This window comes from Anticarsia gemmatalis, chromosome 11, assembly GCF_050436995.1.
Source record: "Anticarsia gemmatalis isolate Benzon Research Colony breed Stoneville strain chromosome 11, ilAntGemm2 primary, whole genome shotgun sequence".
Classification (NCBI taxonomy): domain Eukaryota; kingdom Metazoa; phylum Arthropoda; class Insecta; order Lepidoptera; family Erebidae; genus Anticarsia; species Anticarsia gemmatalis.
In genome coordinates, this window is record NC_134755.1 from 7,513,526 (window position 1) to 7,570,144 (window position 56,619).

A 56,619-nucleotide genomic window follows, 5' to 3' on the forward strand; every position below is an offset into this window, starting at 1 on the left:
AATATTAAATATATTTTATAAAGATCGACATAATTTAGAAAGATAAATATGCGCGTAACTTTTTACATTGTTATGACTACTGTCATCTTCAAATTACTTTAAGTACTACAAATCTGAATTGGAAAAGAAATCGTCGAATCAAAAAAAAATTGCTTGAAGTCTAGTCGTAATTTGTGTTGGTCTTTTGTATGTTTTTAAAGTTATTCCGCGACATCATTTGTACCTAATGCGGGGTTGTCTAAAGTAAAATTGATAACGACATTCCCTCCAGAGGGCCAGAGCTATTTAAACATTAGTTCAGCTTCATGTAATATGGACACTTTATTAACTTCGAGGAAGACAATCATTTTAATCTCAGAGTTTACAAAAATATTTATCCATTACCCTTCCTTCCGCGTAACTTTATTAAATATTAAAATGGGAAATTAATAAGCAGGGAATCATTTTTAGGCCTTAACATCAATCCCTGGAATATCAAAGTGAGCTTAAAAACTCATCATAATTAACATTCATTTAAATTTGAAATTATTCATGGCAGAAAGCGAAGTTACCCTGGTGGTATTTAACGCCGCACCTGCCCGAGGCGTCTTAGCGTGGTCGAAATTAATGCGACGCAAAGTCGGCAAAAGTCAATTACACTTTATTAAAACCGTCTCCATTTATATCAATTTGACGCAAACTGTTACAAATACTGGTAATGTTCCGTCCTTTCATCTGAGAGCGAGGCGGGGCTACGCAAGCGCCGGGAGCGTAGCACACTCGTAGACAAAGCGCTACGGGTAGCGTAGCGCGGCCAGTACGCAGCCATCGCGCCGCGAGCTCGCAGCGTGTCGCTGTGACCGCCGCCGTCGCCGCTCTCACGCCGCGCGCCGGCACCGCACTCAACCCCACGCAATTCACCTGCCGATGAATATTTAATCGGCCCGATTCCGATGCCGAATGAATGAGGGAACCGAGCCACCCCACTGACACTCATGACAACACTTTTGTTGACAAATTTGTAATTCTTGGAAAAGTTGTTTCGATTACGATGTCGTTGGGGTAAACTAGTTCAGCATCATGATCCGAAGATTGGTTTCGTGCACGGCGGCAGCGACGCCTGTCCTGCTGCTGCTTATAATTAGCGGTTCCGTTACCTCCTCCGACGGTAAGTCGAACTCATTAAGTAATTAACAACGTAACTAATAACTTAGTTTGGCAAAATGTTAGTTCATAGCTGAGTCTGTTAAATTAATTATAAAAGGAAACAGTGAAAGCGTAACTGAAAAAGTTTACATACTAAAATAATTAGATGAGCGTAGTTACGTTGTTGCTTGCTAATTAAGGAGTTAAATATTTATTTTATTATTATTGTTGTACTTTACCCCTTTAACATTTTGTTTTACATTTATAACGAAAAATATGAAGGTGTTGAGGCAGAAAGAACGTTAAAAATGTTTTTATTTTCGTGGGGAAAAGTTTTGGAGTCACGATGTTGGGTTCTCGGTCGACAAGTTTTAACAATCTGGCGGTCAGCTTCTCCACATCGCAATAAAACACGTGGCTGAGCTTTATATAAAACTTCAAAACATTACGACACTCGCACCATCGCTACACGTTTATACTGCGCTTTTACATTGCACCTGCTGCTAGTTTGACATTATTCTTTCCTCCGATTTTTATTTTATGTGTAGAGAATTAAATGAATATAAAAGGTGTTATGTATGATGTTTCTACGGCAAAAAGTAAGATAATAGCGGTAGTTTCTTTTCTAAGAACAACATATAATTTAAACAGGATATACTTTTTCTTTGATGTTTTGTTCACCTGTAAACACCCACAGCTGTTCATCGGTGTCTATAACAACGTTCTTTTAGATTTAATACGGATTTATGGACAAATACCTAACAAATAATACACAGGTGGATAGATAGTTTCTTGTTGTTAGCCCTAAAATAAACATATTCATGTTTGCTTTTACAAACCGTTAGTAGTTTGGTATTTATCACATGTAAAATCTATCATAAATTAAATAAAACGTATGCCTTTTTTAAAGATTATCTTAGATTATACTCTTATATCACAGAAATTTGAGACGGGTAATAAATCTGGATCTAATAAAGTTTCACATGACAAATACGAACCGTAATTGCTTTCTAAATAAGTAATTAAAAGAGTATGTTTAAAAATATAAAGTTGTTCACGCACACATCAACTACACGTAGATGTAAAGTACCTGCTCGCTTTCTTGTCTACGCCGGCGGCGTCCTTGATGTCAAAGAGCCATTGTTTATGGCATATCGTGGCTTCTAAACGTCACAACATCTATGGACCTTGGAAACTTTCCCCCATATAGATAAGCGTACGCCTTTTCTTTACTTTGTTTATGAGACAACTTTATACTGCATCAATTATTATCAGTATAAACATTTCCTATTTTTGCCGCCATCGAAAATCCCGTTTCATGTTTACACACTAAATAGAATTAAAATGGTCAACGTCACTGTGTAATTAACAAACATTTGAAATTTGGCTTTTGATTAACGTTTGTTTATAGGAATTAAACAAATTAATGTTCACAAATATGCAATTATTGACGTCACATATTCCTCAATGGTAGGAACGTTTTGTAATTTCTCAGAATAGGTACATTACATAAATGTACACTTTTCATGTTTGATTGATACTAGGAACTGCAGTTAGAAGTAAACGAGAATAAGCTATATTCTGACGATATAGTTTAACACATCCGCCGAACTGTGGATGTCCAATAGTACTCAAGCCCGTTGGGATTACTGTTCGAGGATCACAGGTGTAAAACTTTATTTATTTATTAATAGCTCCAGTCACCACTCACCAAAAATAAGCCAACTATATTACGCAAACTTGGCATCGTCAAACAGATTGTTTCGATAACTGTTTCCACAAATGGCGTCTGTCAACACTAACATAGCAATTAAAACATCAACAAAAGCGAGATTTATTATTTAAATGCCGTTATTAATACCATAAACTCATGCAGCGGCAAACAATTGACATATTTTTCCGCCATGCCTGTTCCAACGTTGATATCTATAACCCCCATTATTCAGCGGATTAGCTTTTTACTGGATGAGTCGTAGAATATTCAAAAGGGAATTATTGGATTTTGTTGAATCTATACGAGCGTTCCACTAAAATCGGTCTAATCTTTTATTGTTCTTTGTTTATTCGAATTGAATAATATTTGGCAACCTCACTTGTTGAAATAACTTGATTCGAAAATCGATCGCAAATTACGATTGCGATACAATAAGTAATTCAATACTGTTTTATTTGTGGAATGAAAACAGAGAGGGAGAAAGAAAACAAACAAGATTGTGTTCCCGACAATTTCACTATGTCAGCTCTTAGCAACAACTCGGGTTCAATTATTGACCTCTCCAACAGTTATCAAGCTTGCAATTACCGATGGAGCCCCAGCGCGTGTTTGATTACTACCTCTATTAATATAGAAATCACCTATCTATGTTCAATCGTAGAGTAATACGAGTACGACAGTATACTGACAGAGATACTGACCTACTTACTGGAGCAACGTCTAGACATTAATAATATGCAGATATTGGAAAATATCTTACTTCTGTTATAGTAATGAAAATATCACTGAAGTTCTGGCTAGCGATAGGATCATGTGTTCTCTGTATTAGTAGACTTAGATGCGAATCTTACTTTTAAATAATTCTTTTTATTTAAAAATCATGAACTTAGCTCAATATGATAATTATGGAAAAGGTTTTTAAATAATATTAACTGTCTTGTAACGAAAATAATAGTTCATGGTTTGTACTGGAAAATACTTTAAAGTGCTTTACGTTGCATTCATAATTAATGGTCAGTTAAGAGGCCAGGATTAAAGTAAATTTTTTTATTGGATACATTCTATTTATAACTCCAAAGCATCTCTCGTTTAATTGATGCAAAGAAAAATCTTAATTTACAAGAATAAATTGTACTTTATTAAATGCATTTATGGGGCTTCAACCTTTGAAATCGTTCACAGAAAAATTGTATGGATTTCTAATTAATTAACGAATGAAGTATATTTTGATTGATCGGTATAATCTCACTTTTTATTTAATTTTATTACAAAAAGTTAAACAAGAGCTAAATTCATGTTTTGTATTGGAAATATAACAAAACATTAACTGTAAAACAACCAAGAATCGAATTAAAATACTTCATAGTTTTAATAAAATAAGGACTATCTGTTAATTAATGCAACTAAACTACAAAAAAATATTACAAGATGAGGTAGACTTTTCACTTAACTTTTATACTAGCCTATAATTTTTTTTATGTTGAATATGGTTATAAATTTTCCACTAAATATATCCTAGAATCTTTTAAAAACTTTATCCAAATCGTTTCAATCGTTATGACGTAACAAAAGTTAAAACAAACACACTTCCTCGTGAAATATGTTGATAAAGATAATTTTGTTAATACGTTCGAATATAAATAAGCAAATGTCAGTAATGTTGCATAACGAATCGAAATTTAATTATTACTCATTAACTCACGTATTTTGTTGTTTTATTAAAGTTCCGTGTTCACGAAACATAACATACTTTCCATATATAATATCACGGTTTTTTCCATAGGGGTAGGGAACACCAAAGAACGCCACTTGGTACGATCCTTACAAACTTTTTTATTCATACATCTTGTCATACAGTATCGCCAGTTACAAGTATAGTACTTCAGTATAATTTATTTCGTAGTGCAAAATTAAATTGTCATAGGATATGCGTATGTAAACCAATCCAGCCTTTTAAGGAAGGGTTATTATGCAAAATTTGTGCTCTTCACTATACATACCTAGTAGTTTCTACTTAGTCCTTCCGCAAATTATATCTTTATACTATGTTACGAAGTTTCTGAAATTATCTCATCGGTTGACGTTTAGAAGGTGGTGAAAAAGCTTGTAGCTTTAACCTATAAGACAGGACTCCTCTCACCAGTCCCCTTATTAAAAAATATTAAGTATAAGAACTGAAGTATGTAATCACAAAGGTCATCAAATTGAACAAAACAAATCTTTTTTCATACTGATGTATATAAATGCAGCTGCTAAGATTGATAAGAAAATCTTTAAAAATGCAGTTACTTTAGGTCGTAAAAGAAGAGATTTTCTGTATTACAAATCCAGTAGCAGTAAGTATGGTATATTCACTAGTAAATTGCCACCAAGTATTCTATAAAATGAGTTTCAAATAGCGCAATTACTTCGAACACGTGATCTGTTATAGACTTAACCACTGGTATTTTTCCACTCAAAAGTGTTCAGAGCTTAGGACTGCAACGGCAGGATGATGACGTAATCAGTCTCGCGCGTGGACAGATTATTTAATAGCTAAAACCTTTCATTTGTATTTTACTATGATTTCATACAGCTTTTTATAATAAAACTTTATTACGTCCCCGCTTTTAGACTACGTGACACGTGGATAATATTTTTCAAAAATGAAAAATGAAGTCTTTATGAAGTGCCGCATGCTGATTCAAGGTTTAAACGATACAGAAATAAACTACGTTTTATGAATGGATGACGTGTTGAAACAACATAAAATTCCACTTTATTGATACCTCCAATAGTCAGGCGAGGCAATGATGCGATTATAGAATTATCCCCTGATTCACTGATACTATATTGATGATTTTCACTATATTGTAGCGACACCTACTTTTAGTAATCAAAAAACTGTTGATAATTAAATACAAATAATAAGTACGTATAATGTATGCATATTGTTATCGTATCAAGCAGTATTTATGTATCAAAGTGATTTCAAACGACGTATGGCAACAAAAATAGAATCATGACACTGATAAATCAGGTAAATTACCCCAAAAGGTTAACGAAACGTTAAAATTATATGTTACTGAAATAAAGCTAAGCACTCATAAAGAATATTTGAACCGGTAATATAATTGCGATTTACATTTGAATAGAAATAGAGGTTACTTTCATTTGTATTGACCGCAATTCTTGAGTAAATTACTATCAGTCTCAAGTTGGATGAACTTTCAACTCTCGAGATCGCAACTTACCCACCTTGTGTATGATTATTTGCGAGTTGCCGGCGCTATACTTCAATTTGTTACTCAACTCGGGAACGCCTTTGCTGAGAACTTGCTCCCAGCTAGAATGCCGGTTCATTGCGACGCCAATTGCCACATAAACAAGCCTCGCCCAACCCGAGCTATGCGGTCGCGATAGCAAAACTTCGTTGTTTACTGTTCTCACTACATATCATAAAACATCTATTTTGGGCCAAACTTAAACACTCATCTTTCCCAAGTTAACAAGCCCAACAAAGTTTGTTGTTCATAAAATAATTATTATTACTTACGAAATATACGTACATACAAGGAAAAGGTGACGATTTTCCAGAATTACATTGTTATAATGAGAACAATCTTCCACGAACTCTACGAAAGATTCTTCTTACATTACAATGTAATTACTAGTAAAGTTCAGAAAAGTAAGTACGTACATACAAATACTTAAACATGAACAAAATACTCGTAGCCCACAATTTGGGAAGGTTTGGTTAAATAATGATTGATGATTATCAACAGACAGTGTACTTAACTATTATCTAAATAAATGAGAAACGAGACAAAAAAGTACGTTTAGTAAAATCTAACCAGAAAATCAATAAAATACGAAAACCGTACTAGATTTTTCAGGTGAAATCTCATTTTCCGAATTTATAGAGCTGTTGCTTTCATAATAATCCATATATAAATCAGTTTTTGCGTTCGTAAAATATTGCGACACAAGATTTTAATAACTTCACAAGTCGTCTGTTACATGTGTACATAGTTTACAATTTGGCGCAAGTCAACGCCCTGCTTACCTGGAAAAATGTAATTTTTACTATGAAACAACCATAAATCTTGGGGCTTTTTCATAAAATTTCGTAATACATGTCATACGACTCTCGTATATTGCACGTAACTCGACGATATTCAAGAAAATTTGTCTTCCTGTGAAATCATGAAAAATTTCAAGATGTGTGAATCTGTGTTCGGTGTATTTCATAATACACTTACATTTGAAATGGTACCAGTTTGTTTACAAGCTACCAAGAATCACATAGTTTACTCCATTCTTTATTGCGGTATCCATCTCTATTTATAAAAAGATTTCATTTTGAAACAACGAATAAAAAACACCAGTAACTTTCTCGTTAATATTGCTAGTCTCTAGTAGTTCTCTATTAACAAAACAATTAAAATTCTTAATCTGATATGTCTCCTATTTTGTTTATAGAAATCAGATAAAGCCGAAAGCAGTTTTCATTTTCTCGGTGGTTATATAGGTGAACATTCTTCCCGGCAGTGTAAACCGATTTAAATAAATAGGATATTATTCGAAAGGGTCTAAGTGCGGATCGACTTAGTAAAATTTTTGGAAATACGGAATAGCGGCTTGTATAAAACTCAAGTAAATGATCGAACATACAAGCCTTGAATTTGATTAAGCGGTTTTGACAAAATGTTTTTTGGTAGCAGGCTACGATTAATATATTAAGTAGTTTAATAATCATAACAACAAATAAATCCTAAACTAAGTATACTTCATTTTTAATATAATTTGTATTCAAATAATAACAACAAAAGCTTACTAAAATAAAATACGATGAGAAACAAAAGTAAATGCAATGATAAACCACGTCGTCAAATTACATATTGTTCGCACAAATATTGAATAAGCAAATATGAACATTGCTAACTGTAGATAAACACAATGAATACCGAAGTTGAGTATTTTTCTGAGAGAATTCGTATTTCTAAAAAAGTAACAGTCAGTTTCCCGCTTCATGATAAACGGTGTCAACAAAATGTTAATAACTATTATGGTAACCTGTTTATAATTAGAGGGTTAATGACACACGTTTACACGAGTGAATGCACACTAACACGGGACTGTGTTAGTGTGCATGTGCTAGGTAGTGTATCGCTTCATTGGGGCTCGACATCTGGCCCGGCCGTGTGTACCGCGCCCTCGGTCCCTCTATCTAATGAAGCCAATTTTCCGCGCGCGCTCCACCTTGCTTTCCTTTTGAATTTTCTCGCGTATTTTCCCTGTCATCCATCTCCTTCCGCGTTTCCGCACAAGCAGATTACTTTTGATTTCGAATTCCAAACACCATTGATTTAATAAACAGCAAATGTCCAGCTAATCATAGCGGGAGAGAAGGAAATCGTATTATACCAATTTTGTACTGGAATTTTGTGGGTTGTACAATAATATCCGTTTCGAAGTAGTTTCGGATCCTTGAGTACTACAAGATAGACTCAATCGAGAAACAATATTTGTGTTGAAATGAAATATTATTTTTAGATAGCTTTTTTATTCAATTTGACTTATGATTGTCAAATTGTATTGTTTCTGTTAGAAGTAGTACTTACGTGTTACTTATGATCTAATTTAAACATGTATGTATAAATTATAGATTTAATAATTATATTAAAATTATAAATTATTAGATAGCTTACTCAACAAAATCCAATCCAATTTGTGTACTAATCAAGCAACGCACTAAAGCTCAATCCATGTCATCAATAAATCTGGAAAATAAAACAAAATCAACACATACGAAAACATAATTGAAACATTCACTAAGCCGAAGTTTTAACACTCCTGCTATATTCGTCAGAACATACACGATTCACAAAAGTTAAATCTAAAACTAACAACTTCGTACTTCGTAGTATATTGAAAAAATAAACACGTAGTCATAAGACCAAAAGTGTAGTGGGTCGGAACACGGAGGCGGCGCAGCGGCAAACACGTCTGTCTCGATTAGACGCTGCTGCTGCGAGTTTTCAACTAATTTTTATTAACTTCCGAACGAACTTTCTCGAATGTGTTATTTTTAAAAGAAATCTCCGAGTATATAAAGCTCCCCTATTTGCCGTAGACAGTCTTTCGTCTCGTAGAAATATTTCCAGGCAAATTTTCTCTTACTCAAAGTTTATGCTAGTTGCCTCCGAGTCAGATGCTACGTAACCGGTATTACGAGAATACGAACGAAATGCAGAATACTAGCTCTTATTCAACAACCATTGAAAATTACCCACCCGTATACCTAACTGCAGTGACACAACATAGCTTTGTAACAACAAATATTAGAATCTCGAGAGCGAGCACCGGAGTACGACAATTTATGCTTTATGAACTAAGAAAATAACTGTATTGTATTATTTAATATTGTCAATGGGTTGAAGCATTTTGTTCGTGAGCTATTTCAGGTTATTGATACAACTACTTACATAAACAGATGGTTATATTACCGATACATTTGGCAAGAACATATTATTTTGTAGCAATATGAAACAAAGACTATTCATGTAAAAACAATCACATAAGTATTACATTTTTGGGACTATCTTATTTACTTGAGTTGAGGTATTTACAGAATCGTAGAAATAAATCCTAACTAAAGTTTATCGTAACAATCGTGATTTAGGATAACGGTTGTTCATATTTATCGAAGACATTAAAAGATTACCGGTTTTGTACAGAACAATAGTTTTAAGAAGAAGAAGTTGTTTCTATAAAATTTTATTATGAAAGCGCTACTTCTTTCGAAACGTTTACCGTGATTAAATAATAGTTCCTGGTTAAAAATAAACCGTACCATTGAATACTGTTGAGCATTGATTTGATAATGAATTTATAACCACTACCTAGTTCATACGTAAATAGGAATTGACATACGATACGTAGCCCGTTTATTATTCTACCAGTTACCGTCAAACATTTATCATGAAAACAATAATTGATGATGACAAGTTGGTATCGTGAACACACTCGTGTTTCGCCAACATTCCCTTAACAATAGCGAAATTATATTATTATAATCCTATTAAAACTGTTTGTCATAATTAATGACCAGATTCATCAGTTCTTATGGATGATTTGGGTATGTGATGCAACGGATCATTAAACTTTAATCAGTGATCTATTTCACTACTTATATAAACTTTTTCATAATCATACCGCAAACGGACGGCAAAAAGTCACATTCATAAACCGTTCCATCAACTGACACATTTATAAAACAAATATCACGAAATTAAAACAAAAAAATGCAATGTAATTTCCAGTACAAGTAGGTTACTCTTAACTAAAACGGTAGTAAAATACAACTGGTGACTCGTGAGAGCAAAATTTTTCCAATTTGTCAACCGACGTAAAATATGTTTTGGTATTTTTATGTTCCATAAACACCAGCAAGACGTATTTTGATTTCCATTCCGCGTTTATCCAAAATAGTCGCGACCGATTTTCATAACAGATTTATAGCAAGGATTGGAAATATTGTACGCTTAGTTTTTATAAAAGTTAACAGTTTGAAATATACGCGTTTATTGCATGCATTTTTCAAAAGTTGAAATATGCATCTGCATTTATTAAACAAAACTATACATGAATAGTCTGTTGGTAGTCGAAGTGGAGGTATAATTGTTGGTAGGTATACACAGTAACGTGTTTCGGCGACCCGGCACGAGTCGACACCGCTGCCTATAGTCCCATATTTCGTATGTGCGGAACGTTTGGCCATATTTCTCGACGTCTATGCCGATGCTGGCACCGGTAGCATTTCACGCGACGTTCCCCGGTTTTTCGATGTGCGGTTTCCGCGCGACAATACCATTTTATTTACGGCTGAACTGCACCGCTCTATGGAGTTCAGTCACGAAGCGAATGTAAGTAAGTGAATCTCGCGCCGCGTAGCGTCACCGCTCACACCGTTTCGCGTAATTCACCCTGGTCAGGCACGCTTGCGTTTCCAATCTAGTGATATGAGCCGGAAACCAGTGCAGGCTACTACAGCCAGTCGAGGTCATTTTAAATCTACTTCGCTTTATCTTTTTAAAGTAATCTAAACTTTTGATCATATTCTTGGATCCAATATGTCTTGTAGCATGCACAACTGTCAGACGGTTGCCAAGCAGTGGGACAGTAACGGGTTAAAAAAAATAAAATCATTGCTAAGCCAGTTCCAATAGATAGTGAAACAAAAAAGAAATAAAATATAAAATAAATAAAATTCCAATTAAAACTCAAGTGTACAACGTAGTAACGTTGTGTTATCTACACTTGATCAATATCAAACTGTGTTGTATTCCGCAGGAATCAATGCATGCACCAATTATTAAATATGTTTTATTAACCCATACTTCCACCGAATGAAATGATCAAACATTATCTGTAAGTAACGAGTGCTGCTCAACTATCTGGAAGCCGTAACGAAGCCATTAATTTTAATTGTTTCATAAATAAAAAACGGCATCCGAGAGAATCCGATTCATTTATGGATGACCGCATAAATCATTGCGTTTCCGCACCCGTTCTGAAATGGACCGAAGAAGTATCCGCACTTTTTCCGTATTTCATTTATTCATTACCATCCGTCAATTATTTGTTATTGAGTACCGACATTTAAAAAAAAATATCATATCATCTCATGGTTATACATTTTCGAATAATAAGATACTGTCAATAAATGGTAATAGTATGTGTAAAACCGAATATGTATTGTTTTTTTTTTTTGTTTTATTTAAATACTGCTACGAATGTGTGCACTTCTGTGCTACGAACTACATAAGCATGAGTATCGTAGCACAGAAGCAACTGAGCTCAAGCGTGAGTAACATTTAACAAAAGCGCAAATTTTAATGTAACAATTCACAAGAAATGCATTCATAACACAAATAACATAAATCAATTAAAAGACGTTATGTGGTAAACATATATTTACGACGTTACATACGAACGCGATTTAAGATCTGCCGACACGCCGCAAACACAATTTATCCAACATATTTACTTACACGATTGTTTTAGACCGTACGGAAATCAAAGCGTAAATGTTGCGAAAGAAAGTTTCGTGGAAAGGTTATAAAAATATCTGGAGGACAGGTTGGCGTTATATTGCCGTTATAAATCAGTCGCGGGACAGGCGGCGAGGCGCGCGTCGCGGCCGCGGGCGTCGCACGCCGTCGCGCGCCGTCGCGTGTTCGACGCAGTTCCACCCCGTGTCGCCTCACAATACACATATGCATAAATTGACTATATGACTCATATGAAATACACGGCCATATATATTCTGTATATTGTTCGCAATATTTTGAATTGCTGTCGCCGAAGAATGCGACAATTTCTTGGTATTATTTAAAAAGGGAGTTTTGTAACGGTAAATCTTAATTAAATACTGGAAAGTAAAATATCTTTATAAAATTAAAGTACTAATGTACAATATAAATTGGGATACACCGATTATCTATCAGGCTCAAGAAACACAAATTAAATTTATTTCCAAATCGCTTTCACACAGCATGAAGTACCATCATAATACATAATTTAAACTTCCTAGCATATACCACATAAACTTCGCAGATGGCGAAATTTATCATTAAATTTTAAAGAAATAAAAGCTATTATACCTATCGATAGCAATAGCGTATCAATACAGCCTCTTATCCTTCCAACTACTCAGATTGAAATTATGAGGAACATGGAATATATCTCGATAGTTTACAGAAAACCCAATACAAAAATCCTGGAATCATTGAAACGGATAATGCCCATATGAGAAGACATTTTCAGAATTCCCTGATCTTTCGGAACCCTTTTTAGGCGAATCGGTATTGCACTTGAATGTTATTATGCTTATACCAGATCAATGCCAATATGAACAATACAATATAATTTCAATAAATGTTTAAAGCCCAGAAACTGTAAGTAACCGATTTTATTATACGTAATGAGCGCACTTAAAGCAACAGAGTAATTTGAAATTTAAAAATTAAAATATTATAACCGACTGTACACAAATTGATTATAAAAATGCTAAGTAAATGTTGATAAGCATTGACACATCAATGATAATTGATCACTACAAATCTATACTTCTATACTAATATTATAAAGCTGAAGAGTTTGTTTGTTTGATTGTTTGTTTGTTTGTTTGTTTGAACGCGCTAATCTCAGGAACTACTGGTCCGATTTGAAAAATTATTTCAGTGTTAGATAGCCCATATATCGCGGAAGGCTATAGGCTATATATCATCACACTACGACCAAAAGGAGCAGAATACGAGTAAAAAATGTTACAAAAACGGGGAAAATTTTGACCCGTTCTCTCTTATGTGACGCAAGCGAAGTTGCGCGGGTCAGCTAGTTAATAATAAAAGCTAGCTAATTATCTTGGTTAATTCAAATTTGCTAACATTTCCATATTTTTTACTAAAACAATTAAACAGTACCGCAATTCTCTACCACTATCGAGGACCGACAACCGGCTAGTTATCGAAAAAAACTGTACGAAAATCGGTACAGCGCCTCTAACGGGCATCGTAGAAACTATTTTTGCAGTACATTTTAAATGTCAAACTCTCGATACTCGAAGTAACGACTGTACAGACTCACGCTACAGATAAATAATACGTATACTTTAATACAAACTCCATTGAATATATTAATATAACAACAAGTGTCATATAAGTCACATTAGGTGCAGTTAACAAGACGTAACGTAGTGCCGCAACTGGCATTGAAGTGATTACGCTTAAGCACCTGTGCTAATAGCCATCGCACGTGATAATGTAAACAATTATATTATAATGGTTTAACGCGATACAAGAGGTGATAGGGTTAAGATTAGTATTTGTGCTCAAATTTTAAGAAGCTTTATGTTCTTAAGATGATTTAAAATAACTACTCTAGTGGTAATTAAATAAGTTGTAAATACTACAATATTGAAATGTATAAAAAAACTTTATAACTTGGTACTAATAAAACTTTTTTGATTATCAATTCAGCTTTTTTACAGGGGCCGATGTTAGATACCCATAACCACAACAAATATTAGCTCAAAAAGTAAAAAAAACATCAATAGACGGATGAACCATTAAAACGAATGATCCACGCAACTGTCTTCAAATGAACTCAAACAAGCACTTTGCGTCTTATTCTAGCTAGTGTCGTGATCTATCCACAAACTTCAAATTAGTTAACTAACCGAAATTTGTATTAGTTGTTTGTTCATTCAGTTTACACAATAGGGCCCGGGAACTGAAATTAGGCGCGACTGATAATAAACAGGCAGAGGAATCGAATCCCCGGCTAAATTGGCTTTATCCAGCTCTTAATACGAAGGGCTTTGCGAAGCGCTCGCGCCTCCAAGATGTGACCGCTAATTGTGTGCCGTATACATACATTACATTCACGACTTGAATTCTCTTAATATCCCGGACAGGCGCCCGTTCGACCAGCCACCGACATCGTACGCACCCATTTACAAGCGTCCGTACCTCTGCCAATGTAATTGTCCAATAGATCGGTTCCTCACATAATGCGTATCGTATAGCCGACATGTTCAAGTGAATCTTGTTGCATTTTGCATAAAATCGATACTCATGAATACCCACAGCCACACCGAAGCCGCCGTGAGACTCGGCAACTCGAATTTGCTACAATCCGTTTTATTTTTAGATGGGCACCAATTCCCGTATCGAAAATGGATAATTCAATTTTTAAATCACATCATATTTTCCCCTGCGTTTATTTCAACAGACAAGTAGGTATAACTTTCATCCAGTCTACCTTTAACATTTCCAACATCATTTTATTTTAATATGAAATACTATTTATTTTATTTTTATTCGCCAATACCAACCATCTTATGTTTTATTATTTTGTTTACTCTAACTTTGACTTCGAAAAACTTTTTCATTTTCCAATAGCACAAAGGAAATTTCATGTAATATAGCTATCTAATATGAAATTAAGTGAGTTCTCGACTACTCGCCAACCTAAACATTTTAACAATGAAAAGACCCTTTACGGTCATAATTGGTATTGAGGTGGCGTAGTGGGTTAATAGATTTCCACAGTAACTAATAAAAACAAACAAAAAAGATTAATCGCAGAATGGGTCTTTGACGCGTATTTCAATTAGAGGAAAGTCAATTTAGGGTGAAAGAGGTAAGTAAAGCGAGCGGCAGCGGTGGCGAGCGTCCCGGGCATCGGCGGGCGGCGCGGGTGGGCAGAGAATCTAATTTGCCGGGGTGCCCAACACGGACTTTTGTCACAACGTACTGTGCCAATTAGGTAAATACGCGAGCAGTGGACGAGGCGGCTCGGGGGCGGCGCGACCCGTCACGTGCATCCGTAAACACTTACGGCCTGATGAGCGGCCCGCCCGTAATCATATTTCAAGTGGCCGGGTAATCTCGTTGTCTCATCAACACCGACTACATTATTAACGCGTTACACTGTATTAGCGCTTATTAAAGTAATTAAACCCTTTACAGTGGGACTTAACCGACTTTGAGGGCTCTTAAGTTATGGAGGTTGCCTATTACGAGCGATTTGTAATCACGTGACGATATTACTTGAAACCGAAGCAATGTCGTTACTACTTTGCAAAATGAGTTCAATTTGTACTCAATACCATATTTATTCGTAGGATACTTAGATTCACTTCGTTAAGTAAAAATAGCGTAGAAGGTAGGCGTTGTCTTGCTAGTCTTCTTGAATAAAAGGTCACAGAAGTAGGTATCTATATGTTTTAATATAGTGGTGTCATAGATGTAACTAAATATAAAATTTGTAAGAAAAGTAATTAACAGTATTTCTCATTTAGCATCCAAATATTTTTGTCCTCAACTACCTAATCACTTAATTTGTTCATATTTATTTACCAAGTCTGCACGGTAGAAACAAGACACTCTCGCATAAAAATTAACGCAACTACCTGTTTTTACTCGCAAGTAATGAAAGTGTATTACACAAAGGTCTGGGTACAATTCTCTGAGGTCACGTATCGCACAAGACTACGACGCAACAAGCGAGTTTCGTCGTTTGTCTCGCTATTGTGTCACAGTTTTCGACAATGTGACATTAGAGAGTTAACCGCCTGAAATTGCACACACAACGCTGTGAAATTCCCAAGCTGCAGAAAATACAAAGCAACAATCATTTTTCCATTAAAAAAGACTTGATCCGGGACTAAGAGCACATTTCACGGGCCATCTATCTTGTGGGGATATTAGAAACAACATTTTCCGATTGTTTATACGTGCTCGGTAAGCTCTTCTTTCATTAGAGACGGCGACGTCGCTTGCACAGAAGGCCCGCACCGCTGTACCGCTAAGATTGATGGGCGCGGGATGGATTTGTTCTATTCGCGTTCTCACTCATCAATCATTCGCGGATATTTTTCCGTGTCTCAGGTTGTTTAGCCTAAATAGATTGTTGCAGCATTGAGGCATCGCTCATATCGACATGAATCGCGTTAGTATTGACGTCTTACACACGTAAGTCTTCGCACTTTCAAAGTGTCGGACATTATTCAAGTTTATCGACATGTTTTATTCATGTTATACGAGCTGCTTCCGAAAATGTAAAAACAGAACCCTTATGATGCGATTCACTCTATCAGTTACCTAGTCATCTTCAAAAGCCGTTTGATTATTTGATCTCACTATGATAACTTTGTAATAATATCTTAAACCAATTATTAATACAATAATATGTAACATGACCATATTATTGTTCGCACTTTATTAGCTTCACGCCCAATATATTTTGATAATTACGTAATTTAGAAGCAATAAATAGTTATATTATAAGGGTGTGACCACATTCCGCAAGCTGACCAGCTCTAACCGCCATTTGGTACACTTCACAGATAACCAAATGGGCTACTTGTGGTTTACAAGCCGCCGCGCACGGCTCTCGGTCCGTTGTACCTAGCTGTCATGTAAATAAGATTACAAGTTCCGGCCATTCCTATTGGACATACAATTTACAAGTACTAGGAATAAACTTGTTCGCTGTCTAAATCTACGGCAATTGAATTGCTTAAGCCGTGTTTCGTGCTTCTTGTGTATTTTCTTGTAAGCGAGAATTATAGAGAGATGGAATCAATAGGGTCCTGGCTGATATTACTGAATGGGAGTCATAATATTTTGTGCTTTGATGGATCGCCTTAGTACTTACATCTACCTAAATCTTATTGTATGTATTCATGAGCGACCCTTTATTGTTCCACGTTGTGATTGATTAATTTAAGTGTACAAGCTTTGAGTGTAAGCCCCTGCCAAGTGAGAATGTAGTCAAAGACGTTGTTTATTGATGCGTACGTCGGGTTTATGTTACAACTAAATTAATTACTACTATTTAGTTCAAAATATTTGCCATGCACCAAACTATAATATTTTATGATTGAGTGTAAAATTCAAAGCAATTTTCAGGTGCACTGCAATGCTAAATAGGTCTTTTATTATTGGTATATCGATAAAACATACTCGTGTTCATCGTTTGTCATAGCTACAATCCACTTCGCCTTCAATTTTACAAAAAAAATATTTTTGTAAATAGTATACCAGTCGGCACTGCGGTGATAGTACTGTTAGTGTATATAAATATTTTGTGGACGCGAGAGTGCTGAGCCGACCCTTGCTTAATAGCACTAACTGTGACAAAAATATTCTGACTAGAATTGCTCTGAGTCTCTCATAAAAACTACGGCTATAAAGTTCTTCTCTATACCTCCCAAAATGTTTTAAAAATATTCTAAAAAAGTATGCATGATGTATGCAAAGTCCCTAATCCGCACTTGGCCAGCGTGGTGGACTTAAGGCCTAACCCCCCCCCCCCCTCATTCCGGGAACCCTTGCCCAGCAGTGGGCCACTAACGGGTTAAATTTATTTATTTATAAATATTTGATCAAAGTGTATTTTGTTTCAGAATCACTGTTCCCTCGTTTTGTGGAGCCAGTTCCAAACGTGACAGTGACAGTGGGCCGCGACGCGCTACTTGCTTGCGTCGTAGAAGACTTGCGAGGTTACAAGGTAAATATATCACATAGTAGTAATAACGAGCATCATCAGCCTAGCCTTTTTGACAACTATGTTAAAGTAGGCTATAGAACACCAATGTTTTACATGAAGCGACTGCCTATCGAACCTCCATATCCCAATTGGGTTATAACAGGATACCCCTCGGTAAAACTGGTTATTTAAAAACAAAATTCTAAGTGAAGATTTTCAAGTGATAAGTGCTGAGTATGTCATTCCATGTACAACGTGTGAGTCGTAAACGGTTTTGATAAACTTAGGGATTCTCAAGTAGGTAGTAAAAAGGATCTTAGGTTACTAAGTAATAAAATATAAGATGATACATGAGATCATATGTCAGAACGATCAATTATTAATCGTGGTAATTAGTTATCATGATCTAATCTAGGTGAAGTAAACCGCAACGTTGAAGCAAGCTACATAGATACAAGCGCTAGGCATCTTGTTGGCGTAAGTTCAAATAGATATACAGCCTGCGTAGTGCCATGACGTCATACTATTGCGGCTCTATTATAGATTTATAAAGCAATTTGACAGCTGTATGAATACTCTGGGAATCTAGAGCGTCTGAGTCGGTCAACAACCATGCTCGCGTATTCAATAAAAATAAATTATTTGTTATTATACACGTTTACGATTACGAGTAATAAAACCATAACTGAATTCGAATAACACACCCATATTAAATCATCTCTATCACAGATACACATATGCTTCATATTAGATATATCAATGCTAGCCAGGAGCCGACTGGTCAATTTGACACATTGATATCGGAGAATACGGAGACGTCCAAAGATAATTAATTTGTAACTAACGCACCTAGAACCTTGGAACTAATATTATCAGAATAGATTACCTTGTTACACGTCGTCGACACCTGCCGTGCTTACAACTGCGAACACGAATAAACGTGTTCTCGATCTATAAAATAAAGTTTGTAAGCCATAGATTGGCAATTAAGAAAGCAAACACCGGTAACCTAGAATCAGCGACGATGGCGTCAAACGCCATGATGAACGACCGCTGTGTAATTCTATGAGCGGATACGTTGCGCCAGAAACTTCATACAGCTCTATTCGTGCGGTGCTCGGGCTAAAGTTTTAACAAGCCAACTTAATATCACTTTGCTCAGAATGCACGATTCGCCAGTTATTAATCATGCAGGACGGCTAGTTAGCAAAATTGGAGTGCCGTGTAGTACTCTCAGATTTATTTTGGACGAGGTGCGACTAGCTCATCCTTCAACACGGTAATATCCATAAAAATGATTTCCGTGTTACTAAAATTATGTCACTTTTTGAATTTTTAACGTCGAGCAAAATAAAGCTGGTTATATTTACGTCTGACTTACTATTTCGAGCATACAAAAATTTAGAGAACTTTTTACTTAACAGATTTAACAGAACATTTAGCCAACATTTCAATGAAAACCATAAATTCTTTGAAATGTTCAAAGTGAAACTCTTCCATTTGCCGCACTTTTACATTCTCTGCCCGTTCATCCGTGTATCTTTCTAATGCTTTATATGCTTATATTACAAGGAAAAGATTCACAGCTTTAGAACGGTTTTGAAATCTGTGCAAGAGATTTGAAATAGGAATTCGTGGTATCATTGAAATAAGTATTAAGAAATTTTTTTTTTTAACAGGTAGCGTGGGTGCGAGTGGACACACAGACAATTTTGAGTATCCATCATAACATCATAACTCAGAACCCTCGCATCAGTTTGTCGTACAATGACCACCGGTCGTGGTACCTTCACATCAAGAATGTGCAAGAAGTAGACCGTGGATGGTACATGTGTCAGGTGAACACGGATCCTATGCGCTCAAGGAAAGGATACCTGCAAGTCGTGGGTAAGCACCATTCAACTTACTCTTTCATCTGATATTATTATCAATATAATAAATGTTAAAATTAACATAAATCGTTACAAACACTCAAAATGTCAATATGTTGTAAATGAATTTATCTAATCTAGCTAAATATCCCTAACGTAAACATTAAATCTACGGGGTAAATACCTGAGTGTAGAGCTTTCCCAAGTTCAGGCGAAGCAATAAAGTCACAAATTCATACAACATTGCTGTGGTTACGTTACGGCGACCCGGTCATATAGAGCAGGTAAGGGGTTGCCTTACCCTTTTATATAATAAAAATTATTACCCTCAAAATCGATTAATGTTTCCGTAATACACTCTAGAAGCAAATAACTGAGCAAGATTGTTGCTAACACAATTTAGACATCATTTCCTTGATTTATCAAGATTATTTCCCCCAGGAGTTGATCAAGAGAGCAGGCGTACTACTCTCTGATTACCTCCGACAACTCATTCGTACGCTTTGAGCAACAATGCTATGACTTCCAAGGCCCCAAGCAAGATAGTGTCTATAATTTGATAAACTTGACACGCGCTAACATTAAACAGAATAGATTACTATTCCGAACATCTGTGATACTCGATATCATTCAGTCAACTTTTAACTATATTGGTTGGTAACTTGAATATTTGTCTCCAGTCCCACCTGTGATCATCGACAACATGACGTCAACGGACATGGTGGTGCGTGAAGGCACAAACGTCACGATGGTGTGCCGCGCCACCGGCTACCCCGAACCCTATGTCATGTGGCGACGAGAAGACGGACAAGAATTCAACTGTAACGGCGAATCTGGTGCGTACATAATCATTTTCTTTATTCATTACAAATTAAAAAGCTTTTCTAACAATTTCAAGCTAAATTGTATCTTTAATGGAGAAATAATCTTCCTGGAAACATTTGTTTTTTTCTGTTTGTAGCAAGTTAAAAGTCTATTATGTTCTTTTAAATGGAAACAGAAAGAACAGCCGGCACTCCCGTTAACAAAGGATTTAGGTACTCTTATAAATATCCGGTCAAAACATTAGTTCCCGGACACTCATTATGTTGACGCTCTCTCAACGGAACAAAACAGATGAAAGAAAGAAATCTCTGAAGCGAGAAATGGACTGGAATGAACCCACTGGGATACCACTCGAGTATATCGGACAATCACAAACGGACATTACACGTTCGAAAATTGCAATCTTTTTCGAATTATTTTAACAACGTCATTATTTTAAACATGACAAATTGCTTCAAATAATTTCATAAAAGTTATTTTATATGTTGTGTACTATGTAATTATGCACATTTAACTAATGAGCTTATTTTAATTAACGATACGGGGAAAATTGATTGTCTGTTGTGGTGTAATATGTACATTGAATAGTACTTAAGTGGTGTGCTTATATTAAGTGGAGGATCATTATAATTATGCGCAAAGGGATAGAGCACAGTCTATTTAACACTCATTTAAACCTGTATCAAGTGGTGTGTTTACTTACAATTTAGTTCTATTCTTTGTTAATCTATATTTGTTCGAGTAGTGGTTTTGTAAAGGAGTGGTTCATTGGATAGATCACTAGTTCCATACTTTATTCAACGCGAATGTTGCATTATTTACGATTACACAAATTTTAATAAAACAAAACATTATTCAACTTCCCCTCTACCGAGTATTCGAAGATAAAATATACGTATGAGATTTAACTCTGAACAATATTGTAAGGCAAAAGTTTACAATAAATCGCATCTATTCAGAACTTTGAGCGTTAGAATGATCAATATCTATCAGAGAGTGACAAGTACAAGAATATTGTTTGTTTGCAGTGAACGTGGTAGACGGCGAAAACTTAACAATATCGAAAGTATCGAGGCTGCACATGGGCGCTTACTTGTGCATCGCCTCGAACGGTGTGCCACCATCGATCAGCAAGCGGGTCGTGCTTATGGTGCAATGTAAGTTACGTCACTGGCGTATCATCACTATTTTGTAGTGATTTTTTTTCTAGTTGTATTATTACATTACATATTAGATTTTAATAGGACGGTATTTCAATATGTATTTTTTAAATATACATAGATGTTGAAGTTTCATTTAACCGTAGATGAATTATAAAAGATTTTAGCAGATTTTTAAACAAAATTAGACTCATAGTGTAGAAGGGAAATAATTAGAAAACACAACGAACTATAAACAAGAAAAGAGTTTATTTTTCCCACCGTCGACGTTGCCGTCGTTGGCAAGCACGATACAAAAAACCACATTAGTGATGAAAACAAAGTTGCCAACGCCAACCGCAAAAAGTGGACTAATTTGACAAATCTAACGTTTTTCTTTTATAAACGAAAAAGTAACGACCTAGTATTTAAGCTGATTTATATGATGCGACAAGAGATTCAAGGCGATCACGCATTTTGTCAATTTCTGCGAGTTCAACGTCTTGGTTCAATTAATAGTCAAACATTTGTTCTATTATCAAATAAGGTAACCTTTTTTCGGTTCTACATTTGGCGTAGCAGCGTAGACAGATCTACGGCGTAGCAACTTAACTACGGTCACTATAGTTATCCACACCTAATGAGGGGCTCGGAGCCAAATGATTATTACACTAATCAATAAGGTTTGCTTAGTTGAACAGCGCTACGAGCGTGACCGATGTTTGCGTATCGAGATACCTCCATGTCTTCTGCACTACGTTAAGCTATCCGTGTTGTCACGCAAACGTGATTGTCTTACAACCAGTTCCCAGAAACTCTGACGTACAAGTGATCAAACTTTAGTTACCAAGTTAGTAGTCTGTCGGCGAACAGTCCATAACACGGTGAAGAGCAAATACACTTGCTATTAAAAATTTTGCTGTTAGGTGAAAGCATGACTTGGTTTGTAAACACATTGCTAAGTAAAATAACCTTGTCAACTTCAATAATTTGTATAGAAAAAGCTTGGTAAGGCAAACTTCGGTGTCGTTAGTCAAGAGAATGTCAGTCAGAAGTGTCAGGGGCCCCTGGGATTTAACTAATTTGCAACATTTTGCGTCGAAAAAATACTGAAACGGGTTTTGGCTTTTACGAGTCATTCGCAAATCTCTTGACATTTCGTTGTACACACGCTTAGAGCATTCGTTCGTCAGTTGCATATGGTGCAAACTACTACAGCCTATATTCATCGTATATTAATTACAATATATGGTAAATACTTAATTTATTAGAAATCCATACACGTGTAATACCTCAAACGGGTAGAAGACAATATAACCTTGAAAATTACCAATACTTGAAATAAAAGGAAACAAATAAATGATGTAAAGTAGTCTACGTTAATACAATCTACTAATAGAGCTATTCTGACCTGTTTGTGGATAATTCACTGTGTCCACTTGTATCGATCGTATCTATTTTATTTATGTTAAACGTTCTTACAAGTTCGGAGTACGTAGTTGTGACTATCTTGTCTTTTGTTTTGATGACAACACAATGCTTATATTACAAGGTCTCTAGTCATTAATATTGTGCAATATAAACTCAAAGCAATCAATAATATTGCCAATTTGTAAAAGCCATATTGCGCAATATTATTAATCGCCTAAAGATGTAATTAATTCTAGTTGCTCAGCACTATGATAATTTATTCATCAAAACACATCTTTTTTCGCATATGGGTAGGCCAAATAATTAAATATCATTATATTTTTATATTAAAAAGCAGACTAGATGGTTGGTAAATCAAACAATTTGCAGGTTTTATCCTAGCAATTGTCTTCATATTTACATAAGTCAATAATCAACTAAGTGTGTCCATTTATTACTGGTTGAAAATATAACAAACATGCTTAAAATTCAGCTATAATTATATTTTTAATGTAATGTACGTAAAAAGGTGTTACCAAACCATTTTGATTCAACAGTTTATTCTAATTACTGATTTTATTCAAGCTCACTTAATATTTTTTTCAATACAAACATAATATAATATTAAACACACGTGGCTGAAACTTTACGTGTAGAAAAATCTTCTTTACTTAGCGTTCTTTAGTCGTTCTTCACACAAAACTTTTATTATATTGGGTTGAGTAAAGCTATAAAATAAAATACGTAAGTCTAATAAAGACTTACCAACTTTTTATGCAATGTTGATCTTTAGTATGTAAACGATATACCACACAAGCACCTGCCTAAGCATTTACCTGAACTAAGTACAGATAATGAACTTTATTTTTTAAAGACTACTCCCGCCCTAGGTATTATGTTGTGTCGCGGGGACTTTTACAAACATATAAATCACGGATACAAAGTGCATCCAGACCTGAAGCAACTACTTGTGGATCGCAGCAATAGTTGTTCCGTGTGAAAATCGAACCCACGGCATCTTACAGTGTGTTGACACTGGTAGTGGCCTAGCGACGACGCCATGGAAGCCGTCAATTTTGAGAAATAATATATTTTGTTTTGTCTGTATGATTACCTCTGAGCATTTAGACCAGGTTTTACATCTTCTAAATATCAATTAGATGGAATTTTAATAGTTGGTAAATTTACTGACCCTTTATTCTGGCCCTAAGATCCCTTTTTTATGGTATAAACGTTTTCGCACTAAAGCTTTATAAAAAGCACTTACTAATTATTTTATTAAATCACGTAGGATTTTGTAGAAAAATCTTTCATCAAGAATTATTTCATCTTATAACCTGAGTAATAAAGATAGAAAGAAGATGCCATAATATCGAGGAAGACCTTCCCACGCGGGAGTAAAGTATAAACTTAAAACTGCACTACTAAGGATAAGAACGGGTTAAAATTTAATTGGGAGGAGAGAGGGAATTTTCTGAATGGTCCAGTCTATCTATCTCTATCTATCGTATGGTTAGTGGTCAACCTGGTGTCAATGTTGTTCAAGCCGCCCGAGTGGCCTTTGACATGGCTTAACGACTGTTATTTTAATGGATAACAACCGGGACCGACTTTTTACGTGCCCTCCGAAGCACGGAGACACACAGCTCAATTACCACTATGCGGTCACCCATCTATAGAATGACCGCGCCAATAGTTGCTTAACCCACAGATCGTTTACCGACCGGTGAGCGCAACTGGCTATGGACGCCTCCCATATAAACTCAGTATAAACTTAAACCTGCACTACCAAGGATAATAACGGGTTAAAATTTAAATTGGGAGGAGAGAGGGAATTTTGTGAATTGTCCAGTAAGAAAGGCATTAATTTTCCACCGCTCGGTATATCTTGGCCAACTGCACAGTACGGGCCTGTCTGCAGAGATATAACAAACTTTCATGCAACTTTATTCTTACTTATTCACGATCTTTATGCACTATAAATAACACTTACGACATACAATTTAATTATATGGCTTTCGAATTTAAAAAATATATGTATATTTTTTATTGTTTTAAAAGCCTTACTGTCTTATGTGTGGGTTTGAATTCAACTTATGTGTTTGTGACTTTCCTATCTTAAACCCTAACTAGGTCTCTACCTAGATGAGATTTAGGTTAACCTCTCTAGGTTAGCAATAAAATATTATGCGCGATAATAATGTTTATGGTTCACTTATCTCCGTTTCATTTAGTTTCCTAGTTCTCCTAATTACTCTACGCTAATTAAACTCTATTTACATTATCCAGATATATCAGTGTACTAACACTAAGCAAACAATTTAAAAAGCTCTATACTTATTACTATATACATCTTACAGGAAAAAATCAGGTTTGAATCGTGACCGTTGAGTGAGGTGGGTTTGTGGGGTTAGACCGACTTTATATAGATATCCTACTTGACAAAAGGTCTGAGGTCTACGCCTACTAACATACCCAGTAATGGACAGCCACTGACCGATCTATTTGTGCTACTTTATCAACATTTGACGAAACTATTTATATAATTTGGATTTAAATGTCTCATTTACTAATTAACATATTATTTGTCGTTTTATACAAACCTGTGTAGCCGTCTGGTGGATTGTGCTACTTATGCGTATGACTATAGTGCTTCATTTATCGAGACAAAACTTGAGTCAGTACGTTGTAGTAGTAATGTGTAGGGTAAAATGCAGTACACTCATAAAATAAAATGTATCAGTAATTATTACTTTATAATCACTATTTTTTGATAGCAAAAAACCTGTAAAGGATGCGACCCAAGACAATGCAAGGCTTAAAATCAAAGACAATTCGCGCATCTTTAAATTCTCAACCTTCATCTAAAAATATTCAGAAACAGTTCCAACTTAAATCGTAATATTCAGTTACCTCATTCCGTTACCGTTTTACAACAACTATATAGCGGCAATTCCAATTCCACGTTCGTAGAATTCATAACGTTGTAAAATTTATAACTGTTTCAACCATAAAAACAAGCCTCAATTATTTTAAATATAAAATACATGTTTTCATAATTTAAAATATATACAAGCCAATAATTTTATAAATGGAAAGAGAGATATATATTTAGTATATTTGTGTACGTTGTGTACACGTGTTCCGCTTTAGTAATGTAATCATGTTTTGATAATTCGTCATGCAATTTATATCAAAACAGAATATTATAAACAACTACTAAGTGACGTATTTGATTCCATAATAAATACGCTTTCATTAATGTAAGCGCTATAAACTTTGTCCAAATTATTGATTCGGGATGAAATTCACAGCGCACAAATTGCTGAATTAGATTTCATAGGTTTGAAACTTCTAAACTTATTAAATAACAATCTGTTCTACCGATTTCGGCACTTTCGACACAAGAAGTGTATGAAAACAAGTTGAATAATAAAATGTTTCATGACGAACACCTACACAAATTGTCTATTTAGTATAATGGTTGAGATACAATTTGTAGCCTCTATCTTAATGTCAAAGCTGCAAAATAAGATAAACTCTGACTTATTTAAATATACTTACCTACCTCTTAACTTATATATCTTTAACTTGATTCTAATTTCACGTGCTGTCGGAGCCGAGTAGTTGATTATCATTAATTACATTACGTGTTTCATTAAAGACAAATGAAGGTGATCAAATATCTCAACATTTTCCTAAAGAATCCTATGTTTACAATGATTTAATAATAAATCACTGACAAGTATAATTATAAACTAATTTCAAGCATTTTTAAATTGAGTACAAACGTTTGTTGAGTGCAAGTGTTTGCCCTAAATGTTTCGCACTGAAATATTTCTCTCGTAGAACAACTAGCCGTGTGTTTTTGCAATAAAAAGTCAAACAAACTCGAACACGCCTACATCGAGCGAGTCAGATTCGCATTGTTTTTATTAGTAGGTAATCCGAGATACTGGTTCATATTACGAATGTATATTGTGCTTTTACTGACGACATCACTTCGTCAGATAGAAGAGAATATGCCCGCACATTTCTCTCGGCCCGTTAACTTGGCCTCAAATTCTTCCTTTCGTAAGTACGTGAGCATTTCCACGTCGTCGTTTTCTTTAGTCGGGAGTCAGCGTCTAGAAATATTATTTTTCTTCGGGGTGGGTGTCGTTAACGAGTATTTACGAGGACACGAGCGCCTCTACCTGACGGTGGCGCCTTCCGCCGGATCGGGCGTAATTGCGCCCAATTAGAGCATTATGCTGACGTGAATACGGTGCGGACGCGATAATGGCGATACTATCTGTTCTAACGCGTCGCCCGCGCCGCCGCTCAACACCGATCCCAATGAAACGCTTTTCTTTCCCTAATTCACATTCCTATCTCAGCGCGTTCACAGTTCTCTTCATTTCTTACGAGATACGTGAAACGCTCACGTAACTTTCACTCGATTAACCAACGAGACTTCCTTATGAATTCACTGACAGTTTTCATTACATTTAGGTGGTGCTGAGACAAATCTTTATGACAATGATATTCTTTATGCGCGTCACAGTGTGTGCTTTATTCATTCATAACTCTTCGCAGATAATATAATGCTGCACCACCAGTACTTTGATAGTGACGTGTGGAAGGCGCCATTTTGTCGCCAAGATGTGTGTGATATGAATTACGTGCTGTATTATTTATGTAAGAAATATAAAGACAGACAAAGTTTCTATGAATAGGCACATTTTTCATTCTTACTTGTGCGTGCGTTAACTACGTGCCTGTGCGTGCGTGGTACGTAGTTTTTGGCTATTGTTAGAATTCACCAATAAAATGCCTAAATTCACAATATCTTTTGTTAACACGTTCATCATCTTACACCTACTGTATCAGTTCAAAATCTAAAATATATGGAAAATAAAATTTAATAAACTATTAGCCCCATTCAGATGTTCGTGAACAGAAACATGTCGATGTTCTTTTTTTTACAAAACTCGCGCTTGCAGCAGTTAACAAGTGAAAATTAAAAATCGAACATAAAGAATTGATTTGCATCGAATAATTGAAAATGTTACAATTGAAAGTATATTTTTGCCCACTTTGAGGATAACAAATGAACAAATCTGTTTCGAAACGATCGAGTAAAACCATCGCTTTATGCACTTATTTTTGGGATATTTCACGTTTCCCGCCACGAGCTGTTTTTCGTGTGGCAATCAATGTTTCTGAATAAAGTCATAAAGCTCTATAGGTCGCTTTTTATAAGCTCTTTACATTTTTTTGTCATTCTCAACATAAAAAGACCGTAAACATAACTTCAAGATGCAAATTAAATATTAGCGAACGGCGGCACACACAACGCTGTGTTTACCTATTGTACACGGATCCCTTTTGTCATTCGCTAATAATTTATACATTGAAATCTTTTTCAAGAAGCGCTTCTTAATACTCTAAAAATTGTTTCAAATTCCATTGAATCCACCCTCCTTCAATCGCATTTGTATTATTAAATGGATTCTCCTCTTAAATGGTACTGAAATATTAAATGTATGTAGCAGACAAATTCAGGCTTATGGCACTTCAAAAACGTAGAGAATGTGAGCAGATTGAAAAAAAGATAGAGTAAACCAATTACTTTATTATTCTATCAAGATGTTAGACATTATATTACTTTATATATTCAAATAGCAAAATATGCGTTCCTTCCCAGAATAAGGTCTTGATTCCAAAACCTTTTTTTATACAGTTCCGCCAATGCTGTCCATACCAAACCAACTAGAAGCTGCATACATCGGACAAGACGTGACGTTGGAATGTCACACAGAGGCGTACCCCTCGTCTATAAACTACTGGACCACAGACCGCGGAGACATGATCATATCAGGTAATTTCATATCATAATGAAAACGATGACAATGCACGAAACGATCACAAAATATCAGATTATATGGAACATGACCACAATGAAATGTTTTCTTTCTATTCATAATCTGGCACAATATGTCTGGCATTGAAAAATTACTCCAGCGATGTATGGTGCCGGTCTAATCGTTAATTAAGTCCCTTGCGACCTTGAAACCTGAACAAGGTCCCTATCAGTTCACCTGTCATGGAGCAACATAATGAATTACAGACAATATATCAAAGTTTTTTCACAGAAAAATATGTTAATATAATTCCAAGTTCAATATCAAGTCGAAATGTTCCTTAAATTTTATTCAGACGAAATTGATTTACTGCGTAATTAACAATTTATCAAGACTGCTTTCCGGGATGAGCAGTTAATTGAATTATTAATACCTACGTTTATCCGCCTACAGGAAGTAAATACATCACGTCACTGAGCGACGACAGTTATAGTCGGAAAATGAAATTGACTATACGGAGAGTGTCGACAAGAGATTTTTCATCTTACCGCTGCGTCGCCAAGAACTCCCTCGGCGAGACAGATGGGCTTATCCGGCTTGACGGTACACCAGATTATTCCTATCCATACTAAGTAATCTACGATGTGACGAAAATTTACTCATTTGAATATTACATGTTGGTTCAAGATGTCTAGTAAAAAAATGTTCCTACTTTACTGAATGAGGAAGGTTTTCTAGAATATTTCCTTATGTTATGTTATTTTACAGAAATTCCCGCGCCTTCTACTACAAGTACTACGGATAACTACGTGCCCACATTTCCGCAGAGGAAAAAAGGTAAATATTGGCGTCCTACACAAAATCATCATATTAACTGTCAAATATAAGGTTATCCATTTCAATTAGCGGCTCGAAATAACGATAAATGATTAATGTTCAAGCAGATGGTCGAAGTTTCAAATGAAATCCTTCCAGAACTGATCAATTCGGGGATTTGCCGATACATTTTTTATGACCACTCCATTCAGTCGGTAGCTCTATTGGTTCGAGGTTGGAAATTTCAGTACCGGCACCTAAGCCGCCGCAAGGTGTATCAATAGTATAAAGTAGAGTGTGAGTCACCGCGAGGCGCAGTTATACATTCATCGCAACCTCACGGTGGCACACGGAAGGGTCGATGGTGGATTTTGTATTTATTGGTTTTGCCGCCACGGCCCAATGCTCCCGTACAATTGGGTCGTTAGTAATATTATTGTGGGAAAAGCGATTTTGTTTGCGCTTTGACTTCCAATGTACCTTCTTATTGTTATAGATTTGGGTTTTCTTTTATACTCTTTATAGCGTCATATGTTTCGTTCACACTTGAAAGCCTACTTTCATAGCCCCTTAGCAGCATGTAAGAAAATTTTACGACGCAATCATTTTCCGCATGGTTTTTGGCTCCTGGGACATTTCTATCACACGAACCTTGTTTCTGTCAGGTAAACATAAAAATCGTTGGCGGGACAGCTCAGCCGAAAACAGAGTCATAGGCGACTATGAAGTGGAAGAATGGAAAGATGTCGGTAAGTCAACAATACATTAGTTCTACATTTATTTATAATACGATATATTGACACAAAAATAACGTTAACAAAATTTGAAAGCAGTTATGACAAGAAACTTAATATAAATTTTACAAAACTTACCTAGCCCCACTAACTGTTTTTACGAATTTATTCCATGTTCAGATTACGAGTCGACCCAGTCTTCCCGGTCCACCATCAGCCAAGGCGTTTTATACGTCATCCTCGCGGGTCTGATCATCGCCAGCTGACATACGATCATCAGCCACATCCACGTTACGTCATAGTGCCAATCAGACATTTGTGCTAAATGAGATACGATAAAGCAGTGATAAACATTAGGATAGGTGCTGCGTAACTCATAATGTTACGAGATATAATTACTGCAATTGTATCACTATGTTTCAAACACGACAACTACATCGAACAATTCCAGTTACTTTCAACATATTACTATGTGTATAAATTAATTTATTTTCTGTGCAAAAGTATTTTTATGAAAATGTAGTATCTATCTGATAGAAATGTAAATATTTTTCGATATTAATAAAAGACTGATAGGATTGTACGTTAAATGTGCCATATCTAATCGCATAACAAATGTTTAGTTTATAAGGATCCGTAAGAATGTATCACACATATTTGTTGGCAAATGAAATGTTTTATTTGAATTGTATAGAAAGTTTATACAGCTTGTTCTCTTTTGATGAAAAACAATAATAGATGTAGGACGAATGAATGTTCTATTCTACCTGTAGTTATGTGCGGCTAAATACAATGTCCGTTTCGAGGACAAGCACGCTACGGTCGTACGTGCCGTGTCCCGTATCTACTAGCGAGTATTAAGATACTATCGTACCACTCACTTGTTAGACAATTACTCACGCGTCAGTTAAATGGTCATCGGTTAAGTTGGAATGAGTTGAGTACATATCCCTGTTGTTGCTGTACAAAGTAGCATATAGAAACCTTTGTCCAATTATAGAGTCCCCTAGTGTACCTTTACTGAATCATATCAATGTTATAAAGATTATTTCAAAAGATTTTATATTGAAATAGCTTCTTGAATTTATAGTAAACATATCACTTTTAAATCAATTTATTTTAAGCAAATAGAATATTAGTATTATGTTTAAATTATTGTTGTACCTTAGATCAATCCATAAAAAATATTTTATTGTAGTAGCAGGAGTTATGTCGAAGTGTAAAATATTTACGAGTACTATATTTACAGCGACTCGTGCACTAAATTTAGTACAATACCTATGAAATAAAACTGGCCGATCCATTTTTTGTTAACTGAATTTTGTGTAGTGTAGTGGTATGTGACATTTTCACACTTTGGCATAATTCCTTTCCACTATTTACGATTCACATGCCTTTGGAAAACACACATAACTGTAAAATATAAACAAAATGTCAACGGATTTGCTTAATGTTATAAAATTGGTTTATATAAGTTCCCGAGTGTATAAAATTATGTCCTTTAGCATCTTATAAACTAGATCAGCTTTGGAATTCATTCAACTATTTGTACAATACAGGGTCTGTTTTTTATAACCAGCAATGATTTTCTTGAATAAATGTCCCTTACTTAATCATTGAAACAGATCATTACATATTGGTTTATTTATACAGTCTACACTAAATGCACAGTGTACATATTAGTTTTGTGCTGAACTTGTGTGTGTTATTAAGTTCCTTTATTACTGTACCGCAATTCTCTACCACTATCGACTACCGACAACCAGCTGGCTATCGAAAAAAAATGTATGACATTCGATTCAGCGCCTCTAGCGGGCGTCGTAGTAACTATATTGGCACTACATTTTAAACGTCAAAGTCTCGATACTCGATGGTTCTAACTGTAGAGAATCGTGCTACTGTACCCAACGTTTTGTAAATAAATTTGTCACTTCTGCAATAAAGACAATACGGCGTGCTTTGTAATATAAATAAATAGCTATGTAATATTTCTGAAGCTTGCGTTAATAGATACATTCATCTACATATAGACCATTGTTTATTTACACCATTTCCAAGGTTGTTATAGTCAGTTATAGCAAATAATTTTATTTATACAAACGTAGATTTGAACTTTAATATACTTCATGTATTATAAAGTCTACATATCTTGGAAATGGCCTGTTTCCGCGTTGAAAACTTTGTATAGCGATCGTTGCAGTTAGCTGTTTATGTAAAGTTAAAAATAAATGAAATTTCTTAAACACGAGCTCTTTATTTTTTGTTTCAATTCTTCCCTAAATATTTAAACGCTTAACAGGACTATTGTCTCTAATTTGTAAGTGACATTAATCGTGTGTTACCATACCATATATCATCGAAATCTTAACCGTTTGACGCATCCTTATCACATTATAAACGCTCAAGCCCTGAAGCAACGCGAACAGTTATAACTCAAGAGTAACACGTGTGATAATCACACTGTTATCGCGACAACAAAACGTTACAAGTAGACGAACAACAAAGCTCTATTGTTTACAGAATTATTACAGGACTCCCAGTCGAGCTTATTTTGCATAAAATAATGGGCACGGAAGCACCTGGCCAACTAGGCACCCCGTGGCCTGTGCAGACACTTTAATGCACTTACTGCCAAGAGTCATGGCGAACTGACGAGCGTGAATATAGCTTTACCAGTTTTAAAATTGTGGGTAGCGTCGGAGCACCGTCTATTCAAAACTCAGCCGGCTGACGTACGGATGAACTCATGCCTCGTTTGCGTCAACACACGCCCGGATTTTTACACGTCTTTTTACTAGTGTTTAAAGCAAAGCGAGCATCTCATGTCAGTCGTTCATTAAAACTGCTCCATAATGAATTGTGCGTCCACTATGAACTATTTTTTGAGTTGTGAGTGTGAGTTGTGACATTTGCGTGTCTTTTATGTGAGTTTAGTTAATACGAAGTACGAAGATGACATTGAACGAAACACAATTCATAACGGAACAATATGGCGAAGTGCGTGTCACACACGCATTAGCGTAGTACCCCGAAGTCGCTGATATAATGCAAATTAAGGCACTTGATACCAACGGTGTTATTTAACTAGTCACCTACTGCGAAAATGACATAGAATTATGTATGTCATAAATCGTTCTATTAGATTTATTCCTTCAATAGTTTTTACTACTTCAAAAAAAAATATTTGCGTAAGGGCCTAGAAACTTTTGGACAGCAAGAAAAATTATGTAACCACTTAAAAGCCATTCTGAAAAATAGTTTAAAAAAACAAATGGTAGTTGGAGGTTGTTTGCAGACGAAATTGCCTCATTGAAAATTATTAAGTCTAAAAGTATAAACTAACACAAACCGCTTAAAGTTCCCGCCCTGGTTTAAATATATGTAAGTTAACGGTTCAATAGATTATAACATTTAAAAAATTGCAAATTCTTAAAACAATTCTTTAACTAGCGCAAGCCACTTTCCTGTAAACAAGTGGCCTTTAGTGTCAGCCGTTTAGCTATAAATGCGTCACAGACAGACAGGCAGAACTAGTATTTATAAAATTAGTATGGATAAAACATTTACAATGTTTAATAATACGATCCGAGCTCTACTTGAAACTAAAGTGTTTCAATGATATGAACAATTCAGAGGCGTACTGTTACGAGCGCCCTATGATGGTATATCGATTTTATGCAAAATGCAACAAAGTTTCTCGCTCCAGTCTGCGTTATATTAGCCATAAACCGCGCTTATTTTGCCAACACTGCGCTCTTTATTATTATAAAATAAGCCATCAATTTATCGTACCTACTTATCGGGTCATCGTTGTAAATTGGCGGTATGAAACTGCAAATATCTCGCCACCCACAGCTTTAGCGGTTATTTTCCAAGGCTTTAAAACCACTTTTGGCCTTTTAAGTTATACTGCCTTATATAATCAGCTGCGAGCTTAATAAACTTTATTTAACACCACTCAGTACTGAAATAGTGTTTACTAAAATAAAATTGTTCTTGATTAACATTCTTACAAAGTCGCCGTCGGCGCAGTATAAGTAACTGACATATTCATCCACTGACCACAGAGCTTTGGAGTTTTGAATCGCATAGATAGGAATCTAGTAGTTATCATTGCAATATTGAGTTAATATAGCTATTAGTAAATTTATATATTACCATTAATCAGTAAGTTCACATGAACAAAAATAGCGCATCGATATTTTGTAAACAAACCCGGATAATAGCTCCATTTAACGCTTAATTGGAATTTGATAACAGTAAATGTCACTTTAGAACATTAAACGGGATCGATGACTTAATATGCCCGGGGCGCTCTCCAAGTGGAGTACGGAAATGGTCACTTATGCAATACTAGTATACTTAATGGCAATGATCGATCGAGGTAAGTAGACGCAACTTTACGGTACGACGATACCGCTGCGCGCAATCCAAGTAGTCAACTGTTCATACTTAATTTAAGCTTAAACTTTCACGACAAAGTAGAAAACGGAGCATGGTTAACGATAGGAATAAAGACTACCTACTTCGCCTTAACATAGACAGGTATTAGTATCGACTTTCGATCGGTAGTGACTTCAAGTACCAATCAAGATACCATAGCTATTTTCGGGCCAGTAGACATGAAATGAAAAAACACGTCACACGGCGGTTCAATCAAGCAACAAACATTTCGTTTTTATTGCCGATATCCTCGTATAAAGACAAGTATAAAAATAATAAGGAGTCGTGAGGGAAAATAAAATATAATAATAGCGCGCCGTCAAAGTCATTGTCCAACGGCTTGAAAGGATTTAGGGTGTGTTTTAGGATTATTGTACATAAGTATACGACGTTTGAAAAGGGTATGCGGTCAATTTGGTACGATTTGAATTTCATGTTGCCTTCAGCGTTCCAATCATAAAGTACGATATCGATGACAGTTACAATTTTGTTTACAAGGATTTATCTGTGTCGGTTGTGTCGTCGAGCCGTATTGGTGCGTTTATTGTATCGCGCTCGACGATATTTGACAGCGTCGTGATATCTGTTACGCGGTGTAACGCCAATAAAAATATTTATTTCCCCGATCATCTCTACACGGCACAAGTTGGATAGTGTTCTTGTTTGTGTAGTGTAATAACATCACGAGACTAGTACTCTACTAGAGATAAATATCTGTGTTCTCTTGAAGCTAAGTGACCGAATGCACTTTGTAGATTCTAGAGAACTTCACGATTTTCAAACAAGATAAATCTTTGTTTGTAGAGCAAATCTCTATTCATTTATCTATTCGCCTCTGCTCTGTTCTACGAGTCTTATCAGAGCCGTTGGATTACAAGTATATCTACTAATAAACACGTAACATAAAGGGACCAAATTCCATCTTGTATCATAATATCATTGCTTTCTCTGGGCCGTCGTGCCGAACTATTTGGCCAATTTTCGCCACATGATCGACCCGTCTGGCTTGAAAATGTCTTGTTTTGTCTGATCAGGGTCGCACTAATACTTTGATAGTGTTATAATATTTGTATACAAGGTACCTTGGCTTTACAACGTAACAAGTCAAATGAACATAAATTGAAGCTCCATTTCACGGCTCAAGGTTGACAAGATGATGAGCGCTGACATTTTGATTAATCCTATTATTTGTCATTGTTCGTACTATCCTAAATTAATAAGATCTGTGACTGGATCAACATTATATCGCAATTTATCAACTATTATTCTTAGCATATATTTATATTATTATAATTAGCTTTTCCCGTTTTATAATGTAACAGCATTGGATGACTAAAATGATCAATAGTTAAGACAACAAATGCAGAAAATTACGTGCAATGCAAGTCAATAAAAATATACATGATACCACGCCTTTTTCAGATGGGGGTTGGCAGAGACCAAATAACGCCACTTGGTACGATTCTTATAAAATTCCTTTGCTCCATTCAAATCCATACATCAAATTTTATATTAGAAATAGTAGTATAAGAATATGGAAAAAAAATATCAGAAATATATTTCTCCAAGTAAATATAGATATTTAACAAAACTGTTTTATTTATATTCTTTATACCATTTTGATTAATAAACATTACATTATTTTTAACGTTATTAAGATTCTAGTCTAAAACGTAAAGAAAAAAGTAAAACACAAATATACTTTTTATTCTCAGATACAATTTAAGAAACGACGCATTACGTTTTCCTCCGCCTCTATCAGAAAAAATAGTTTTTGTGTCCATCACATTAACGACGGAAGCAACTACAACATTTTTAAAACTTCCCAGTCCACCATTAAAATAATAACTTCCCCTCTGTTGCGCTTTCTGTAACGACTCAAACATAAATATGATAACGTTGCATTTCATTTATTTTTACATTTTAACACCACCGTCTGTGAGAGCTTGAGGAAAAACAAGTTAATATATGCAAGTAACTACGTTAAGTAAATATGCAAATTACTACTAAGATATTTTGCTAACATTGAAAAATATATGATGGCTATTAAAATTATGTTACGTCAAAATAGTTACTCCTATTAGCGTCAGGTGATAAAAATAAAAGTGTAGCGGTCATTAGCAATTTCAATATAGGACACAACAATCTATCAGCTAATATCTCTTAAAAACGTTCTTATTGCACTAAGCACTCGTTCTTCTGTGTCACAGTTAGAACTAAGTTTACACGCAAACTTAAACAACAATTAATCAGTTGGAAAATTGAACGGCGTTACATCACATCATGAAGATAAACCAGTGAAACATTAGCTCAAGTTTGCGTAAACCGAGTTGCACAAAGCGAGCAAGTCAACATTATCGTTAATAAGATGGTAGTTGGTAGAGAAGCTCCGCTTTCGAGGCAACTCGCCGGCGGCCGCCACGAGCCACTCGGCTACCCCGCGAAGACGGCGTCAGCGTGGTTTTATTTTTCGTTTACCATTTCCTACAGGCTTAAGCGAGCGCAGCACCAACGAGGTTTGGTAAGACGAAACTCGCAGCCGTTACAAATTCGAATTTCGCAGTAAGAATCTTTATTCTGATCCCCACACGGTACGCGAGTGAAAATCGATTCCCGGAGTCAAGTATGCAAATATAACACGAAATAACGCTCGGATACCTGCAATTCTATTGCATTGCATTACACTTAAAATATGAGAAGTGGTCTCTAAAAATGTTAGTGTAGTAATTATGGCTCTACCAAATATTTAAACGCTTCCTACATGGTATATCTATTAAAACCATCTCTAAAAAAACTTCATTTTCTCTTGGTAACAAACCTTTGACTCATGACTATCTTCTCACATTATGATTATTCATGAAAAAATCTTTCGAGACACACTACCTACAATAACATAAATAAAGACAAAATGATACATTCCAAGATATAGTCGCATACAAAGCTGCACTTAAATATAAACAATGCTGGAACGATTAATGGAACGCGTGACACAAGACATTAATGTTCAGTTCTAAAACGTGTGTAATACCTTGAAAATGGCCACTGTTATTTATCACCTTAGACACAAACTAAGAGCAGCGGTGCTACGTCGCATGCTAGGCATCTACTTAGCTCACAAACACTGAAATAAATACAATTGCCAACGAAGATACATATCTTTCTTGCCTTTTATGTCAATAGAATTCAACTTCGGTGTAATATGTATTTTAAAGTTTATCTATGTCTACTGAGTACAGTTATTGTTCGGAATACAATCATTGTTCTTATCAAGCCCGATTGACAACGTAAGTGTTCTTCACGAAACAAATGTAATATAATATTCTAGCAAATAAATTCAAACACAACGTAGCAAGATAAGTGCCCTCACAATTTCATTTTAGAATGATCAGCGCACATTTTTTACCCAGAGAACTGAGAGTACTCTTAATAAAAACGTTATTAATCATATTTTATACAATTTAGTACAGGAGAGCGACGTAATTGCTCGCAAATGACAGAATCTGTGCAAAGGCAGTGCGGCCGGGACCATTAATACTTGTTAGGTGGGAACATAAAGGGAATCATTCCCGTCTTTACGGAAAAATTATGCATTCACCTAATATTGTACGGTGCCCGCAGGTTGCAGCAATTACAGAGAACCACTAAAAAGCTTAAGGGTTTAAGCACTATAAATTAGCATTATCGAGGGAGCACGTGCCTCTGCGTGTGCAGAAAAATATATTGTGTGATGTTTGCCAGGAAACGTTATGCGATTATACAATTGTACGTACTCGTACGTGTGTTTAAATAGATATTAGTGTTAATATGTACCAGGATTGTTTATAACAACTTAATTTAACTAATCCTGCCTGACAGCACATTAAAATCAAGCATACAACAGATGAATACTAGAGGCATATTCAATTAGTCCTGTCGTTTTTAAGCAAAAGTTCCGGCAGTAATCAATTAAATGTAGATATTTAGCTACCTCTAGATAGACTGTAATCTAGTATGTAGAAGAATAAGCAATAAAAGTACTAGATATTTTATCGTTGATAATATTATTTCATAAAAAGCCTAAAAATATATTTTCCTTCTACTTTACCGCCGCCAAATAAAATCACACTTACTCGAAATCGCTACCTAGGTCGGATATATTGTTAACAGTGTCATAAAAACTGGAGACAATATTTTTTCCTACCGTTCCTCATATAAAACGGTGTTTTAATAAAAGCGGATCACAGCTCTCCGCCTGAATATTGTCGCAGATATTTCAATATTGGTGGGATTAGCAGCCTATTTAAACATCACTTTCAATGCTCTGCAACGTCATATCGAAATACAATATCATTCAAAGCAACCCATGATAATATTTGCTGAACCTTTTTAATTCTATAGTGCACACCTTCTTTGACCTTCTTTGGGTACTGAAGCATGTCAGTTCCATGTATAATATTCACTTAACTAGAATTTTCCTCTCACTACACATATTTTCGATAGATCTTGAGGAAATACATCACTTATATATTTGAGCATATATACCCACATTTACGTGTTAGTGAGAAATGATAGATAAACCAATTTGGTTGACATTGTTGCATGTTTAGAAGAGCTACATGAACATCCCGGTCTGTGGGAAAAGGAAAACATTTTCCCGCCCCATCGAGTTATAGATCTTTTTTTAATTTGACGCTTTGACTGCGAGTTATGAACCTCCGAGGTCCCCTTATACAAAAGGTTCTCCCTCCCGCCACTTCATAACCGGAAAAAATAAAAATCTGGCGAAAAATATGTGGAAATAATGCTTTTCCGGTGCCTGTATTAAAATGAAGTTGACTTTAGAAAACTACCGTCAACTAGCGCAAATATATTTCATAAAAGTTTGTTGACGCGAATGTTGTTACGTTGATTTACCTGAAAGTTACTCTGTACCAAATATATGCGTTTAAAATAAAGCTTGATCTATATAAAGAAGAGCGATGTGTTCTTGGTATCGTGGCGTCATTTTGCTGTGAGGCATTGTAATCCTGCCGATGACGGCTATGCATAAATTGGTGCGTCCGCCTCGATCCAGCTTGGGCCATTTATCAAGTCGCTGGCTGTTTCATAAACCGTCTATCGCATTGTTATCATGTCACACGACATTTATTGTTACTGTTCTGTCCCGAGCTGTTCTGATTAAATAATCAATGATTAAAGGGCTTGAGCACAGGGATTTCTTATCCATAATATATTCGAATCTGTAGAAGATACCCTCGTTCCTTCAGTCAACGCAAGTTTAGTCGCAATACAGTATTTATACAATAGATAAGCATGTCAACGACGAAGTACGACCGTTGTATTTTGCTATCTCTGTAAACTAGGTTAGTTAGAGATTTGACTAATTCCCTAACACTCAAGTTTCAAATAGAAACTTGATAGATTGCGATGTTTTCTAGGCGTTCTCTAAGATTTGTGTATCTAATCTCAATGTTCAATTACTTGCTCGGGTAATTTATGTGAGTAACTTATATCTCACTTTTAGTTTTGAATAATGTACTTTAATAGTATTAAATTGCCATTTGAAATACATTGTTTCATTAGGAGCCTCCTAAGCTGCTTAACACTGATTGAATGCTTAGTGTTTAACTTTGCGCTTCTGAGCTTAAGTTTCATCCCCCAGCTTAAGTATTTTACCTGATCCATATTATGAACCTCAAATGATTTATTGATCACAAAATATAGAATATAATATCTTACGCGATGTAGGCGAGAAACGAATGAAATAACGCTTTCCTATGTTAATTAATAAATGAGCGATAACCGAACTCCAGTAGGAGGATTACTCGTGTAGAATTTTAATTAATTATCCTGAAACGAATCATCGCTTTGCATTATGTACCGCAGCCATACGGCGGGAGTCTAGTTGATATTTATATTTACGACGTTCGCAGCCCGCCACACGGGATACCAGAATGAATGAATAAACAAGTAAGAAGGTCCGAACAACGCCCCACTCTAACTCCATTAATCAACAGCGGGCCCATTTCATAAAGTGACATTTTCATTGTTGCGCACCCCCGAAGTTCGTATTTACTCATTTTGTGTTCATAACATGGACTCATGCAAGTCCAAATACGACCGCATATGACTTTTTCAAAGGACCATCCATATTCATATCGTACAATCTGTTGATTTATCTTCTTTGATTCCGATTAAACACCGGCGAAACTTAAATATGAAATCTGAATTTGAGCTCAATTCATTTATTTCATTTACTTCAAAAAGAGTGAAATCTGTATCTACTAGCAGAGGCTGATATAATAAACGGACAGATACAAATTGTATTAACGCTTTAGTCTTTATGTTTATTTTAAGTATTTGTTACCAATTTTATCTTCACGTTTGCTAATTATAAACCAATCATTTATAGTCATGATTAAACATTAAAAATATAATTAACCACTTTACATTAAACCAATTAAAGCCCTATATATTATTTTTAATAAGAGGTAAGGAATGTTTATCCTGCTAAGATTTTCCTCAATTAAGCATATTTTGAATGATTTATTTGATATTAAAAGTGTTTTGTGTGACAGAGACAAAACAGAAGGCCGACGCAACAGGATACCTTAAAAAAATCTTCTTGTAATTAGAATTTTCGTTAAAACAAAAGTGTTTCGTTACCGCCGGAATAATAGGATCGTAACATCGAAACCTATTATTTAAACAAGTTCATTGTATTATTACTTTGGTATTCACGTCAATTCTCCTGAAATGAATGGCCGTTGACAGCAAGCAACATGAGCCTTTTCGGGCGAAATTAGACGTTCAAATAATCAGATAATACCAAAACGTAGTTAAGCAGGCACATGGAAAAGGTGCATTTGAGCAACCAAGGTACAAAATAATTGGACTGAAATTCATGGAATTTGGAATATCGCATTTAAATTGCCGAGGTATTGTGATTCGAAATCGAACTTTGATTACCTGCAGTTAGAGTTGAAAATTCTATTTGAATTTCACCACAGGTATAAAATTCGTATTGCTAATCGTAGTCTTACCCAGATCGCTTCGCCCACACTTCGGCCCGGACAAATATTCTGTTCCGCATCATTTTCTGGTGAGAATATCGGTCGAGTTCGAATATGTGGAAGCGTATCCAAATAATTCTTAGGTATTTGGAAATTGTGCCCGTATACTTGTAAAAGGGTAACGTCAAAGGTCACCATAAATTTCTAATTACGTTAAATTGTAATTAAATACTTCTTCTATGTATAGAACGCGAGATATTATTTTAGGAAGAAAAACAGTATAGGTACACAAAATATGAATAATAAAAAAGTTAAGTATGTATATCGTACTAATAAATGTAAAACTCATCGGACATAATTTACAAAAAGTGTTTGCTGCTAAGAAAAGCGGCAAATTCCGTTGAAGAAGGAGCAGGAAGCGGCGGGTCTAATGTATCTTTTTACGTTATAGAAACGGTGTTTTTGACAATAAGTAGGAACCAGTTTGTGTTGTGAATACATCAATACGGGGATGTCGGAAGCCTTCAATGCTTTATTTATGCTTCACAAGTGACGACGACGAGAATGTGCCGCGTGATTGATGTAACAGCCAGAACAAGGATACATCAAATCTTTTTTGTATAGCGGAATTGCGTATTCCTTTTTCCTTTCCATCACGCAAGGGGTAAGCGATAGGTAAGGCTTCGGTTTGTCTACGTCGATATAAAAGTAAATTTATTCCAAATATCAAGCTCAGTTAAACCGTATAAAATATGGGTACTCGTGTCAGATTTTTGAATAATATAATAAAAGTCATAAGACAGTAAGAACAGATTTAGTTCTAGAACACAATGTGAACATAAAAATTCTTCCGTAACCATTTCATTTGCAGCCCAAGGCACAGGAAGCGAAATGCACCATTCCATTTTCTCGACGTAACTACGTTGCACGCTTCGAACAATGAAATGCTTTTAAAACACGAAACAACCTGATTCAAATATATAAAAGTAATTTATAGTGCCAAAAATAAAAAGTCAAGGTATTATGCTCATGAAAAACGTTAAGTATTTTGTAATATAACATTTTATGTTAACAATATTGATGGCTATTTGCTGCTCTGATATGGATATGGAATGCTGTATATTAATGCAATGAATGCTCTTAACTCTTTATAAAATGTATAATTAAGTCGGAAATAAAATAAAGGTATATTTTGATTTCAGTTATTGATACAAATCTATTGAGATGATAAATAAAATAATTCAAAATAATTTAATGCCACTTAGATGAATAAGTTCCATAATAAAATAAAAGGTGCAGCATAATACTTACATTTAAAAATAATTTAGTACAAGTTGAACACAAGAAAGCATGGAGTAGTAACAAATAAAATGTGTTTCAAACAAAAACATCACCTCAGCACAGATAAGTGCTTTCACGTGTCGTTTACGTGGAACAAATAAATCCGTTAGATGTGCTTTCAAATCAAACAAACACCTAAACACGGAATGATATGTGCCCGTGGAGGAAATATTTACGAACACGACGTTCTAAATATAACATTATATTTTACGAATGAATGGTTCTACGTTGATAGATATTGTGCTGTTAAAATAGATAATATTTCTAAGGAAACGATATTATTACTTCCGAGTCGAATAAAACTAAAAATATGTAACACAAAATTCACTATTTCCAAGCTATATACAAGAGTAATCAAACTTTTACGCTTTAATGTTTGTGTACAATAATAGGTAGCACAATACTATATATACCTCGCATCTATAAGAAAAACCGGCTAACGTAATAAGACACTTAATCAAAGCACGATATTAGTATCGTTTCAAATAATAGAACTAAATGAGCACAGACAGAATGCCTAACTGAACAATCCTATCTGTTTTGTAAGCCCATTCGTTTGCCATAAGCCGCTCATTGTGCACAGAGTCATGTCGACTAATTGACAGACTAGTGATGAATGAAATCGGGTGCTACAAATTAACCTCTACAGATATTGCTACGCTACGATTTTCGTGTTAAGAATTTCACTCGCAAATGTTGAGGCTACGAATCTGCTACAACAAGTGTAGCGATACAATAGAGCTACGAGTTATTCTCTACGAACCATGCCCAACAAATCTTATCCGAATCGCTGTCCAAATTCAGCGCCATTATACATTCACTACAAATTGGCTGCAACTAACAACGTGACACAATGTCCTGTACGGCTTTCTATCCACAACTAATCTAATAAACCGTATAAACTTTCAACTATGAATTTCTAATAGCAATAAATTATTTAAATTGACTTTTATTCAGCGTGTTAAGTATGTGGAGTGCGATTGAATTTCAAAAATCTCTTCGGTTCGATTTAAAGAGGTGAAAACTCCTTACAAAGAAAGGAGTATATAAATCGAATCTATGTTGACCTCAGTTTGATCCCCAGGTCAAGTAAAGTTTTTCTATTAGAGAACTTCGAAGTTATTGGACTAGTGGACTGTGCCGATTAATGACTATACCTCTATTCTAGAAGGTATATTTTTTATACCATTATATTTTTGTTGTTTCGTGGTTTATTCTTAAACTTAGGTACAAATATGTACGGCAAATATGATATAATTAACCACTTTCAAAATCGGATATTATTTCAAAACATCTATAAACAAATACCTGAAAAAATTACCCAAAACTTATTGTATAATATTATTATATGATATGATAAAAACCCCGTGAGCATGTAATAACTCAGGTAAAAAAAAATAGAGACCTTTTATTTTAAAGTAAAACAGCAGGTCTGTGCCTCTCTGCTTGTATCTACATACTCGTATATCTCAATTAGAGCACCACGTTCGATACCCGGTTCGGTTTGGTCTAAACAGAAAAGACGATTTGATAAATATCTACAAACTTTGTTGTGCCGTATTCGCAAAGGGGCTTTTAGAAATGTAGGAATACAATTTGAGCGCTCGCTTTTCTCGCCCGCAGCTCTACAGGATGCATATATTTTATCTATTTCGATATAGGTAGAATACAGGTACTACGGTGTAAAACTTCTTGGGTAATAAAATCACTATAAATCTTTTCAGTGCAGAATTGTTTACAAATCCTTCGCCTTTATTTTAGAGCACCTAGATTTGTGTTGCAAGTTTTATACGCGCTGCACCAATGTACAAGTATTAAGAATTCTGCTGGTTTATTTATTCTGCCTTGAAATTTTGATTTCATTTGACCTATTGCTTAGTGTCTCGGTAGTTTTGTTGCGCCAATTAATGTTTGTTGATTCTCACGAGAATCTTAATTTTTGTCTGGCATTATTAGGATATTCTCTTGAGAGCCAACCGACTTGTTTTACATAGATTCTTCCTGTACATTTACATATTGTATTTAGTTAAACAAAGGAATTCTGTTACAAGGTCTTAAGTATTATCACCTGACAACATAATGTTTGTTCCGTATTTGGCATTTTGATATTGTTCCATTAATACCCTTGATACAAAGAAAATAGACTTGTCATGGAGTCCAATCTATAGGCTTTAATATAATAATAATATACATCAACATTTATTCAACATAAAAGACTGCATACGGATTTTAATCAAAAGTAATTCTGTGGAAATTATTGCAGAATAATTCTGATTCTCAGAATGATCAAAAAAATATTTCAACAGAGCTACAATATAATCTTATTGTAATTCATAGATGCGAAAATAATTAAGTCGAAAGCAGGGTAAACTCCGACAGAGGTTCCCGACAGTAAATTAAATTTCCCTCTTGCGAGCACTTGACCCTCGTTGAGTGTCCATTGTGCACTAACTGGTTATCGATGCAACGCATAAAAACATATTAATGATAGCTTTCTAGCGCAACCCATTCGATGGCTGTGTTTCAAAATATTGATTCCAACTGCTTCAAAACTTAATATCGTGCGTATTCTTTTGGTTCGTTGGTGTAATTTGTTTAAAATAAATCAGACGTAAATCAAGATTAAATGTTGCGTGGTTTCATGATCGTGAACGATCGTCATTGCACATGATTATTAAGCAAACTTAGATTAGATATACATACAACGAAGTTATGAAATCTTTAAGTCATCAGACCACATTTTCAATCCATACTAATATTATAAATGCGAAAGTAACTCTGTCTGTCTGTCTGTCTGTCTGTCTGTCTGTCTGTCTGTCTGTCTGCTACTCAATCACGCCTAAACTACTGAACCAATTTGCATGAAATTTGGTATGGAGATATTTTGATACCCGAGAAAGGACATAGGCTACTTTTTACCCCGTGAAAATGACGCATTTCCCGGGAAAATTCAGGTGGCGAACGAAGTCGCGAATAATCAAAATTATAATGACATTGAATGAACAAAATTTCGTTGTCATGGCAACTGTTTTAATGGCGGATATGCCTTAGCGCGACTTCGTTATATTATGAGATATAAATAATTGTCAGAATATTTTTCGTGAAAAAAAAGCATATGTTATATCATCACGCTACGACCAATAGGAGCAGAGTAACAGTAGAAAGTGTTACAAAAATGTGGAAAATTCTGACCCATTCTCTTTTATGTGACGCAAGCGAAGTTGCGCGGGTCAGCTAGTAAATTAATAAATTGTCATTAAGTCGAGGTACATAAATTTTTCAGTTATATATTTATTGAAAAAAACACTTCCTCGAATATTATACTAACTGTTACTAACTTACTACTACTGATAAACAAAAGTTAATCACAGTTTTTAAACAAGGGGCTAATCGGCGTAAAGTTATATTAATTGCTGTCATTTAAAGTTGCTTCCCTAGTTTAGTTATAAAGTTTTTATACAAGCATACATAAGGGGATAGCCACTAAAAAGGGTAGAAGGCGGATCAAGTTTATTACCCCTAAATTTTCACTATACAAGGCAACGATGGTGTACCGGAGCAACTTTTCCCATGATAATTTATTCTATCGGTTATGGCTCCGGATATAAATTCGTCCCGTATTTCATCGTTGTCCATATTCGCTAGTCATTGCTCCTTCTATTCCACAACCCCTTTCGAGTGCCCGAGGCTAATTGGATCTTTTGAATTTTTTTCCAAATAATTTTTCGTCTATCATTTTGCCGCGTAATTTACGCCTGTTTGCCGTGCAAACACGCCTTTGAGGTTTTACATTGGTGAGATTCACGTAAACAAAAACTGGCGAAAATTTTAATTTATTTGCGCAAACCATACTTAATAAAGGTAACGATAATAGCCGAAGCTTTATGAGAACAATAGTATGTCGGGGAGTGGAAATCAGTTGTAGTTGTTTATTGCTAGTAGAGTATTAGAATCGGGAATTTATTTGTTTCTTGTATTGTTATAAATGTAGGACGGTTTGGTGGACGTTGTCAATATACATATTATGCATATATGTAATTGTTGTGTTTAGTATCCCGGCATTAATTTGCGACATAGGGGCGCTGCCTTAACAGCCGGTTTGACTAATGTGCACGTACATAATCACAGGTAATGCATCGCCAATTAATGTTTACAAACTGCATCTATGATAACGTACAGAGAAACCCCCAACGACAAATTATGAGTCAAATTTAAAATACCACTTAATCAGAATCAATTTCTTTATAATTAAATAAATGTCATGTGTAACGATCTAACTCCTAATCGAGTTCGATTTATGTTTAGCTTACTAAGATGCGGAAAAGACAATAAAAGTAACATAAAATACTACTTTAACTTAAATATCTAATTTCCATAGTTTATGTCGACATATCCCTCTATAGGAATATTGAAAAAATATATTTCATGAGACCTTGAACCTGCGACCTGGCTCACAACGAATTTATCCTTGTGAGGACTGAATAATTTACGATTGTCCCCGGTAATAACACGAACCTACTTTATAAAGGAAATGCGCCACTTTATTATGATAATTGGTCGACCTCGAATTCGAATCCCAATCGTGTCCCGTTTGAAAACGTGATCAAGATTCGAAGACATGGAGTGGCCCGCTAATGATCTCATAAATAACCAGGAACCTTTACAACTTTGTTCCGCTCAGGCTTCTTTTTGATGAAGTGTTAACAAAGAGTTCCAATACAACCTCTCACAGTTAAGTACATGTGTTTTATCACAACAGAAGAATAATGTTGGAGAAAATATTCGTGTAAAGATATCCTTTTGGTAAAGTTAGCCGTGTCACCGCATCACTTTGGCAAATAATGTTTACATGTAGGTGACGCGAGGCAAATCTGAAACTCACCTCGGGCGGGCGGGGCGTCGACTTCCTATAATCCATTTGGGCGAACAACTGGAGTCATGTCAGGGTGATTGATGTAGGTACCTACGAGGTGATCCGTGCGGCGACTTTATCTACGCCTCTTTGACAAGCGGGCCCGAAAACTTAAGCAGCTAATGTGTACACAGGGAAGGTGAACAGCTGAACACATTAACATTACATTTTCTATACGATACAAATCTCTAAACAGCTCTTTATAAAGCCTATTTGCAAATTGTGTCAGACAATAAAACGATAAATCCGATCAATACAAACGTTTAGCGACGCTCGAATTAACGAACCATTAAGAACGCCGTGAATGTCAATGACAGACGAGGAAACATGGATATTTACAGTCGGTTACCACAAGGCAAATAGATACTATCTGTTTTGAAGTTTATTGCTCTGTTTACAGATTCAGCGAGATTTTCAATGAATACTTAAAACTTAATTGAGACACAAAACTAAGTAGCAGCGGTTTTTGTCACGTAGCAAGCGTAAACGATTTATTAATAGGTAAGTAAACAAATTCAGTGCTATATTTGAATCTATTTGTTGGTGTTTCCATATTGATGCACGTTTTTAGTTATAATTGAGTCAAAAGTTAGAAACACATTTGACAGTGTAGAAATTATAGCAATAATATTAGAGGTAACAGATTCAACAGCAAGCTAAAAATCTCCATCTATGTGATTACATTTTCCGAAACAAATAACTGGAGGATAAAGAAAAACAATAATTCACACCGAGCCGAGCAATATCGAGGGCGTCCGTTAATGACAAATATATATTTCGGAAGCCGGATAAAAATATCTATAATATTTTCCTCATCGCGTACATTAAAATGATCAAAAGTACGGGTCAATGTAATACGGAGTTTCCTGAGTTAACGGCTCATTGGAGCGGCGAGAGGATGTCGCGCCCTCTGCACCGGTGCCTAAATCTCCAATCTAAGTGTTATTTACTTTTATATTTCTCCCTCGGAGGCTTACTGATTTTATGCTTCGCTTTATGGCGCATCCGGTACAGGTCATAAAAATAGTCTCCCGACTGATTGCCATCGCTCGATTCGAACAGTCAGAATAAATAACCATTAAAACTTGTGATTTATGATAGAACTAGAGCATTCATTTGGTACTAACGTCGTCTGAATTGTTCACTGGACAAATTTTTATTACCTGGTTTTAGCCGTAACTGGGAGAGACATAAAGGCGCATTACGACGGCTTAGGAAACGAGTTAAACGTTGCTACTATGTACGGCTTCTTTCACACTCAAGAGAGGTGTTACGTGAATAAGAATGCAATTGTTTAAAACGAATGTGCAACCTGCATTATAAACGGAACACTAATGCCAAGGCATTCGTTTATACCTGTACAGTTACACACGCGTGTCTTTAGTATATGTATTGTATATATATTAAATAGAATTCGGTTTTTGTTACTTAGTTGAAATACGTACAAGGAAAATGTATATTGTAAGTACTTATTGGAAACCAAAAAATAATCAAAATGGATCCACTACTATTAAAAAATAGATAGGTAGTTATGGAAGAATCACGTATTTAGATCTATACATTTCACTATTCTACCGTATACTGATAAAATAAGGAAAGTAAGGCACTATAACAATTTGTCTGCATCTGTAGCGCACATGCAACATTGGTCACAGTATAATTTATTCATTCAGGAAAGTGCACCAGTGCCGTAACATTACATGCCTGATGCAAGTAAACACCACTAATTAACCTACTTCACGCTTTACTATACGTATTTAGATCCGTTTTACGGTATTTAATTCAGCCGTATCTTTCTTTATAACCGTGAATATTCAAACAACTAGTGTTTTTGGAATACGAGCATACGGTACTAGTTAGTTAGCTAGCTAGTAGTAGTAGTTAGCTAGTAGTCTAATCACGAATAGGTCTTCTGACTTTGAGAATGAAGAGAATGAAAATTGGAAAAAGCTATGCTATTTTTTTTAACCCATTGATCTAACCTCCCTCTTACTCTTTGCTGGTAGAAGTATGATTGATTCTTGTTCCTAGAGTCTGAAACAATCAGATGGAAAGACCAAGTTTACTACATTTTTAGGCATATCATATTAATACAAAAATAATATCGAGAAAACGACTACAACTTAAGATTAGTTAGTTATTCATTTCTATAGGGATAGCGATGATGATCCCAAGTTTATACCGTCGCACAATTCTATTCTGGAAACAGTAAAGCCAAAACGGAATCTATTTTGAATTTACTCGGAATATATTTAGCAAATTATATTTTGGTCCATTAATAATACAGAGCGTTCCCATTACAAAATTACGAACTATTCGTTACTAAAAATAGGTGAACGTGGGTAAAACTGAATGTCAATTTAATTAATTAGCTCTTTTTGTCAACCATTTTACACTAATATTGTTATCACGAAGTATGTGCAAAGTTATGATTGATGATGCTTTGGTAATCCTAAAACTAACTTCTACATTAGGCAAGGGGTTTCTCTCATAACGTTGTGTTAGATACCAAATAAAGCAAACATTTCCTAGCTTTGAAAAATAGTGAGGTTAATAAAATTGCTTCGTACTATGCCTTTTGAAACAATATCAACGTGGCTATTTAACTTTTCTGTGTCATAATTTACTAACTCTTTTTTATACCAGCATTCTGTGAATGCACTATGACTAATACCTAGAACCAATACACTCCGCCCGGTGGATAAACAGAGGCATAGAACTGAATTAAAATTCTAAACTCTTCTTCGTAGCTGTTCCTCGCGTGTTCTTTGTATAACCTAAGTATTTTGTAGCAAGCATTCACGATATAAACAAAGCGCAACAACCGCTTAGCTTGTTAATATTCGAACAAAGTCCACATCGCGGCATCGTACAGATCGTTTATTCTCGCCAATACAATGCGATCAACTAATAACCACTAATGTTATACAATTATTAATTATACTGTACAAAACAATTACAGTTTTGTTATAGCCATCGTGTCATGCAAGCAATTAAATAACAAATAACGCGGTAAAAGATCGTTGAATCCATTGAAAATTAATATTTCATTTGCTGGTGTGATTTGATAAATAACACGTAAACGTAACTTCCAATATTAACATACGTCCCGGAATATTTCCGTCCAATATATTTTCCCCTTTGTTTCTCCATCACGTACAGCTGATCAATAATGTTGTCACAACTCGGAATCCGGAAATCCGTGAATGCGAATGAAGCCACAAATAAAAGCTAACATTTGTGTACAAACAGCTGTCACTGATGCTTATACTATCAATAGCTTGTAATAATCGTAGACACAGAATGAACATTATACTTTTCTGCACTTGACAAACACTTTATAATATTAATAGTCCTACACACTATATTGCAGAATAACGATAATAACTGAACCACATATTTAATTTGGCTTAGCGAAAAGCTGCCTTTATCTCATTTTATAAATTGCTGAAAATAAATTACTTGCGTAGCATAAAAATAATGAATTTCGTCTTTCTTCAATAGTCTATATATCCAAAACGGTGCTTAGTTTAATTAAACAAGCAGAAAATGAAACCGAACATATATTTTCACACATTCATCTCTGAACTTATGTTGAACATTACAAAAATATCTTTCAAAGGCCATAGAGACGACAACAATCATATAATGCAACATATTTAAACCATCATAAAGAAGTTGTAACTTTGCACAACTTCTTTAAGATTTTATGATAATTCAGCCGAAACTGTGAAAAATGTACGAGCATAATTATTCATGAAAACGAGTTTCCACACGACTGCTAGTAGGCGGTCTTATACAATATTACTAACTCCAAAATGATGATAAAAGAAATGCTCACTACATATCTGAGAAAATAAACAAACGGAATTATGAAAGCGACGAATTCGGAGGTACAAATTATTCATGGAAGTCGTGGAAAATAAACATGTTGTAAGGTAGTACAAGTCTGTTATTATGAGTAACGTAGAGCGCGTAGAGCGATGGCACCGACATTCTACAGTCGTGTCAACATTGTAAGATAATACCGACTATGCCATGTTGCGCGAATACATGGAAAATACCCGCTCTCTTCACCTAAAAATATGTATATCATACTGACTTCTTGAATAGATGCTAATCTCAATATTCGTTCCGATATACGGCTGTTTGAGCTCTTGCATGCCTAAACATTTTCACGATATCTGTTTCTCGATATTATTATGACTAAACCAAGCGAAATATAGGTGTGATTGTACGGGGAAAACATTACGATTAGGCGAGCTATAAAGTGCGTATTATTACTTACGACTTAACATGTTTACTTAGTGCGTCTATTTCAAAATAATATTAATTTACTATAAAAATTTTGGGTGTAGGTATGATAAATTCTATCAACGTTTGCTAACCTATACGCTTCTCTTTAACGGGAACTTCGCTCGCAGTTAGCTTTTAAACATGAGTACAGCGAGGATATTAAGCGTACAAACAGTACCAGCGACTCCTGCGAATATTTTTAGTTAAATAAGCAAATAATACATCCAGCCAGTTTACAGCTCTCAGCAACCGGCTAATAAACATGGAAAGTTAAATTGGCTTAATTAATTTCCGCATGCCAAATTGCAATGAAAAGCGAATGAATTCGTAGAATACTTTTACGTCTCACCAAATTTTTCACAGCCTTTAAAGATTTAAGAACCGTTTGTTCAACGGACAAAGAGGACATAAAAGGTTCAACGTAAAACAAAAAGGAAATAGGTACCTACTTGCAAACCAGTTCTTAACGTTTTCAAGCGTTTTTATTTTATCGAAGTCTATAAAAGATTTTTAAAAATATTGGCTACATTATAGGTTGCACCCTGCTTATTCCGCTACAGTTATTTTTAAAGAAAAAATTTAGGTTTACAGTAGAAAAATATTGGATTTATTTTTATTGAAAGTAGATAAAGAAAAACAGATTTAAAAACTTCTGCGGTAACCATAAAACCAACAAGAAATTAGCTATCCAGGCAAGGCAAAGAACTACAAAAAATCTCTTAACATTACACAATTGAAGGACTCAAATAGTAGGAACTTAGTCCTCACATTTATAAGAAAGTAGTTAGGTATACAAATGACTAACAAAATAATTAATAACAAAGGTTCTAAAAATTGGCAAAAATACTATTGTAGCAATACGGCCGTTTGTATACACTAAAGAGAAGATTTATACGTTTGTGCTACATTGGAGAGATCTTGATACAAAATACATGTCCTTAAACACTAATATACTCTATAATATGAACTTTTTTTTTCCGAAATTTACACTTACGTACTAAGCGTTTAGTAAGAATCTTTACGGAGTGATCAACAAAGTGACGATTCCTAAACAAATCAGATATTTTATTAGCATTCTTGATTATTGCATTAAGCTCGTAGAAAATCCCCTTTGTAAAGATTGAAATACAATTTACATAATCCGAATTTAGATAATATAATGAGTCGTCCGAATCCGATTTATTTTCACCTGCAAATTGTAAAAAGGAAAATGGCTCCAATAAAAATATATAATTCCAATCTTCCTAATAAACAAGAAAATAAATATTAGAGCTTTAAATCTTGTTACAAAACAATCGGTCTTGTTTTGCATAGCAAGTTATATTTGTTAACACACAACACAACTGCTATTTATTAACACCCGAAAGATTGCAACTCCGCGATTTCACATTCACCGAAAAGCTGGAAACTCGTAACATATTGTTTGTTATCGACAGTTAACTTATAGTGAATTTCAAGCGCAGTACAGCCTAGGAGTCGAAATAGGCGAGTGGTTGAATGGACACCACTCAGTGAAGCATGAACGTGAATACCACGAGCATTACGCTTCCATCCGAGCCATCGTATCTCGTCACAATGTGCGTGTAGATGATGCTATTGTGCACGTTATCGGCTAAATGTAAAGACGTTTCACTCAATCGGCTTGAAAAATACTGCAGATTTAAAAATTCTTTCCTCTTCCCGAATTTTGTAGATCAACTAAATTGTGTGTGGCTTACGTTAATGCATTACTTAAACCCATCAATTGACCTGACTTTTCCTCGTTTAGAAACCTGTTCGATTGCATGCGTTTATATTTTCTACGCTCGTATTGATAACAGCTAACTCGTTTGTTTGAAGACATAAAAAACCACACCCAATGTAGCAAACTACGGTCGTGGTTTCCTTTTTTGACTCTATTCGGCTTTACAGCTAAGCTTTATGTCTGTGGTAGTGAACTGGTTTTCACATGGACACGGGCGAGCAGCTTACGACATCGGTGCAAATACAACCATCGGTAGAAATCCGGTGAATATACTGCATACTGCCACTATCCTGCTTTATTGGGTAAAAAGATACATCCTACATCGAAGCAGATGAAACCCAGAATTCGTTTCTATTGGCGACGGGAAAAATGTACCAAATATTTCTTAGTATTTTGTGGACACCATACAGACATAGACAACGCCTTTGTATAGGAAATATAAAAGTAACAAAATGAATACAGTGACTATTTTGTAGTTAACAACCGTAGAACGAGAAGAATCAATAGATAGCAACGGCAAACTATTAGTGAATTTAGGTGACAAAAGTTAGTTTATTATTTTAAATAAATATAAGTTATAATAGGTAGATTAAGTCGTGATAGTTTCCTAGATACGACAGTGCTAGTCCAATAACATTGCCCTACAAAGTTCGTGATCAATATTTAAGCATAAGTTTCGCTGAACCACGCATAATAGCATGGCACGGCTGCAGTGTATTGGCCAATTTAATTGCACAAATAAACAAATAAGGATATAATACTATCTAATTGATTATTGGATATTCATTTATAGACGCTATTGGCATGGAAAACAATCGTGATGTTTTTGGCAAGGTTGCCAAATCGTTTGTCTACAAAGTTCGTGCCACGAATTTATTTTACAATATAAATAATACTTGCATGGGTTTATACGGTGTTCGACGTTGCAAATATCTGCATCACAATTACCTACTTGTTTATTATTCCTAACTCATGCTGCAGCTATACATATACATTAGAATTTTATTAAAAAAGTAAACGCAGCTGAGGGCTATTCACCTAAAGTTAAGCATAATTATATCAAAGTTGTATCAATTACCAAGATTGCATTCTTCAATTAATTACCTTAGTTTTTTAATTTTAGTAAATTGATCTATTTTATAAGAGTTTCACTGCTACTAACTTCATTAAAATCTTAAATTATGTGATGGTAAAGTTTTCTCCACTTTTTAATTCAAGTGAACTTTACGACTAGCTACTCGTGTATCTCAGGTCACGAGGCCAAATAGTATATTGTAATTATTTTCTTCATTATGAGCGAGCTCATATAGTTCACGTCGTAAATAATAAAACTTTTAAGTGAACCAGTATTAATATAAAACTTGTTTCAATTAATAAAAAGCGGAAAAGTTTGTTAATAACGTTTTACGCAGCTCATAGGTAACAAGAAATTGCAGAGCGCTGTTTTGCACGTTGTAGTTTTAACAATGTAGTGCCGAATCGCGAGGTAAGTGCAGCCTCAGCATAAACTTGCCACCGTACGATTAATAACAGCGAGGTTATGTATGCACAAACCGAGCAAGTTGGCTTGTTAAGCCTTTGTGCTGAGTACCACTCGTATCCGTTCAATTGTGCTATCTGCGATTTTATTGGTCGCATAACCTTAGATACGCGTTCAAACCAACATTTATGCAAACCGGGGTTTAGGTTGTAAACAAAATTTGAAATAGCATGCACTGCACTGCTCCCGGAATTGTTAATACTACTACGTAACTGCAAAGTGCATACTAATGACGATTAGTATTTAACTTCAACGTTCCTATTTTCAATTGGTATTTGTGCTTGTATTTTACAATTTATTCTGTATTAGTTTGGATATAGTTGGCGTGTGTTAATTTAAAGCTGGAAAGTAAGTACTAATACAGATTAATAGATAATTACAGCTTTTTTTGTAAAGCTGTTCGTCCTAAAATATAAATACACATACCTACCTAGTATTAGACTCAAATCATAATATATAAGTAGCTAAAATTTAAGTCTATCCAGTAAACTATATATATATATTTTTTTTGTTAGCCCTTTATGTGTCCCATTGCTGGGCAAAGGCCTCCCCTCTTTCTTTCTAAACCTGTCTGTCTTGTGCCATGCTCCGCCACGATGGACCCGCAAATGCCGCTAAATCGTCATGCCACTACACACTATCTAACTATATTAGTAAAATAATATCGATGCTCGCATAGAATCGAAACTATTAATTTAAAACAGGGGAGTGTACTGTGGTCACCATTTGCATAACTTACACGTTTCATTTCCGTAATTACCATTCGATAGGTACCATTAATCTTCTCACGAAATCCCACAGTGAACGTCAATCGTTTGACTCTAATCAC

At 35.2% G+C, this 56,619-nt stretch overlaps 1 protein-coding gene across 1 annotated transcript; it reads left to right on the forward strand.

The window, feature by feature from the left end:
* The first annotated feature begins 814 nt into the window (after positions 1–814).
* On the forward strand, positions 815–30,834 carry LOC142976494 (lachesin-like). Its single transcript, XM_076119897.1, has 10 exons — positions 815–1,147; positions 17,799–17,902; positions 19,561–19,768; positions 20,433–20,588; positions 21,606–21,734; positions 28,852–28,989; positions 29,426–29,575; positions 29,741–29,809; positions 30,454–30,537; positions 30,703–30,834. The coding sequence occupies exons 1-10, from the start codon at positions 1,060–1,062 to the stop codon at positions 30,786–30,788; spliced, it is 1,212 nt and encodes a 403-aa protein (XP_075976012.1). The 5' UTR covers positions 815–1,059; the 3' UTR covers positions 30,789–30,834.
* Positions 30,835–56,619: the final 25,785 nt, after the last annotated feature.

Bases quoted from the DNA above. Each gene is read 5' to 3' on its own strand.
- LOC142976494 (XM_076119897.1), top strand. From the start codon at position 1,060: ATGATCCGAAGATTGGTTTCGTGCACGGCGGCAGCGACGCCTGTCCTG. The intron at 21,735-28,851 runs GTAAGTTACGTC...TTTTTTATACAG, and splicing joins GGTCGTGCTTATGGTGCAAT to TTCCGCCAATGCTGTCCATA. The intron at 29,810-30,453 runs GTAAATATTGGC...TGTTTCTGTCAG, and splicing joins ATTTCCGCAGAGGAAAAAAG to GTAAACATAAAAATCGTTGG.